Genomic DNA, 72,089 nt, shown 5'->3' on the forward strand with positions numbered 1-72,089 from the left:
AGTGATTTTTTTTTTCTTTTCCAAAGTAAAGGATGAGAACAGAAGATTCTTTCTACTTCCATATCCAGGAACTGAAACTCACTATATTTATCCCCAAACACCTCCTTTCATTCTTCTCCCAGATTTGGCTAATGTCCACATTTATATGCTTAATGTTTCCTATAGCTACTACATATTTCATCACTTCCAACATGAAACATTGGAACAACCCTGAATATCACTGCCATAAAGATAGCCACGGAGATTGGTTACTGCTTGGTGTTTGCCTTATTTGAACACAGTTTGAACACTTAGCAGTCTGAGTGGTTGCAGTATGGCTTCTGGGATTGGCCAACACTCAGCTATTTTTACAGGTGCATACAACTAAGTTAGGTTTTCAATTTTGTCTGATTATTAAGCTAGGTTACAGTTCATCCACAAGGACTCAAATATAGAAGTACAGAGTCCTGGCTGGGTGCGGGTGGCTCATGCCTGTAATCCTAGCACTTTGGGATGCCCAGGCGGGCAGATCATGAGGTCTGGAGTTCGAGACCAGCCTGGCCAACATAGTGAAACTCCGTCTCTACTAAAAATACAAAAATTAGCCGGGCATGGTGGCACGTGCCTGTAGTCCCAGCTACTCGGGAGGCTGAGGCAGTAGAATCGCTTGAACCTAGGAGGTGGAGGTCGCAGTGAGCTGAGATCATGCCACTGCACTCCAGCTTGGGCAACAGAGTGAGATTTCGTCTCAAAAACAAAAAAAAAAAAAAAAAAAAAAAGAAAAGAAAGAGAAAAGAAAAAAAAAGAAATACGGAGTCCTTCTCAGGCCATATTTAGTTAGCTTTAACGCTGCATACACCTTAACCATATCACATAGCATATGGTGTCCATGTCAGTTTCACCCACCAGCTCCTTAAGGGATAAAGCAGGTATCTTCTTTAGATTTTGGTGCCTACTTGTTTGATGAAAGGAAAGAGGGAAGGAAGGAAGGGAGGGAGGGAGGGACGCTGACAGACATTCTGAGAGCAGTGTCTAGATATCCTGAGGGCCGTGGCAGAGAGGGATGTGAATTACCCATGGTGATGTCCCCAAGGTGATGGCTTTTTGGCCCAGAAGATGTGTACAGGGCAAACTCTTATGCCTACAGGGACAGTGAAGGAAGGTAGTTTTAGGTATAAGGCACCAAAAAGTAGTGGGGACTGTGGTGAACAGACAGAGAGGAAATGCTCTGTCTAAAGGGAACAAGCTAATAATTGCTATGCAGAAATGCTGGCCCTATGTGGCCAGACCTTCTGATTGGATTTTTTTTTCTTTTTTGAGATGGAGTCTCATTCTGTCACCCAGGCAGGAGTGCAGTAGCATGATCTCAGCTCACTGCAGCCTCTGCCTCCTGGGTTCAGGTGATTCTCCTACCTCAGCCTCCCCAGTAACTGGGATTACAGGTGTGTGCCACACCCCTGGCTAATTTTTGTATTTTTAATGGAGAGTGGGTTTCACTATGTTGGCCAGGCTGGTCTTGAACTCCTGACCTGAAGTGATCTGCGCCTCAGCCTCCCAAAGTGCTGGGATTACAGGCATGAACCACCGTGCCTGACTTGGATTCTTTTTTTTTTTTTTTCTTTGAGACGGAGTCTCGCTCTGTTGCCCAGGCTGGAGTGCAGTGGCGCAGTCTCAGCTCACTGCAAGCTCCGCCTACCGGTTCATGCCATTCTCCTGCCTCAGCCTCCTGAGTAGCTGGGACTACAGGTGCCCACTCCCACACCCGGCTAATTTTTGTATTTTTAGTAGAGATGGGGTTTCACCGTGTTAGCCAGGATGGTCTCGATCTCCTGACCTCGTGATACGCCCACCTTGGCCTCCCAAAGTGCAGGGATTCCAGGCATAAGCCACCACACCCAGCCCTGGCCTGGATTCTTTTTTGACTGTTTTTTAAAAAAAATTTTATCATTATTTTAATCAGTTAATACTGATTGTATTTTTTCTCCCAAAGAAGCCAGAATCAATATTTTAGAATGAGAAATCCCCTACATTTTAAGTATTGGTCACATTAAACATTAGGCTAGATTCTGGTCTTGGTTTGACAATTTGTGGTTTCTGGTACAAGACATTGAGGAATGTTGATTTGTAAAACTATAAAAATGTAAGCTGGGTGCAGTGGCTCATGCCTGTAATCGTAACACTTTGGGAGGCGAAGGCAGGTGGATTGCTTGAGACCAGGAGTTAGAGACCAGCCTGGGCAACATGTCAAAACCCTGTCTCTACAAAAAATACAAAAATTAGCTGGGCATGGTGGCATGTGCCTATAGTCCCAGCTACTGGGGAGGCTGAGGTGGGAGGACTGCTTAAGCCTGGGAGGTCCAGGCTGCAGTGAGCCGTGTTCATGCCACTGCACTCCAGTTCCTGGCTTGGGCTACAAAGTGAGACCCTATCTCCAAAAAACAAAACAAAACAAAATGGGATAGTTACAGAGCAAATGGTGAAATATATCTGCAAGAACACACTCATCAATCAAAAACTGAGTTAATTTAGTTAAATACACATTGGAGAAAAGAGGAAAATTTATTAAGGGAAGTGTCAGGTAATAAATATTGAATCAGGTCCTTGATTTGATTTTGAAGCAGAAATGAGCTATGTATGAAGGAGGTCCAGTAATAAAAACAATGGGAGATTTCTTCAATAGGGGTGAATAATTTTGTAGGTACTTATGCATTCTCAGCTATAAATACCACTGTAGAACCAGCTAACATCATAAAATCCAAATATAAAAATTTATCCATGCTAAGTATTCACTACAAGAATCAACTGCACAAGTTGGGAACCTGATTTTAATAATTGGACTATATTTTTATATTAAAATTACTTTTCGTCTTGAGGACTGTAAAATACCATACAAACTTATTACTTCATTAAGTCCTGATATGACTCAATGAAGTAGATTATTTGTATTCTCACATTTGCTAAGAAATTAAGGTTTGGAAAAGTTTCATTCATTCATTTGACAAATATTTAATTTAGTATGCAGTAGTGAACAAAGCAAACCAAACATCCTGCCTTCATGGAGTTTAAACTCCAGGTGAAACCAAGTAAACAGATACAGTAAATAGCCTTCCTTTCAGACGCAGCACTGTTTTTTAATTCAGGCTTGTCTGCCTGCCTCCCTCCCTCCCTCCCTCCCTCCCTCCCTCCCTTCCTTCCTTCTTTCTTTCTTCTTTTTTTTTGAGGCTGGAGTGCAGTGGCATGATCTCAGCTCACTGCAACCTCTGACTCCCGGGTTCAAGCAATCCTCATGCCTCAACCTCTCAAGTAGCTGGGATTACAGGTGTTCACCACCATGCCTGGCTAATTTTTTTATTTTTAATTTTTATTTATTTATTTGTTTATTTGTTTATTTTTTGAGACAGAGTCTTGTTCTGTTGCTCAGGCTGGAGTGCAGTGGCATGATCTTGGCTCACTGTAACCTCCACCTCCTGGGTTCAAGCGATCCTCATGCCTCAGCCTCCTGAGTAGCTGGGACTACAGATGTGCACCACCATGCATGGCTAATTTTTTTGTATTTTTAGTAGAGGCAGGGTTTTGCCATGTTGGCCAGGCTGTTCTCGAACTCCTGACCTCAAGTGATTCACCCACCTTGGCCTCCCAAAGTGCTGGGAGTGCAGGCGTGAGCCAGGCTTTCTATTAAACCTAGCTACAAACCTTCTAGTAAATGGCTGATGCTCATTTTATTTTATTTATAATATATAAAATATATAAATGTATAAAACAATATTACATATATACGTGTGTGCATGTGTGTGTGTATATACACATATATACACACATATATGTATAAAACGTATACCTATATAATTTTTATTTATATATACATTTATATATTATATATAATATATAAACTTTTATATTATATAAATTATATAATATATAAATTAATATATACAATATATAAATTTATATATTATATATAAATTTTAATATATATTATATATAAATTTTTATATATTATATAGTTATATATCATATATATTTATATATTATATATTTTATATATAATATGTCTTTATACATTATATATATTTTGTATATAATATGTCTTTATACATTATATATATTTTATATATAATATGTCTTTATACATTATATATATTTTATATATAATATGTATGTATACATTATATATATTTTATATATAATATGTATGTATACATTATATATATTTTATATATAATATGTATGTATACATTATATATATTTTATATATAATATGTATGTATACATTATATATATTTTATATATAATATGTATGTATACATTATATATATTTTATATATAATATGTATGTATACATTATATATATTTTATATATAATATGTATGTATACATTATATATTTTTATATATATGTATGTATACATTATATATTTTATATATAATATGTATGTATACATTATATATATTTTATATATAATATGTATGTATACATTATATATATTTTATATATAATATGTATGTATACATTATATATTTTATATATATGTATGTATACATTATATATATTTTATATATAATATGTATGTATACATTATATATTTTATATATTTTATTATATATATTTTATATATAATATGTATGTATACATTATATATATTTTATATATAATATGTATGTATACATTATATATATTTTATATATAATATGTATTTATACATTATATATATTTTATATATAATATGTATTTATACATTATATATATTTTATATATAATATGTATGTATACATTATATATATTTTATATATAATATGTATTTATATATTATACATATTTTATATATAATATAAATAATAAAAAATATTATATATATAAATTTTTATATACATAAAACGTATATATGTAGGTGTGAGCCACTGTACTGGGCCTGGATGCTGTTTAATAATAGTAGTAGTTTTGAGGTACCAGCAGAGTGCAGACCTGTGATACAGTGAACCGAAGTTCTCAGGACAGCTGAGTAGCTGCTGGGTCACTCCCCAGCCACCTGACCTCAGCAGACGACCCTCTCTGCAGTTGGTTGTCCTGATCTGGGATAGTGGGGATGGCAATATCTGCTCCACGCATGGATGAGTTGGTGTGAATTACGGCAGGAAATAACACAGGAAAGGTGTAAGTGCATCTAAAATCATATGTACATATTTGTGTAATGCTTGATGCATTACATGAGTGTTTTCAAGTAAAATATAATGTTAATTTTAATAATGACCCACTCTGTAGTAGTAAAATTTCTAACAATCTGAAAATTTGCAGTGGTGTTCTGGGTGGTTGTGTTACCTTTAACGTTGTTGATTTAAAGAGGAGTGTTACGTAGCTGCCTCAGAAACATTTAGTTACAGCTGGGTGGCAGAGGGCACCAGGCAAGCTGGCCCAGACACAATAAGAGCTACTGGAGAGAGCTGACTTCATCTAGGGAGGACGTAAGTGGACGTTCTTTCATTCATCTAGCAAATACTAACTGGTTGCCTAACATGTCTGTTTTGCTCATTGCTATATCCTCAGTGCTCAGAAAACCTCATTGCCCTGAAAAGGTTTATGTTGTAATAGGGGAGGCAGTTAATGTATAGACGTGTTTATCTTAGGTCATAGGTGCTACAAAGAAAAGTGAGACTGTGGGATGGACAGGGGATGGGAGGGAGGGAGGGAGATTACATTAGCATAATTAGTACCGCTGCCTCAGCAATCCCTGAAATTTCAGTAGCTTAGTCGGACAAAGGATTTTTCTCTCACGAAGTGTGATTGGGGTCGGTGACTCAGGGACGCAGGCTCCCTCTGTCTTCCGGGATCTCCAAGGAAGGAGAAGAAAGGAGGGATGGAAAGCCCCATGGTTCTGACCGAATGAAGCGATGATGTGGCATGGTGGATCTCCCGGGGAAGAGGGCTCCAGGGAGAGAGAAAAGCGAAGGCAAAAACTTCAGCGAGAAACGTGCTTGGCTTGTCCCAAAAATAGCAAAGCAACCACTGTGGCTTCTTTCAGTGGAAAAGGGGGTTGGAAAGATAGCCAAGGGCCAGGCCATCTAAGGCCTCTCAGGCTAAGGGAGGAAGTAAGAAAATGCAATTGTCTGGAGTCATTTAGTGTCCCCTAAAAACTTTACAGAAGCATATGGGTGGTTATAATGATTGTGTAAACTAAACTGTGAATAATATGCTCCATTTTCTAGAGAAATCTTTACAAAATGTGTTACTGTAGCTATTTCCCTGAGTGAACGGTTATAGGTTATTAATACTGGAGCACAATTTTCTGCATATCTAAGACCCTCTAGAGGTAGAGGTTTTCCTGCCACTAGTAGCCATAGGGCCAAACATCATGACAGCCTGTCCTCATCCTTCTGGAAGCCCGATGCGTGGCAAGCACAGAGGCCTCCCACTGGACTCCTACAAAGTAAGCACCTGCAGACACCCATGCCCCAGTGCTACAAACAACATCGGACACCCAATAATTCCTCAACCACCGTTTCTACAGAGTAGCTCAACCAGTCTGTAAAAAACCATCACCTTAAACTCCTGGAATTTTCACACCTGAAATAAGCCCAAAGTTACTGTACTTTAATCTAAAAAGTAACTACTAAACGAATAGAAGGGGTGAAACGAAATTTATCTTACATATTCTAGGTTAGCTTTTCAGAAGTAAAATGAATAGTATTCTAGAGGTTTAGTTAATCTGGACTTCATGTTTGAATTCCATGAATTCAACATGAAATGTTGGCATTGAAATTCAATGACCCCTGTTGCTTACTGTGAGAATAGCCAAAACCCAGAATTTTCAGCTAAAAATGTAATTTAGAATATGCTTACTGAATTGAATTAAGGTTTTGCATTAGGATAAACACTGTGGGAGTGATTCTGGTATAGTGGGTTGGTGGTTTTGTACCAGATGCTTACAATACCACAGCCCTTAGAATAATTGTACACTCTTCTGGCCCGTTTCCCAGATTTCCTTGAAAAGGGTCAGAGGACAGGCTGAAATTAATGACACATGAATGCGGAACCTCAATTAGAAGTGTCTTCAAAGGAATAATTAGGCTAGACTTAATAAGAGGGGATTAAGAGAAGAAAAAGCTTTGGGCAAATTATACACTGAAGGAAAGGAAGATAGGAAACAAGGCCACGATAGATTGGAGCTGATTATTTCAGGAAGTGATTTTTGTTCTATTTATCTAAAAAATAATATAAATATAGTGAGACATAGAGACAACAGATGGATGGATGGTCACTGACCTCATACTAGGAGTGGCAATGTGAACATTGGGATGCTTCCTGGTGCATGTACCCTGCAATTGTGAGTTTAGTACCCCTATTCCCTTTGTGAAAGAGGCCAGGGATTTTGCTTCCCCCAAATAACAGTAACAGCAGCAAAAGCAGCAACAAACCCTCCAAATCTGCTTACCCTGCCACATATTGTTTCACTTTCCTCATCTGTAAAATAGGGATTACTTTATGATGCAATCCCCACAACAACCCCTGGAGGTAGGTACGATTTAAGTGCCTTGCTCCAGGTCATACAGCTAGGTAGTGTCAGAACACAGATTAAAATTCAGAAGCCTGGCTCCGAAGTTTGAGCTCTCATTCACCGCACTACATATATCTTTGGGAGGAGAGGCGACACATGAATGTAATAAATGTGTGCGCATTTATTGTACTGGAAACTTTCCAGCTCCTCCCTCTCTACATGATCCTTTGCTTCTAATTTTGTCAATCACAGCACCTTCCCTGGCCCTTACTTCGTTCTTGCCAATCTCCTCTCCTTGAGCAGAAGAGGGAAGGGAGCCTGCTCCGTAGGTGAACAGCTCCTCGGATCGCTTGAACCCAGGAGGTGGAGGTTACAGTGAGCCAGGATCATGCCACTGCACTCCAGCCTGGGCGACAGAACAAGACTCTGTCTCAAAAAATAAACAAATAAACAAATAAATAAATAAATAAAAATTAAAAATAAAAAAAATTAGCCAGGCATGGTGGTGAACACCTGTAATCCCAGCTACTTGAGAGGTTGAGGCATGAGGATTGCTTGAACCCTGGAGTCAGAGATTGCAGTGAGCTGAGATCATGCCACTGCACTCCAGCCTCAAAAAAAAAGAAGAAGAAAGAAAGAAGGAAGGAAGGAAGGAAGGGAGGGAGGGAGGCAGGCAGGCAGGCAGGCAGGCAGGCAGGCAGGCAAGCCTGAATTAAAAAACAGTGCTGCGTCTGAAAGGAAGGCTATTTACTGTATCTGTTTACTTGGTTTCACCTGGAGTTTAAACTCCATGAAGGCAGGATGTTTGGTTTGCTTTGTTCACTACTGCATACTAAATTAAATATTTGTCAAATGAATGAATGAAACTTTTCCAAACCTTAATTTCTTAGCAAATGTGAGAATACAAATAATCCACTTCATTGAGTCATATCAGGACTTAATGAAGTAATAAGTTTGTATGGTATTTTACAGTGCTCAAGATGAAAAGTAATTTTAATATAAAAATATAGTCCAATTATTAAAATCAGGTTCCCAACTTGTGCAGTTGATTCTTGTAGTGAATACTTAGCATGGATAAATTTTCATATTTGGATTTTATGATGTTAGCTGGTTCTACAGTGGTATTTATAGCTGAGAATGCATAAGTACCTGCATCCTGTTTCCTTAGTGCAATCACTAATTCGCATTGCAAAATGCTTTATTACATGAGTGGGTTAAGCCATTCTAGGAGCATTCACTGAGCGCTCAGAGTCGGAACGTTTATCAGGCATGCAAGTGCTAACTTACTTTCTAGAGAATGTTTAACTTAAAAGCCTAAAGAAATCTCAGATAATTCACTTCGGAGTGGAAACCTCCTTCTGCCGCGCTCGCTACGGCGCCCGGCTTCGCGGCACCGGCCACGAGGGGGCAGTGGCCGCCGCAAAGCCGAGGCGGGCGGTGGGCTCGGCGGCTCGGCCATCGCTTGCTCTCGCCTGGCAAGGGGCTCTCGGCCGTGGATTAGCGCAGCTGGAGACGTGGGAGGCCGCGGGTCCCGCCCCCGACCGGCGGCGGCTGCGGCGGCCCAGCGCGGCAGTCGGCGCTGCAAAGTGGAGGCGCTGCGAGCGGAGCCGCGCGGAGGGCGCGACCGGCGGGTCCGGGCAGCGTGGGTTTGCCGCCTTCGGGGCTCCAGTCCGCGCGCCAGGGCTCGAGCAGCACCGCGGGACCCTCAGGTGGGCCTCGGCTCGGGACGCCGGGAATCGGGACCGCCAGTCGGGGCGCCAGGACCATGGCGCTGCGCGCCCGGGCGCTGTACGACTTTAGGTCGGAAAACCCAGGCGAGATCTCGCTGCGGGAGCACGAGGTGCTGAGCCTGTGCAGCGAGCAGGACATCGAGGGCTGGCTCGAGGGGGTCAACAGCCGCGGCGACCGCGGCCTCTTCCCGGCCTCCTATGTGCAGGTGATCCGCGCCCCCGAGCCTGGCCCGGCGGGAGACGGCGGCCCGGGCGCCCCGGCCCGCTACGCCAATGTGCCCCCCGGGGGCTTCGAGCCCCTGCCCGTCGCGCCCCCCGCCTCCTTCAAGCCGCCGCCTGACGCCTTCCAGCCGCTGCTGCAACCACAGCAGGCGCCGCCTCCCAGCACCTTCCAGCCGCCTGGCGCGGGCTTCCCGTACGGCGGGGGCGCCCTGCAGCCGTCGCCTCAGCAGCTCTACGGCGGCTACCAGGCCAGCCAAGGCAGCGATGATGACTGGGACGACGAGTGGGACGACAGCTCCACGGTGGCGGACGAGCCGGGCGCTCTGGGCAGCGGAGCATACCCGGACCTAGACGGCTCGTCTTCGGCGGGTGTGGGCGCAGCCGGCCGCTACCGCCTGTCCACGCGCTCCGATCTGTCCCTGGGCTCCCGCGGCGGCTCGGCCCCCCCGCAGCACCACCCGTCGGGGGCCAAGAGCTCGGCCACCGTGAGCCGCAACCTCAACCGCTTCTCCACCTTCGTCAAGTCCGGCGGGGAGGCCTTCGTGCTGGGGGAGGCGTCAGGCTTCGTGAAGGACGGGGACAAGCTGTGCGTGGTGCTGGGGCCCTACGGACCCGAGTGGCAGGAGAACCCCTACCCGTTCCAGTGCACCATCGACGACCCCACCAAACAGACCAAGTTCAAGGGCATGAAGAGCTACATCTCCTACAAGCTGGTGCCCACGCACACGCAGGTGCCGGTGCATCGGCGCTACAAGCACTTCGACTGGCTGTACGCGCGCCTGGCGGAGAAGTTCCCGGTCATCTCCGTGCCCCACCTGCCCGAGAAGCAGGCCACCGGGCGCTTCGAGGAGGACTTCATCTCTAAGCGCAGGAAGGGCCTGATCTGGTGGATGAACCACATGGCCAGCCACCCGGTGCTGGCGCAGTGCGATGTCTTCCAGCACTTCCTGACGTGCCCCAGCAGCACCGACGAGAAAGCCTGGAAGCAAGGCAAGAGGAAGGCCGAGAAGGACGAGATGGTGGGCGCCAACTTCTTCTTGACCCTTAGCACGCCCCCCGCCGCTGCCCTTGACCTGCAGGAGGTGGAGAGCAAGATCGACGGCTTCAAGTGCTTCACCAAGAAGATGGACGACAGCGCGCTGCAGCTCAACCACACGGCCAACGAGTTCGCGCGCAAGCAGGTGACCGGCTTCAAAAAGGAGTATCAGAAGGTGGGCCAGTCCTTCCGCGGCCTCAGCCAGGCCTTTGAGCTGGACCAGCAGGCCTTCTCGGTGGGCCTGAACCAGGCTATCGCCTTCACCGGAGATGCCTATGACGCCATCGGCGAGCTCTTCGCGGAGCAGCCCAGGCAGGACCTGGATCCCGTCATGGACCTATTAGCGCTGTATCAGGGGCATCTGGCCAACTTCCCGGACATCATCCACGTTCAGAAAGGTAAAGCTTGGCCCTTAGAGCAGGTGATATGGAGTGTATTGTGCAGGCTGAAAGGGGTGACTTTGACAGCAGTACCACTGTGGGTTTCAGACTCATATTCTACAGGTGAGGAAGCGAGCAGAGACGTGGACGCCTGGGTCTTTTCCCTAGAGTGTAAGTTAGATTGCGCGACAGGCAGCTTCCTCCTCGAGTATCTCCCAGTAGGGAATGAGTACTCTTTCTCGAAGATTCAAAGAGTACCTTTGAATCTGTCATTAAATGCTGTCATTTTAGAGTTTGAATAGTTGAGTAATGAGCTGCTCAGATCTGTAATCTTGAGACGAGGGTAGAATTAGAAGGGGACCCAAACTATGTTAGGCATCTGTTTGAACACTGCACTGTCACTTAGTGGTGGGTCTCAAAAAGTGAGGAAATAATGGAGAAGAACCGATGTCTATAAATAGAAACCTGCTTTCACCCTTCCACACCTCTCAATCTCTGCTTTGGTAGAGGAATTAAGATCAATTCTCTGAGTTTAAGAATTTCCTGCAAAGAATTCTTGCCTGCAACCTTTACGAAGTGAAGTAAAAGGCTCACCCTAATTTCAGGAAAAGCGTACTCATTTTGAGTTTGGAATCTATTAATGTAATGAAATTGAGAACGTTGTTTAAGAAGATTGTATAGGGAAACTACATAGAATGAATATAATCTGAGTATTGGATCTGAGAGTAGCGTTGCTGGTATCCCAGTGAGTTAGCTGTCCAACTGTCAGAGTTCATGAGTTATTAATAGTTGTTAGTGTTTCTGACCTTTGCTAAAGCACCGGAATTTGCAAATTAAAAAAACATATAGCAGTAGTGCTTGTCTTAACATTTCTCACTAATATGCATTCTGATACAATGCCTTGATTGAGAGAATGGGGAGGTGTGGGAGTTAGGGAGGCAGTCTTGCCTGTGAAAGTCCAGTGTAGGGGCGGCTGGGCAGAGGGAAACCTACTCCTGAGGAGGGAAACTTATTGTCCCTGTTTTCCTGAGCGGGTCTGGCCTTTACTGATGTAGTGCTCACTGCCTTTCTGGTGGGCCAGTCCGTTTATGAACAACCCTGATCTCTGGCATGTCTTTTCTTGTATTGAACTGAAGTTTGCCTCACTTGATTGTCTTTCTGTTCCCTGGGACCGCCTTCAGACATTTGGAGACAGCAGTCTCGCTTCCTTCCTCTCTGCCTCTCTCCTTCCCCTTCCAAATGCGTGACTGGTCTTCTGACTCTTATGGGGGAAGGGGCTTGCTGGGAGAATGATCAAACGTTTTCAGTCTTGTTGCTGCTGCTGAAAGGGAGTACCCTGGACATCAGTACTAATTTTAGTAGAGAGTAGTAACTCTCTTGGCAATTTGCAATTTGTAAATGCAGTCTAATATTGAATTCGCTTTTTGTGCAATCATATTGCTGTTGGCCTATATTAAACCTATATTTACATTACCTATGCCTTTTTTTAAAACAAATTGTTATGAATCTTTGACTTTTTTGACTGGTGTTGGTGGAACTGCCTTTGTGAGCCTTTCATGGAGGGACTTCGCATTTAAATTCCATTGTGTTACATCATTCTGGACCTATGCTGGCTGCCCTTTTACACATTTCTGTGAGTTTGTGCAAATTACTGGTGAGTAGTTGAAAGGATGGAACCAAGTACAGACACTTGGACATGTGTGCTGGGCCGCTGCTGTCTGTCTACTTTAGGTTGGCATCAGTTCATTCACTGTCAATCACACCGTGCACTCAGCCTTTGTCAAATGGCCTGCTTTTGAAATTATGTATTAGAAAAGGTATGGTGTGTGTTCTAATATCTATTTTGAGTTTACAGCAATGGTCTACTGAGTCTATTAAACCATCTGGTTATGGCCAGGGTCATGCCTGTAATCCCAGCATTTTGGGAGGTCGAGGCAGGAGGATTGCCTTAAGGCCAGGAGTTCAAGACCAGTCTGGGCAACATAGGAAGACTCCTGTGTCTACAAAAATAAAGAAGTTAGCGTGGCATGGTGGCTTATACCTATAGTCCTAGCTACTAGGGAGGCTGAGGCTGGAGGATTGCTTGAGGCTAGGAGTTAATTTGAGGTTGCAGTGAGGCATAGTTGAACCATTGCCCTCCAGTTTGGGTGACAGAGCAAGACCCTGTGTCCAAAACAAAAAACAAAAAATATATAGTTTATTCTTTATTTTGTAGAGACAGGTGTCTTGCTATGTTACCCAGGCTTGTCTCTAACTCTTGGGCTCAAGCAGTCCTCCCAGCTCAGCCTCCCAAAGTGCTGGGATTACAAGCGTGAACCACCATTCCCGGCCTAGTTTATCTTTTTTAAATTAGAGAACTGGATTTGTCTCTAGTCACTTGGGATTTGAAAAACTTCCTTCATTAAAACCAGTATCATTTTATGTGGCTTAACAGATTCAAGAGCACTAAACATAATCTCTAGGAACTTTGGAAAGAACAGCAGTTGATATTCAATATAGTTTGTTTCTGCTGTAACCTTGGTGTGTAATGTACAGTGAGCCTGTGTCCCTAGATGACACATCTTTAGAAAGTACTACCATTTAAAGTGACAGTGTGCGATACATAAAGCTAAAAGCATTTGCCTATAACCAGTGTTTATCAAGGATGCTAATGTAGGCCATTTTTAGGAGTATAGATGAGACAAATATCATAAGCCAGGATAAAAGCTTTCTGAGCGTGTTCAGGACTTGTGGTTGTAAAGGGCATCTCAGTTCCATCACCTCCCCAACCCCAACTGTTACACACTTGAAATATGGCTAATGTGACTAAGGAACTGAATATTGGTCGACAGAGATGATAGAACTTTTCCATCAGTGCTGAAAGTTCTATTGGACAGTGCTGTGTTAAACTGCTGGCTGCAGTTTAACTATCAACCCCGTCGTAAGTTTCTCCAGCAAATTATTATATTTTAATGTACTTTCCTGATAGCTTTATTTTTACTTGGTCATCTCATTGCACCTCCTCCTTCCTATACAGGCTTAATTAATAAAAACTGGGAAGGGGGAAGCAAGTCCTGCTAGATTCTTCTTTGCTGAATTTCCCAAGCACTCAACCTGAGTGACATTTCAGTAGTGTGAGCATCTCTTGCAGTGTGCCATTGTGTCCCATTCAGAAAACACACTGGTTCCGGGACGGATGTCTGAGGCCATCCTGGTGAGAACCCAGCTGCAAAACGAGGGTGGAAAACTCAAATACTCTTAAATGTTGGTGGGCTGAAATTTTCCTGACTATGCTAAATACTGAACCCATTCTTTAAACTAATAATGGTTTTAGTGTATGTACTTTCTGCAAAAGTGAAGAAAGTGATATAGTTCCTTCAGCCAAAAGATAATTCTGGAATTTTGATTTTTTTCCATCAACGAATGGAGTCTAACTATTTAGGTTAATGGAGTTGAGCGAAGAAAGACGGTAGTTTGCTGTAGTCTGCGGTACATTCGATGGAATTCAGAATCTATTGGAATTTTATTTGTGTTTTGCTTTGACCTCACAGGAGTCCTTTAAGTTCTTTGTTCATAGGTAGCTCACTGATCCCTGACTAGGCAGTGTGCACGTTTGTCACCGACATGTAACCCCTGTGGTCTTGATTTTCTTTTCTTAAGTGATAGCATTTTATCTTCTCCCTCTTTATCATGCCTGTCTGCAGTATACCTTTATAGTGTTGATGTTGGTGAGTTTGGGGTAGTACTGAGGAATATATTTTATTATGAGTTTCTTGGCATATTCAGTTTTGTTTCCAAAGATATGATCGATCTCTAATATTTAATAAAGCTAAATCTAGGTGGCAGCAAGTTGAGGTTTAAAAGCTTTAGGTTTACCTCTTGGGACTGTTGCAAAAAAGAAAGACTGTAAAAGATGATGAGAAATACTGGTTTCATCCTTGTTTAGGAATTTGGACTAAATAAAAATGGCTAGAGGGAGTTCCTTTAAGTGAAATGTCTTTCTTCTAGAGAAAAGGTGTAAAATAGTGTTAAATTGATTTGTCGGTTTGGGCTGTGTGAAGCAGGGAGGCAGGACTAGAGAAGTAAATAAGCAGTCCTGTTTTCTGTACTCTTAAATATACAGACTCTACTTCATTGCTCTCTAAATGTTCCAGATGGAGCCTTTTTTCAATAAAAGCCCCAGGACCTCAGGAATGGTACACCGGTAGTGGGCCTATCAGTCTTGCTGGGTAGAATTTCACCATTGTGCTTCCTTTTACCACTAGTAGAGTTGGCCTGATGTCCTTCAGACATTAATTAAGGATAGCTGGAGTCCCAGCAGGGCACACAAGGTAAGGCTGGGCCACACGGAGACCTTCCCTGTCTGCTCCCCATTCTCCTGTAGCTAAAAATAGCCCTGAAAGGGTGGCGCCAGGAATACAGAGGAAAGCTCTAAGAAGTCGGGGCTGTTTGCAAATTCATCCTTATTTTTGAAACCTCTGGGCTAGAAATTGAGGCTGTTCGTGCTTTTTGTTTTCACTCCATCTTTAGTTGAACCCATTTCTCCTCTCCCCTGCATTTACCCCCCGCCGTTCTCTAAAAAGACCTCATGTCTCTAAAAAGAGAGCAGGTCTGGGGCTTACCCTTTGCCCCAGTTTGTGTTTTCTTAGTGAAAATAAGGTGACCGTTGCTGCTTTCGAAATACATGACTCAGTTCCTTGGTTAAAATATAAATGTGACTGCCCAAGGACAGTCTTGGGCATGAAACTGGGTGTGGGCACTGCTCATACCACCCCGTCAGGGGTTTCTCAGACTTCTTTTTTGAGCCACATAGCCTTCAGAGTCACACCAACCACAGTGGGACCGAAGGGAGGCAGAGGACCTGCACTCCCACCCTCCTCCCAGTAACTCAGGGAGCCTGTGAGGTTTCCTTGTTCAGAAATGTTGTCCTGTCTGGCCATCTTAGGACTTCCAAGCATGATGCCAGAACCCAAACAAGTGAGAAGTTCTGTGATTCACTTACAAACACTTCCCTTAAACTATTTAATATGTTCCTTCTCTTTGGGCTGAATAAAAAGCTATTATTGTATTGCCCCATGTATTTTTAAATCAAAGTTTAAATATCAAGTTAGATTTAATTTGCCATATATTTTTGAAGCTCCGTATCATTAACTAAAGGATTATAAAGTGGCAGAGTAATGCTGAGCTCTGTTTGACGAGATTATATCCGGAAGGCAGACGTATATCATATCCCACATTTATACAACACAGACTAGAATCTGGCCGCTCTGCCGGTGTCTGCAGGAGGGCTGGGTAGGCCTCTGGTCTTCAGTGAGTTATTTGACTAGCTATAGATGCAGGTCAGCCAGCCTCGGCAGTTCCTTGTGCCAGGATTCTGAGAGCCTGGTGGATGGGCCAGTCTGCCCCAGGAGTTGCACCAAGGGGATGGGACTGGGCTGGGTCTGCTGAGGGAGCTGTGCCAGTGAAGGGGCAGCATGCCAAGCCAAGAAGCCATGGGTGCAGAGCCTCATCGCAGTGGGAGCCAGCCTGTCGGGACCAGCATGGGCTCTGGAGGGCCAGTGTGTGAGCGTGGAGGAGTTTTGGACACGTTATTTTAACCTGTGTAACGCTCAGTTATCTTTGGCCAAGTGGGGGCACTTCCTCACAAGGTCAGCATGAGAATTAAATGTTATGTTTCATAGTAGCTAGTCACTAAATGTTTATTTTTGAAAAACAGATGGGTGAATTTAAAAGGAGATGACAACCAGGCATGGTGGCACATGCCTGTAATACCAGCTACTTGAGAGGCTGAGGGAGAAGAATCACTTGAGCCCAGGAGTTCAAATCCAGCCAGAGCAACACAGTGAGACCTTGTCTCTTAAAAAAAAAAAAAATTAAGGGCACTCTCCTTTGAAGGACAATTCCAGTAATCTTATCATCCCTCCTGGCAACCTATTGCCACCCGAATTGCAGGCAAAAGTACAAAAGCTCAAGGAGTCTTCAGTCTAGCAATTAAATATCTGCTTTAATCAGTTTGCCCTGTATTGCACACCAGAAGTAATGGTAACTGGGATAAATGTAGGTGTTGTTTGGAGTCAATGGTTTGTTGTTGTTCACATTGAAGAGTGTATGTAAACTGTCTCATGCTGGCTCCCCTCTAACCCAGATCACTTGTGTTCTGGTGCAAATCACTTAATGTTTCTGAGCTTCAGTTTCCTCATCTGTAAAAGTGAGGTTCATCATTTCCTAGGCACCATTTTGTTAGCTGACTGTTTTTAAAAAATAAGAGTGGTCTTAAGTATCCAGGAAACTTTTAGACGTTGTTTCAGGCTCATTTTAAGAGTGTTCTGTCTGCTTATGCGACTGTTATATGGGAGCATGAAAAGCCCTTATCAGTTGATGTGAAAGAACATTTATGCACGTTTAGTTCAGATCAGCAAACACCCATTGCAGGCTTACCTCACTAGGAACTTCGAATGTAAAAGTGATTAATACCTGGCCTGCTGCTGCCTGGTGAGGGTTCCTGGATGTTCTTAAGCTGTGGTGTGGTAGACAGCTGGAGGGACTTCTCTCTGACCCAAATTAATAGGACTACCAAAGAGATAAATTATGACAGTTTTTTTAAGATGGAGTCTTGCTCTGTCACCTAGGCTGCAGTGCAGTGATGCGATCTCGGCTCACTGCAACCCCTGCCTCGCGAGTTCAAACAATTCTCCTGCCTCAGCCTCCCAAGTAACTGGGATTACAGGCATGTGCCACCATGCTTGGCTAACTTTTGTATATTTTTTAGTAGAGACGGGGTTTCACCATATTGGCCAGGTTGGTCTTGAACTCCTGACCTCAAGCAATCTACCCACCTTGGCCTTCCAACGTGCTGGGATTACAGGCGTGAGCCACCATGCCCAGCCTCTGATATTGATCTTATAGCTTGATTAAATTTTAATTTGAATGAGTTTTAGTTCACTTGTCATTTCTGTACCTTTTCTTATGACTTATCTGTCACTGCGATTTGACTTTCCTCTTCTGCTAAATAAATTGTATTCAGCAGGTAAGGGGACAGTGAAGGAATGGGAGCTAAAATCATTAGATTTATTCATAGGACCCTCTAAAAGATAAATTAGATTTTATTCAACAAATACGTATGTACTCATCATCATCCAGGCACTATTCAAGATGCTAGTGTTTCATCAGTGGCCAAAACAAAGATCCCCACCCTTGTGGAGCTTGCAGTCTAGCAGGGTGGAGACACTCAGTGAAAAACAAACAGAGGAGGTAAGTTTTAATGTATGTTGGAGTTTGGTATGTGCTAGGAGAAAAAAGTAGAGCAGGGAAAGAGGGCATGGGAGGCAGGATGAAGTACTAGTAAGAGTACTCAAAGTAGGTCTCATTGAGAAAGTGAGATTTAAGCACAGACCTGAATCACTCTGCAGTCAGGAGAGTCGTCCAAGCAGGTATCTCGGGGGAGAGCTTTTCAGGCAGAGGGTTTAGCTAAAGTAAGGCCCTGGGGTGGGCATGTGCCAGGCAGGTTGAGGAACAGCAAGGCCAGGTGGTGGAAGTTAAGAGGATCCTCGGAGATGAGGTCATGGAAAGTCAGATTTGCAAGGCTTTGCAGGTCACTGTTAGGACTTGGAATGAAAGCCCGAGTCAGATGGAAGCAATTACAGTTTTTTGAGCCAAGGTATGACATCCAACTGGACATATTAACAGACTTAGTCCAGAACGATGAGAATAGAATGGCGTGCGGCAGTCAAAGGTGGTTGGAAGCAGGGAGCTAGTAGGAAATACTCCAGTAATCCGGGTGAGAGATGCTGGTGGCCTGGACCAGAGTGGAGACAACAGAGGTGGTGGTCGGGGAGCGGGGGGGTCCCCCTCCAGCTATATTTTGGAGGTAGAATCAACAGGTTTTCTTGAGGGATGGGATTGTGAAGGATGTGACATGCGAGAGAAAGAGGAGTCATCAAGGGTGATTCTGCAATTTTGGCCTGGCCTACAATAAGAATTGTCAGAACAGGGGTGGAGAGCAACAATTAGGACTTGAGTTTTCTCCTTTTAGGTAGATCAGGCTCATGCATTCTGCTCCATGTCTCCCTACCCCAACACAAGCACTTTCTAGCTTCAGGTCTAGTCCCCTTCCTTTGGATTGTAGTCCTTTTGTGAATAATTGTCTATGCAGTGCTCAGTTATTAGTGTGTTGGTGATGTTTTTATGTTCCTGTGTTGTATAGCTGTTAACTACTGTTTTATACATGCATAGCAAGTACTTAATGAATGCTTGTTGAGTTAATGAAGTAGGCACTCAGTAGCTACTTGGTTGATCTTGAAATAGATTTATAAGATGTTTTTGTTTTTCCATTTATATGATGATGGATAACAGTCTAAAAGTATACAGGAAATAAAAATAGAATCTGGATGTATTTTATGGATGAAGTCATTAACATGTGAGTGATTTGAAAGTCTTAGAGTTATGTGTTTATGAAATGACTTTCCATAATTCATTGGGGAGGGGAGAGGAAGTTTGAAAATGCTTAAAGTGCCAGAGAATTAATACTGTATACCTCATGATTTCACTTTATATTGATTCTTGGTGTTTAAACTTACGCATGCATACACACACATACACACACACACACACACACGTTTTCCTCATTAGTTAAGTTTTAGTTAGAACATTTTTACTGGGGTCTCGTTTGCTTAATTCAGAGCACAAGATCCAGATAATGCATTCACCTTGTTGCTTGACTTGGATACACATGGAGCACTGAGCTCATGTGTAGAGCAGTAAGTACTTGCCCTCATGGAAGGCCCACTCAGTTCCATGAGGGAGGTAGAATGTGTGCACAGAGGACTGAAATAAAAGGTAGATTTAACTTAGTGCTGTGAATAAGACAGTGCATGGGAGTCCAGGGGATAGAGAGGAATTGTCAGTTTGTGTTAGAGGCTTGAGTGGGCAGCATTTGAATTTCCCCTTTGAAACATGGTCACAGTGTGACTTTTGGAGGAATGTAGGTGGAAAGCACACTCCTGATCTTGAACTGCTTTAGGATAGGTTTGATAAGCATACAGTAATTGATAAGTGAGGTACCCAGTGCTCAGGTCAGTGAGGGGAACTGAAGTGAGGAGCTGTCACTGTACCGTGTGACACACAGTCGTGGACATGCACCATGATGTGAAATAGGACAGAAGGAGGAGTAATTATGAGCAGTGGATGGGAAGGTTCAGAGGTGGCTTCTGCCAGTCTCAGTCTAAGAAAAGTTTTGAAAACAAGTGGAAGTTTGCCAAGCCGGCAGAGTCGGGGAAGGGCATTCTGGGCCGAACCATATGAGATCAGTCTTGGCTACCTCTCAGAACCAGCCGCTGAGGGGATACAGCAGAAAATGGGGCCCCACCCTGGATCTGAATCGGAATGTATGTGCTGCCTAGACATTGGTGTTCTTTGAAAAGCTCCTCACATGCTTTTGATGTGCTGCTGGGTTTACAGCTGCTGTTGGAGGTGATAGGGGAAACATGGAAGATCAAATGGGGTGCCGACATGGTCAGGCCTGCACTTAAGATGGACAGGTCCTGATGGCAGGTGTAGAACGTGGTTGGGGCTTAAGTGAAATGGAGAGTAATTCAGTAATTCAGACAAGACGTGATAACATCCTATCGGGGGCAGTGTCCATGGGGGTGGGAGGAGAACACAGAAAGGGCTGCTTGCCTGCAGAGTGGGGTAAGGGATAGGGAGAAGTACAAAATGGCCTGCAGATTAGAGGCTCTGGGTCACCAATAGAGATGCCTGGAGATGGCCTGGAGCGGGATCTGCAGACTACAGCCCACGGGCCAGATTCATCCAGGCACCTGTTTGTTACAGTGCTTGAGCTAAGAATGGTTTTTGTATTTTTAAATGATTCTGTGTTTAATGGTTCTATAAGTCCCTACATAATAACCTCAATTTCCCCTCGACCTGCAAAGCCTAAAATGCTTACTGTCTGGCCCTTAAAGAAAATGTTTGCTGACCCTTGACTTGGATGACAAGCAGGTTAGGGGAGTGGGTGTGGCTATTCTTTATTGAGTACTTACTATGTGATAGGCAGTATTGCAAGCATTTTATATATGTCCTTTTTTTTTTTTCCACTAGAAAATTCAGAAGCGATACATTGTCTTAATTCCATGCAGGAGTGGGTATGACAGCAGTGTGGTTGTTAGCATGGGCTAAAACCAGATGGGTCTGAGTTCCTGCCAGCTTCACTGTGTGACCTTGGGCCACACACTTCTTAACCTCTGTTTCCTCGTGTGTAACATGGAGTAACTATGTTATTAATTCAATAGCTGATGCTGAGAAATCTTTTTCGGCATTAATTATCGGCTATTGTATTAGTTTCCTGTGGCTGCTGTAACAAATTCCTACAAACTGGGTGACTTACAACAACAGAAATGGATTCTCTTAGAGTTCTAGAGACGAGAAGTCTGGAAGGACAGTGTGGCAGTGCCATGCTCCCTTCAGAGGCTGTAGGAGAGACCCCTCCCTTGCCTCTCCAGCTTCTGGTGGTTGCCAGCAGCCCTTGGTTCTGTGTCTTAAGGACACCCGTTGTCCTAGATTTACGGCCCACCCTAACCTAGAATGACCTTACCTTAACTAATTACATATTCAGAGACCCTGTTTCCAAAAAAGGTCACAGTCAAAGGTTCCATGTAGATTTTAGGGGGACACTATTGAATGCAGCAGTTTTTAACTCCCCCAAAGTGGTGTCATCTCATTTGGTGGCTGTGAAAACTGAGGCTCAGGGAAGTTAAGTGATTTCCAGGCTCACAGAGCTAATGAGGAGAGCTAGAATTCGAGTGCATTATCTGCCTTAAGTTGAGACTGGTACTTCTTACGCTACAATATATAACATGCTTGTTATAAAATTGACTTATTCTACAGCCAGTCAGCAGCCACTAAAGGTTTCAAACCAAAGAGTGACATTTAATCGTAATCAAAATAGCTATCATGTTTTGAAGACTTCCTGTGTGCCAGGCATGGTGCTTTGTGTTTTATATTCATTATATCTATCTAAGCTTCATAGGAGCTTAAAAAAGTATTTACCTCAAAAAAGCTGAGGTAAATACTCTTCTTATACCCATTTTGCAGACAGGAGCTGAACCACAGAAATTTTTTTTTTTTTTTTTTTTGAGATAGAGTTTCGCCCTTGTTGCCCAGGCTGGAGTGCAGTGGCGTGATCTCAGCTCACCGTAACCTCCACCTCCTGGGTTCAAGCGATTCTCCTGCCTTGGCCTCCTGAGTAGCTGGGATTATAGGTGCCTGCCACCACACCTCGCTAATTTTTTGTATTTTTAGTAGAGACGGGGTTCCACCATGTTGGCCAGGCTGGTCTCAAACTCCTGACCTCAGGTGATCTACCCATCTCGGCCTCCCGAAGTGCTGGAATTACAGGTGTGAGTCACCCTGCCCAGCCAAACCACAGAAATTTAAACTGCAAGTTCCTGGAGGCATCCTTCACTGGTGCACCCTGGCTCCTTGAGGCAGGGCTTTTGGAAGTTACTCCTGTTGGTTGGGCAGAGATGAGGAGGCTCTTAGAGTACTCCAGGGGAAGAGTTGGCTTTGGAAAGGAACAGGTGAACTCGAGACACCTGCTAGGTATCATGGCAGGACCTGGTGAGGTGCTCGCTCTCCTGAGGAATCTAGTGTTACCTTAGAGGTTTTAAGTTTGGGTGGTAGAAAGTAGTGAAGCCAGTGATAGAAGAGGTAGGCAGACTGAGAAGAGGAGCAGGACTAAAAGGAAAGACAAGGAGTGGGGCTGAAGGAGTCTTAGAAAATCCTATTTTCCAGGCCTTTTATTGTGTTTAGTTATGTTGACATTTGCGATTTTCACCAAAGCCACGTATTGTCTGCAGCAAGACGTTTTTAACTAAATACTGATAGATGTTAGTGTGGATAATCTGTAAATTTTCACGTTTTATGATTTGTATTTCACGTATATTTTAAAACTTGATACATTTTTGGATGCTTTGTTTTGTCTTTAGTTGGTTATTTATGATTTCATACAAGGATGTCCGGATGTGGTCAGAGTAAAGACTCAAAGCCACCAGACACCTGGGCCCTGCCAGTGCGAGGCAGCGGGAAAACCACAGGACTGAGGAGTGTCCTTACATTTAAAACAGCTGAGTTAGGAAATGTCTCCACAGCCTCGTGATCGTGAAGGGATGTGAAGCAGCACTCAGGATAACGAAGAGTGCTTGTGCTGCTCACCAGTCAGTACCACCATGGCATACGTGGCAACTGGGACAATGGAGTTTACAATTTCAGACAAAAACTGGAAAATTACTTGAAAACAAGAAATGCATTCTTTGCAAATATTCTGCTGACTCCAGCATGAACTGCAGTGCACTCAGACAGGGTCCTATAAGTGCCCTGGCTCTGCGTGTGTGCCCTATCTTGCCTTGCCTTGGCTTCTCTCCTAAAGAGCAGGGGCCACTTTACTCTCTTCCTGGCCCCATCTAGAGGGACTTCTGTTTAGATTTATTTTAGCAGCTTCTATTTAGATTTATTTTGGCTTGGGTCTCCCTTTATCTTTCTAGAAAAAAAGAAAATAAGGTTTTACCTTTCATTAAAGGTACTTTCCAAGTTCACTCTTTGGTACAGATATGCTTGTTGTATGTCACGTGTCGAAAGTGTTGGCAGCTTGTAAACATATCTATTGTTGCTTTTTTTTTTTGCACATGCCTCAGGTAATTAAAGAACTGGGCACTGCAGACCTCAGGCCCCAATTTGTGTTCTCTGAATTTGAACCATTATCTAGGTTTTACTTTACAAAGTCAGTTTTTTACAAGTTTCATTGTATGGTCAGCATTATCAAGGACAGTATGTCTACCTTATTTTATTAAGATTCTATGGGTATCAGATCTTCAAGAAACAATACATGGTTTTCTTTCTTACTCTCAAATTTTAAAGTCTTCATCTATATTTGCTTGGCTATAGGCAAATCAACATTGCCACATACCCAAAAACACTTCTCAAATAAAGACACTGTGTTTTCAGAATTCTCCTGAAACTATCACCCTAGTAATTTTATCACGCGTTTAATATTCATTATAGGCTGGAACACAAGAACCTTTATGTATATAAAATTACCAGCAAGAAACAGTTATAACAAATAAACCACAAGAGGTACAATCATGTGATTTCTCTCTTCATTTTTGGAATGAGGTGAACTGTATGACTATATATGCATAGTAAGTAAAATAATCATCTTTTAAGGTATTTATACGCAAGTGAATATTTGTATTCAAACTGAATGTCATTCTGCCTTTAGACATTAGGTGATTGCTGAGTGAAGCTATAAGAACTACTTAAGGCCGGGCGCGGTGGCTCACGCTTGTAATCCCAGCACTTTGGGAGGCCGAGGCGGGCGGATCACGAGGTCAGGAGATCGAGACCACGGTGAAACCCCGTCTCTACTAAAAATACAAAAAATTAGCTGGGTGTGGTGGCAGGCACCTGTAGTCCCAGCTACTCGGAGAGGCTGAGGCAGGAGAATGGCGTGAACCCGGGAGGCAGAGCTTGCAGTGAGCCGAGATTGAGCCACTGCACTCCAGCCTGGGTGAAAAAGCGAGACTCCGTCTCAAAAAAAAAAAAAAAAAGAACTACTTAATTAGAATATTATAACAGTGCTTTTACCTGAAACAGACTAATGATATCTTCAGGATGAAATCAAGCTTAGAGGCCTGAATTCTTTAAGTGATTTTTTTTTTTCCATCAAGTGACCAGGTTTTTTTCTTTTTGCAGTTGACTATGCTTGTCTTGATCCTTTTCCCTCGTTTTCAAAATGGTTCAGAAGTTCTCTTTGTCATTTATTATATTTATGAATTAAAAAGTGACTTTTAAATTACCTTTGAATTTTGATAGTTATTAGCTTTAGGGACCTTCATTAGTCCATGCAGAAAATTGCTTTCCCTGACTTGAGTTCAGTATTAATTTTGTACCCTCCAGGGTTTATTAATGTGGTCTAAACCTGGAACTTACTTAGTATGAATCCATGCAGGAATAGTATTTAGGGTCTGGAGGTGGTTTGTGGGTTGCTCATCCCTATGTTGGTGGCATAGGTTCCTAGGAGGCGTGGGGTACTGGTGTAGTGTGCTGTGCTTTGAGGCCGACCTATGGGGCTTTGCGATCGCCATGGGTAGGGCATCCCCACTTGGGCCACATACAAGGGAATTGCCTGAGTTGGGCAGACCCAGGTTCACATGCAGCTGGACACTGAGTGTAATTATTTAGTTTCTCTGAGTTTCACTTTCTGCCTCTGAAAATGGTGGCAATGATTACTTTTATTTCAGGGTTAAAGAGAAGAAAATGAGACATGCGAAGTGCAGAGCACAGGTGTGCACAGTGCAGGCGCTTCTCTCTGATGATCGAGTGGCTGGACGGCTGTCCTACTTCTCTGTTTTAAGTGGATGCTGGCCTTTGCTTTTTGAGACATTTTGCTCAAAACAATATGAAAAAGTAAATATTAGAGCAGAGAGGGGGAAGGGTAATCAACAAGTAGGTGGAGACCAACAGGGAGGAAGGAAAGGGGAGGGGAAGAAGTTAATGGGGAGTTAGTAGGGAAGGCCAGGGTGTGGATCCCGGCAATGAGAGGATAAGAACCCAATAGGCCATGTTGACCAAATTAGCATTTTCTTTCAGCATGTTATGTGTGCCAGGGAATGAAGAAAAACAGGCCGAGTCCAGTCTTGAGTGACTTCTAAGCAGCTGTCCCTGTTGCCCTTCAGCCTGTCTCCTGTTCTTTCCCGTACACCATGGCTTCTGTTTCCTGGGGAAGGGCCCCTGGAAGACAGAAATCGAGTTAATGTTTTTGGCACATTCATGATTTCAAAATTAAATAAGGTGCTTTCTTTTTTCTTTTTTTTTAAAGGGAGAAAATGTAGCCTTTGGATTCCTGTTGCTTAGTGACTGGGCCTTTTGTATAATTAGTCTTAGAAGAGACAAAACATACTGAGAATAAGAGATTGGATAGAGGAAAGGAAGGCAAAGTTCAGGTACAAGAACTGGATGGGGCTGGGCTGGGAGCTCTTGGAGCCATGGCAAGCCCTGTGGGGACCTCAGTTTGGGGGCAGGCAGAAAGAGGGAAAACGGTAAGGAGGCCAGACAGCTTCTTTAAAGGGAGGGCAGGGCCTTGTCTGGTTAAAATGGCTGAGGCGGTACAGTGTGTGAGGGTTTGCTTTTTTTTTTTTTTCCCCATCTGTCTCACTTTGATGGGTCAGAAGTTTCCAGGAAAGTTCTGGTTAAAATGCCTGAGGCAGTACAGTGTATGAAGATTTGCTTTTTTGTGTTTTTTTTCCATCTCACTTTGATGGGTCAGAAATTTCCAGGAAAGTTGTTTCTCCCTGCGAATGAGAAGCAGAGGAACACGGAACAGAAAAGTTTAGTGCAGTGCAAGTGCATCTGCTAGTGTGCTGATTGAGTTTCAGCTTGCAGTGTGTTCTTAATATGTGCTCATGGGCTACATGACTTGAGAGATTCACTACTCTCATACTGTCATTCTAGAAAAAAATTGGCATTGAAATCTTAAGTGTTAGTTTTTACTGATGGAAATAGTTTAATGGCATGCTGTGTAAATACTGTGATGCTTTTGAAAATGGTGCTGATTTCTAATTCATAATTTATAAAAGATTTTTAAAAATTTGAGCCTTTTAAGATAATATTAATGAACCTTGTCACATGATTAAATTCTTGTTTTCATTGTTTTATATTCATTGCAAACATGAGTAACATAATTCCTCTAAAATTGAGAACATATGTATTATAAACACAGACATAGTTATTTCTTGCTTTGCTCTTTTCAGCCTGAGCATCCTTTAGAACTGCGAGATGGCTTACATTGGTTAGATACAAAGAAAAAAGGTAGGAGGGGATGGAAGTGAATTTAGGACATTCAATTTCTCTGGAGCTAGGACTGGTGATGGAGAAGTGGGGCAAAGTACCTTTGTCTGAGCTTGGGCAATTGCACTGATATGAAAATGAGCCCTGTTGGGAATTTTCCAGGTACAGAATCAGCGTGGGAATCTAGGAGGTTTTGTTAATAACAAATCCTAAAGCAAAGTAAAAATATTGGTTTAATTTTCCTTTTAACTCTCAAAACGTAGAAAGGAAAGGACCCTTTTCAACAATGTAGTAGGGTCAAGTCTCCGTCTCAGGCCTTAATACACTAATCCACTCAATCTATGCCCACAAAGAGGGTAATAGGTCTCCTGAATGAGGATTCCCTGCTTGGAAGGGAGAATGGGACGTGCCAGGGCTGGCAGGCAGGTGGAGGTGGGGTCTTTGCCATGAATTAGGTGTGGGACTTTGAACAAGTAGCTCACCCTCTTGTTTGTAGAATGGAGAGACTCGTATAAAAACTCTTCTAAGACCTTTTTTAGCTTTATTAAAAAAAAAAAAAATTGAGAGCCAGCTCTGCCCTTCTCACCTGGGAAGCAGCTCTGCCTCACCTTCCCCAGAGGGCATCTCCAGGACTAGAGTGTGGGAAGGGGCCCTTGGGCTCCTGCCTCTCCTTTAGGAATTAGACCTCAGGGTTATTAGTTGCTGAGCGCACTTTCTGTCCTGTGGAAGAATTCGAGTAATCCACCAAACTAATTCAATAATTAAGTTGAACTCGCAACCAAAACTTCACTCGCAACAGGTAAACCTTTCTAGGAGGAGCTTACTCTAGGATCCTTCCTGCCTCCTTCACAGAGATCCCCTGAGGAAGAAATAGCTGCAGTGTGTTGGAGGCTCAGCCTGGGGGGCACTCTGGGCTCCTTTTGCCTGTTCGGGATCACTGTATTGGGATGTGGTTGAAATCTATTGCCTCACTTTAAATAATTATTTTTCCTGTACTTCAAATTCATTTTTTTATTACACTTTAAGTTCTAGGGTACATGTGCACAGCGTGCAGGTTTGTTACATGTGTATACATGCGCCATGTTGGTGTGCTGCACCCATTAACTCGTCATTGACATTAGGCATATCTCCTAATGCTGTCCCTCCCCCCTCCCCCAACCCCATGACAGTCCCCGGTGTGTGATGTTCCCCTTCCTGTGTCCATGTGTTCTCATTGTTCAATTCCCACCTATGAGTGAGAACATGCGGTGTTTGGTTTTCTGTCCTTGCAATAGTTTGCTCAGAATGATGGTTTCCAGCTTCATCCATGTCCCTACAAAGGACATGAACTCATCATTTTTTATGGCTGCATAGTATTCCATGGTGTATATGTGCCACATTTTCTTAATCCAGTCTATCATTGATGGGCATTTGGATTGGTTCCAAGTCTTTGCTATTGTGAACAGTGCCGCAATAAACATACGTGTGCATGTGTCTTTATAGCAGCATGATTTATAATCCTTTGGGTATATACCCAGTAATGGGATGGCTGGGTCAAATGGTATTTCTAGTTCTAGATCCTATGAGGAATTGCCACACTGTCTTCCACAATAGTTGAACTAGTTTACAGTCCCACCAACAGTGTAAAAGTGTTTCTATTTCTCCACATCCTCTCCAGCACCTGTTGTTTCCTGATTTTCTAATGATCGCCATTCTAACTGGTGTGAGATGGTATCTCATTGTGGTTTTGATTTGCATTTCTCTGATGGCCAGTGATGATGAGCATTTCTTCATGTGTCTGTCGGCTGCATAAATGTCTTCTTTTGAGATGTATTTTTCAGGCTGGGCACTGCAGCTTATGCTTATAATCCCAGCAGTTTGGGAGGCTGAGACAGGCGCATCACTTGAGCTCAGAAGTTGGAGACTGGCCTGGACAACATGGTGAAACCTTGTCTCTACAATTTAAATTAAATAAAGAGAGAGAGAAGAAAATTTCTTTTCGGTTATGTAACTTGGGGAGGCTGCACTACTTCATGTATAAATAGTGTTTTCTTCTGAATTGGAAATGGTACTACTTGTTAGGTTTTTTAAAGAGTATATTCACACTGGTCTGTATTGTCAGCCTCTTATTTAATCTCTATTTAATGTGCAGTCGCACTTTCTTTTCATAAAGAAATCGTAGTATGCTCATGCTATTCCAGATGCAGCTAACTAATGTCTGTTAGTTTAGCCCAAGAAGCAGTTTCAGTTTACCATGACATTGTCGTTGGAAAATGTTTTTCCCTCTGATTACACCTGTTTATTTTCTTTCATCTTAAAGCTGTTCCCCTAACTATGAGTACTGTGGGATCTTTTGTTTGTTCTAACAGTGATGTTTTTGACCTTAAACTTCATTATATAATTGCTCCCCCATTCTTTCGTTTCCCTCTTCTGTTTTGAAAGCAGAGTGGTGGCAATATGATGTTTATGAGGGGAGGGGGCTGGCAAGGGGGCATGTGCCTCCTAAATTAGCCACTTAAAAAGCAGAGCTTTTGATGCTATTGCCTGTTTTCATATTGATTCCATCATAAAAGTGTGTAGTCCTTGTGTTATTTAGATTCTGGGCAACATTTTTAGTTTTCATTTACACTCCTCGGGTTTGGTTAAAAAACAATGCAGTACAGCCGTGAGAATGCTTAAAAAATGCTCTCATACTTTGTTACAGCTCTGCAGAGAATGCTTAAAAAATGCTGTCATACTTTGTTACAGCTCTGCAGCTGGCTGTATTGTACCTCTGCAGTTGTTTCTTAGGCAGCTACAAATTACTTAATTTCTAAAGCTATCCTAGAAGTAGCAAGTCTATGATGATCTAACTCCGCCCCAGTAGTTTCCGCTTCCAAAATGCTAGCGCTGAAAATTTTGCTCTCTGCCTTTCTTGTGATATTTAAAATTTGGAATATGAAGATAATTGTGAAGGCTGAAAATATGTACACATAATTCCCAGTTTGAGCACTGTCAGATCAACTGTAAGAACCCAATCATTTGTAACGAAACCCAGATTCTACTTCTAATAATAATACCATTTCACTCACATCTAGCCAACACTTGTAATAGTGTTTCTATTGGAAAAATGTGTTTCCACTTTCTTTTTGAGTGAACTCAGAGCTGAGGAGCTCAGTGGGCAGAGGTGGGTAGAGGGAAGCTTCCTGGGAACCCCAGAAAGTGGTTCTGTGTGTTAGTCCCCAAGTGTTAAACACTCATGCTCTCTGTCTATGGATCACTTGAGCTGTTTCAAAGATGTCATTTTTTTTTTTCTGTTTACTTCTAGTCAGAACTAGTCAATTGACTTCCATAATTAGCTTACCGTTTTCATAGGGAGGAAAGCACTGATACCTTTACTGTTTGTTAAAAGGTATACAGAAAAAACTAATTGGAAAGTTGTGAGATGAATTTTTTAAAAAACAAATTACTTTCTTGGGAAAAGATGTATATATTTTAAAACTTTGCAAAGTATTTTATGAGAGTTAACTTTTTTTATTTGGCTTCAGATGTTGGAAAACCCTTGGCGTTGTCATTCTGAACATTAACAGCCATTCGCTTCAATTCAGGATATATTCAGGAACTCTCGATTTTTAATTTGTTTTAAGTATATTACTATCAACTTGTTTTATTGCTAATATCTTTTAACTTTCTTTTGAAGGTGGATCTGGGAGAAAATCAATTTAGTTACATTTCAGTTAAAGGAAGTTATTTTTGGTTTTAAAACTTGTTCTACATTTGTGGGTACAATTTTATGGAGACATAATCTTCCTTGATTACACGTAGCTCTCCTTACTCTATAAATTTGTACATTTAAAGTATGCTATTTAATACCTTCATTTACCATTTTATATAGTGTTGATTTTTTAATTTTTTAGACACGGTCTCGCTTTATTACACAGGCTGGAGTGCAGTGGTGTGGTCACAGCTCGTTGCAGCCTGGAATTCCTGGACTCTCCCGCCTCAGCCTCCTGAGTAGCTGGGAGTACAGGTGTGCGTCACCACGCCTGGCTAACAGTTTCTCTTCTAAATAGTTGTAGTGCTTGCTTTGAAGTCAGTTATGCATTCAGATCCCATCTCAGCCTCCTGCTGGGTTACCTGGATGACTGTCAGGCTCAAAGATGTTGAGTAACTTCCTCAATTTCCTTGTAGTAAGACTAGGAGTAATGTCTGTTGTAAAGTTGTAGTGAAGATTAGAAACAGTAGATGGAAAGTGCCTAGCATATGTTATTACTATTTCTAGCAGCTACCATTTACTGTTCAGATATTCTATTCCCTGCCCTCCACCCTGCCACCATCCATAGCGCAGTGCTGGGCATGTAGCAGGCCCTCTGAGCATCTTCCGTTGTCACATTGGTCACATGTTATCCTGGAGAAAGCCATATTCAACTCCCATGCAGAATTGTGTGCTTCGTGGACCTGTTTCACTTTGCGTCAGGTAATGTGCCTGCCCTGATGGTGCTTTGCAGTGTGGCTCCTTTTTGAATCTCCCTGTTCTATCAGTGTGCTCTGTACATGCCAGGCTTTGCATAAATGTTCACATTAAAATTCTCACCCTGGAGCCCAACCTTTTGGGGACTTTTAAAAACAGCAACATTTTGTGTTATTCACTTAATAAATTCGTACTTGGGAAAAAAATGAGTCTTTGTTTTTGTTTTGTTTTGTTTTGTTGTTTTCTTGTTTTTTTCTTTGTTTGTTGTTTTGTTTTGTTTTTTTGAGATGGAGTTTTGCTCTTGTTGCCCGGGCTGGAGTGCAATGGTGTGATCTCGGCTCACTGCAACCTCCACCTCCTGGGTTCAAGTGATTCTCCTGCCTCAGCCTCCCGGGTACCTGGGATTACAGGTGCCCATCACCACACCTGGCTAAAAATGAGTCCCAAATTCTTCTTGGCTCCTTTAGTATGTATGCTTAGGAAGCTTGAAGGTATTACATGCTGGCAGATCCTGGGGCCTCAAAGAGATGTTGTTAATACTCATTGCTGTATCTGAGACTTTGGAAAATGTATGCTGATATAATAAGTTGTAAAAACTTTAGACTTGTTCTTTTTTTTTTTTTTTTTTCTTTGAGATGTGGTTTTACTCTGTGATCACAGCTCATTGCAGCCTCAACCTCCCGGACTTAGATGATCCTCCCACCTCAGCCTCCTGAGTAGCTGAGACTATAGACCTGCACTGCCATGACTGGCTGATTTTTTATATTTTTCATAGGGATGGGGTTTCACTATGTTGCCCAGGCTGATCTCAAACTCTTGACCTCAACCCGTCCCCCTGCCTCAGCCTCCCAAATTGCTGGGATTTTAGGCATGAGCCACCGTGGCAAGCCCTGGACCTGTTGATTTTTAAATTGGTTGTTACAGATGCACATCTGTAATTCTATATAACACAGTGCAGTTTGTCAAAATATGGTGAACTAATTTGGAGTTTGACAAGCTGCAACTTAGTTGACATTCACCCAATTCAAGGCCAGGTTTCACAGCTTCTCTATGCTGGACTCTGTTCTCTATGATGAAAAGCCGGGCTCTAGTAATTAGAGCAAGTAATACTTGCAGGATATTACCAATACAGGCAACAACTGTTACGCAGGTCAGGATCTGAGCAGGGCAGGATCCTGGGTACCGGTCCTTAGCATTTGAACATGGGACTATGGCTTCCTCCGGTACCTTGGATTGAAATCAGATGAAAATATAGTCAAATCACTTGAGATTTTTCTCTTTTAATTTCCTATTCTCTTTATCATTATAAAACATGTATTTTATCACTACACATTCTCAGTCTTTCCGAATTTTTTTTTCCTTTAGTTTTACCTGTTACATTTTCCTGGTCTTTTCTTTTCTTTTCTTTTCTTTTTTTTCCCCCTCTCTTTTTTTGAGACAAGAGTTACGCTCTTGTTGCCCAGGCTAGAGTGCAGTGGTGCAATCTCAGCTCACTGCAACCTCTGCCTTCCAGCTTCAAGCGATTCTCCTGCCCCAGCCTCCCGAGTAGCTGGGATTACAGGTGCCCACCACCACGCCCGGCTAATTTTTGTTATTTTTAGTAGAGACAGGGTTTCACCATATTGGCCAGGCTGGTCTCGATCTCCTGACCTCAGGTGATCCACCCACCTCAGCCTCCCAAAGTCTTAGGATTACAGGCGTGAGCCACCACGCCCGGCCCTCCTGGACTTTTCAACTTCAATTTCTGTATATGAAATGTGAAACCTGTACAAATATAACAAAGATAAATGTTTTGCAATAAATTATTATTAATTTTTTATGTTGGGGAGATGTCTTTCTCTTCAAGCAGGCAAATTTTAGTGCTTTGCTGATACTGTCAGCCATAGTAGAAATGTTTAAAGGGCCCTACTTTCAGAGTGATGGCTTCTTAGTAGAACTGGGGCAGGGGTCTTCCTCTGTCTAGCAGAGTGCACTTCTCTGCCATGGGTTAGGTGGAAGTGGTGTGGGGCATGTGTGCTCTGTGCACCTGCAGTACATGTGTTCTTGTTTCAGGGCTTTGCTGCTTTTCACTTAAAGGTCTCATTTAGAATAAATCAATGAAAATAAATGTGTACATGTGTGCACACCTGCACATATATATATATGGATGAAATTTGCTGTTGGTGCTTTTTCATTTCTCAGGTCTTCGAACTATGCCAAAAAAGCATACTGCTTTACCTTTAAGGGTTTTGTTTAATATTATATTATTCTGTAGGAGATTTGAAGAAATTTAGAAATAGGGCATCTTCCCTTGTATGTTTCACCATTGGGCAAAACAACATTTCCGAAACAAAGTCTCTCGGTTTCTGTACCTCCTCCTACTCAAGGTTCCTGGGTCCCTCCTCAGTGGTACTGTGTTCTCAGACTGCCAAGCCAGGCACTCTAGCTGTTTGTCTCTGTGTTCCGTCTTGCCTTTCAGTATGGTTTGGTGGAATGAGTGCTAGGCACAGTCGGGAAATCTGAATTCTTAAGCTGGCTTTGTTCAAGTGATTTGAGCTTTATTATTACTCATTCCCAAGAACTCAGGAATAGCCTATTTCCTACCCCTAAACATCCTCAATCTTTCGTGTCTTTGTATGACTATGCTTCCAGGGGAGGGCCTGCCTTCGTATGGCACCTGCTGGAGTGGCCAATCCTTCACCCCCACCCCTGCAACACCCTCTGTTGATACTTCTAGGCATGAGATTATGGAACCGCTGGCATCATTCCTAAGTCATCATTAGGGCAGAGTTAACACTCACCGATGCTTATGGTCCCAAAAAAGGGGCAAATTCTTACTAAAGCCCATGTACTCCAGGTGTGGGTCTCCCGATGCAACGTGAGGTCAGAATCAGACATGTGTTCGCAATTCACCCCTTCACCAGGCACTTTCTGTGTGCTGAGCACTTCAGCTAGGTGTTTACTCTGGATGACAAGATAATGGGCTTGGCCAACCCTCATGAGGGTGACCTCCAGTTGTAGACTGGCAACATTGCCAAGCACCCTCCACGACTGTGACATGATTCCAAAACACAACCTGTGTTGGTACTAACTTGTTTCAGAGACTGGTTCTAGAGTCTTAATTATTTAGTGAGACTTTCTGAGGAAGTGGGTTTGGGTCCTTTATGGGATGTTTTTATAAACAGTATAATTCTCTTAATATATGTGGAAATAATGATGTCACACCTTTTGAGCATATGAAAACTGCAGTTTCTTGTGGTGTCTTTTTAAGGACATTTCCCTGCAGTTTATTATCAGTTATGTATAGCATCTCTACTTGGAAGAGATGAGATACTACAGATTCTTGGTCAATGTGACAAACACTAGTTTTTGAAGAGAAATTTTAACAAAGGGAGTGTTTTCAGAAACTTTACCGGATTCCTTCTTTTTTTAAAATGAGTAATTATGGTCCTCACTTTAAATTTCAAAGGTACTGAAAGTAGTTTGGGCAACTATTTATAATGCCCAAGATTCTGTTTAATATGTAGTTATGTCCTTGGGATATGTGGATATATAGGTTTTTAATTAATTGTTATTTTTAACTACAGGAGCTCTTACCAAAGTCAAGGAGAGTAGGCGACACGTGGAGGAAGGGAAGATGGAGGTGCAGAAGGCTGACGGCATTCAGGATCGCTGTAACACTATTTCTTTTGCCACTTTGGCTGAAATTCACCACTTCCATCAAATTCGAGTAAGAGACTTTAAATCACAGATGCAGCATTTCTTACAACAACAAATAATATTTTTCCAAAAAGTTACCCAGAAGTTGGAAGAAGCTCTTCACAAATATGATAGTGTTTAATGACTGGACGTTGGATTGTGGACTTTTTCAGTTCAAGGATAATTTCTACAGCAGAATAAAAACTGCTGTCAAAGAGCTATTGCCAACTATCAGTGGTGGTACAAGGACGGTTTTGTATTCATCTGAAACCCAGCTGAATTTATAATTATGCAGGAAATAAACAGTTAATATGGTTATATAATAGAAACAGTACCACACATTGTAACTAAATTATACTATGTATGCCTACACTACCATTGTAACTTTTGGAATAATGATTATACTATTTGCCTTATTGCTTTTTGAAGTATGGGTATTTTAGTGCATACTTTGTAGACCTCAAAACCCATGAAGGGTCTCAAAGAAGCTGGCTGGATAAAAGCCTGCTGTGGATGCCTTTTTACTCTCATAGATTGGGATTACCTAAATTCAACCTATTCTCTGTTTACAAACTCCAACTAGAGCAGCTATGCGACCTTGTGCCTTTAGACTCTTGGTTTTTCATTTCTCCCCGTCCCTTCCCCACCTTTTTAAAGTAAGCCACAGCTTTTCTGATTGAAAGAGTGAAAGGCCAGTGCATCTAATGACAAACTGATGATAACCTCATTGGCAGTAGGGGGTGGGGTGGGGTGGGGTGGGAGGATCAACTGTCATCAATTTGCACAGCAAGTATTATCTCCTGATAAGATGCTGGTGAATGCAGGGGAGTGAGATTCATTGCTCATCTTTGGATATGAAGTCTATTAGGGAAGAAACGGTGCCACTATTCCCTTAGATGCAACAGTAGCATAGCCTCTTCACCCAGGCGTCCCAAAAGCTTGGCGTGAAGATTTCAGCAAACATGTCTTACAACATGAGGAGGAGGAGTCTAAATCAGTCAGGGGATAAAAGTATCGAATCATTGACAACACACACTTGGCTTTAGTTCTTAGGAGGGTTTTGTTTTTGTTTTTGTTTTTAGCTTGAAGATTTTCTTTTTTAATATTCAGTTTTTTTAAAAAAATGGATCTATACTGTTAACTGATTGAGACTCCACTGTGATTCACTCGTTTACTTAAAAACTTTTCAGGGATGTCTGTAAATTTCAGTGTTAATATGTCATGAAAAGTGGTGTTGATTGATCTAAGGAGGGACCAGAAATAATTTTTGCTATTCCAAATACTGGAGGAAAAAGATAATTGATTTATACTATGTTTAAAAAAAAAAAAAGGTATTGATGAGCCCCCCCCAAGACAGTTAACCTTAAAATTTATTTTAAATATATTCTTTTATTATTATAAGGGAAATACAGATGGCTGATAAATACCAAAAAGATTCAAAAGCAGCTTAATTTAAAAAGCACAAAGAGATTCTGGCTTACAATGCCCCAATCTCAATGTTTTTATAGTTGCTGAGCTAACTAATGTGATTATTGAGTTTACAGATTTAAAAACTGTCACTGTTAGAGTATCTACTGTTTTTATGAAGTCAAACTTATGCTGCCTCAGAAATCCCTGGGTACTGAAATGGTAACATGGAAGTGAAGAGGTCACTTTGAAATATTGGTGAGTCACAGAGATTAAAGAAAAGGATCAGTTTGCAGATACTCAGAAAAGGTTACTGAAATAATTACTGAACAGCACATTTACTCTCTAAAAAGTAGTTTCATATGGGTTGTATTTTTAAGATCAGATTATCATTTTGATATTTGGTCAAAATTTTGTACCTTAGGTGACTTAGAGCCAGATTTAACATCCATGAACGTTATGTGGCTTTGTCTTTACTACAGATATGTGGAACTGTAACCAAATATATTGTCTCTAAAACTTGTTGATTGCAAAATACAGTTCTATAAACAAAACCCATATGTATATATAAATGTTAATTTTGCAGAAGTCTGGAAATTATAACTATAGCATTTAAGTTTGAGTCTGTATTGGACAAATAAGCACCATGCTTTTCAAATGATTTAAAAATTACTTTTATTTGCCTCTTTATTTTGATGGTGGTTTGATTTTTTTTTTTAATAGTAAAATCACTAAACTTGTGCAATGGTAGCATGGAAATTATCTGAGGTATATTGTATGATTGTACTTTAGCCAGGGTGGACATAGCTTAAATTATAAAAACTAAAGATGAAAGTACAAGGAAGTATAAGTTATATAAGTATAAATTCATGCTGCCTACTTCTAAGAGAAATTTCATTCTTCATAACCACATAACATTATAATGCCACTGATTCATAAGGGATTTACATTAATTCTATGGGGGAGGACACTAGAATTATTAGTGTTCATTTTCATCTAAGATCTTTATTCTCTAACGTTCTTGGTCCTATTGAAACATTGCAGTATGCAAAACTACTGCAATGTTAAACCCAAGAGAAAGCCATTATCATGTGTATGCTGGTCATCATGATCGGTGTGGTACAATTTTTAAAAATAAACTATCATGCCCTTCATGCCATTATTTGTCTTTATTTCTATGATTTATAATCCTGATATGTGATGTGTTTGTAACACAGGGTGTGCACTTGAGCCTGGTTTTACTGTTTTTATTAGACAGAGTTGTTTATATGCTGTAACTGTAATGCAGCGAGACTGGTTCTACAGCCATGCGTCGTAAACTCGTTCCCCGTCCAAGCTGTTGTATCTGAAGGTACCCAGGTTGCACCCAGAATGAGGGAACGCATTTGAAAGTGAAACGTAAAGCCAGTGCACGAATATTATAGTAACTGAGATTTTCCCAGGCTTCACTGATACGGTTGTTTTGCATTTATTCACAATAATACAGCAGATTCTTAAATGCCGATTTTTAATTGTCTTAAATTTTGCTGCTGTTCTCATAATTAAGGACTTGAAAAATGTTTTAGTCTGTCAAGTATGTAAAGTTTGTGTAAAAACTTTTAAATGTCATTCTTAAGTTCATTGCCATAGCCATTTTCCATTTATGTCTTCATTTTCCAAAAATCAGATGCCATGTCTGATACCTTTAAGTCCATAAGCATTCAATTTTCTCATTTCCAACTTCATCTTTGGTTAACAGAATAAGTAAAACAGGGTATTATTTATTTGTAGTCTAGAAATGTTGAATATTGTTTTATTTCCTTCAAAATGTTATGATTAGTGCAGATCAGCCATGTTTATCTTTTTAAAAAATAAACAGGTTGCTTTATTTCTTAGCTTCAATGGAATATAATTATTTTTTCTCCACTCATCAAGGAGGCATTTATTTCATGTGAAGAATTACACAGAAAAATAGAAGAGCATGTTCTCTGTCTTGAGCTTCATCTGTAGTTACCATAGAAATTATTCATCAAGCACTGTAGCTAATTTGATTAATTTAAAACTGTTGTCATTCAGATAGTCCCACGGAGTATCTGCTTACATTAGTGACATCAGGAATTAGGCACATAGCAGTAAGTTGTGAGTGAGAGGTTTTGAAATAATAGCTCCCATGAGTCCAACACCTGAGACAGAAGCAGGTGCTTAAGTAAAGTACTTGACATACTGTCTGTTGGTTGCCATAAATAGGTGAACTCCAACACACATAAACCAAAATAGAATGGCTGCGGGACCTGGCGTATCTTGCAAGGGGCCAAAGTCCCATTTGGCAAAGCTTGCCCTCTTTGTGGGGCTTTGTAGTCCTGTATCTGCTTATCTTTACAGATTTGTTTTACATATATATATTTTTTCTCCTGGCCTGCCTTTCTTAGCATCTTGTAATGTCTAAAATGGCCTAGCCATCTTTTAGTTCACAAATATACTTGGACCAGTGATGGACATCTGGACAAATCACGTATGGTTTGGGGAGGCTGTGAGAAGCAGAGGTACACTTAAAAGTATGCAAGAGAAGAAAGGACATGGCTGATACCTCTTAAGATGACCTTTATCTGGTTATCCTCACAATGAACCTATGAGGAAGATAATATCTCTAGTTTATAGATGAGTTAAAGAGATCAGTGAAGTCTAGTTTCTTTTGACCAAGATCACACAAACCAAATGATGGAGCCGAGATTCAAATTGGGATCTGGCTCAAGCCTATTATTTTTAAACTAGATTACACTGAATGCGATTTCTCTGCTTTTCAGAAATCCCTAACATCTTCCCAAGTCTCCACTCCTGGAATGGTAGCGATTCCATCATTCTTTGGGCACTGGGCACAGAAGTACAAAGGGAACTTCCCAGAATCTGCTGTTTGCACCCATTTCTGCTGGGAAAGGTGAGAGTCTGTGCTGCTCTGCCTGGTCTCTCAACAGAAGGGCTGACTGCAGTCTTACATAGACTGGGAAGCGTGCCAGATGTTACCTTCCAGTATTGTTATGAAGACTGAGAGAAAGGGTCCAAAACTGACTGTTTTGCCTTCTCTCCAACTTTCACCTCCATGCAGTGCCAATAGAAGCACATTCCAGTTGCCATAACAATGGCCTTGGCAGAACCACAAGTCAAAAGTTTGAACTCCAGTTGGTCAGAGTCAGGGTTACTCATGAGTACCACTTGGTCACAGGTGGGACTCAGGTGAGAGCAACAGAATTTGCTGAGTAATAAGCTCTGGAGAGTTTGAAGAGTGGCGGGGTAGACTTCTAGGCAGCGTATAGAGGGATGCTGCTGTGCTAGGGCTCCGTGGGCAGGAAACCAGAAAAACCCAGCAGTGGAAGCCAGGCCTCTGAGGTGGGGGAAGTTAATCTGGGATTGGCTCATGGCTATAACCTTTCCAGGGATCACAAGTCCTCCCCACTTGGCCCTGATCCCAGGATGTCTCAATCCTATCATCCCTGTGTCAGAGCTGCTCAAACTGCCTGCCTGTCTTAAAGGCCATTTCAACTTCATTGGGTGACTTGTACCAGAAGCATGCCAAAGGCAAGACCAATTGTCCATGTGAAGCCGCCTGCAAGGGAGCTTAAAAACAAGGCGTGTGGTATTTTGTTGCTGTGTGTCCCATCAGCCTACCCTGGAACTGATCTCTAAGTTTGAAGTGGCCAGATGCATCAGACCTTACTTTTGCAGTGGTTTAAATTTTCAGTCACTCCAGGAAATGGCTCTCAGGATGGAATTGCTGAGTCGTTGAGCTTCTCTGCGAGCTGACCCAGCATATAAGTGAGAAAGGCAGCAATTGGGAGCCAGAGACCTGGGTCAGATCCTAGTTGCTCCACTCTCTGACCTCAGGCAACTCACTAACCCAGCTCTGACCCTCAGTTTCCTCAATTGTATGATTGACTGACTTAGATTGTATTGAATTATTGAGAGTATTAGATTAGCCACCATGTGAAGCCTTAACCATTTTGCAATACTCCCTCTGTGACAACCATGGGAGATGATAACAATTTTAGAAGTAGATACTTAATAAATGTTCTATTCCTGAACATCATGTGACCATGTGCTGTCTCACTTAACTGAGTCAGTTTTCTTATCTATAATGGGCTATGCAGTCATCCCTCAGTATCTGCAGGGCATTGGTTCCAGGACACCCTCAACCACCCCAATCCCTGCAGATACCAAAATCTATAGATGCTCAAGTCATAGAATGGCATAATATTTGCATACAACCTATGCACATTCTCCTGTATACTTCAAATCATCTCTTTATTCCTTGTCATGCCTAATACAATGTCAAGGCTATGTCAATAGTTGTTACACCATTATATTTTTATTTGTATTTTTTTGTATTGTTATTTCTTATTGTTTGAGGGATTTTTGGAATATTTTTAATCGTCCATTGGTTGGATCCACAGATGTGGAACCCACAGATCCTGAGGGCCAACTATAGAATCCCCTTTGTGTCCTGGCTAACATGGTAAAACCTTGTCTCTACTAAAAATACAAAAATTTGCTGGGCGTGGTGGCGGGTGCCTATAGTCCCAGCTGCTGGGGAGGCTGAGGCAGGAGAATGGCGTGAACCCAGGAGGCGGAGCTTGCAGTGAGCCGAGATCGCGCCACTGCACTCCCACCTGGGCGACAGAGCGAGATTCCGTCTCAAACAAACAAACAAAAAGAAAAAAAAAGAATCCCCTTTGTGGACATATTGTGAGAAATGAATGGCAGGTGGAAAGCCCTGAGCCCAAGGCATTGACAGGACGGATAGAGTAAAGACCCTCTGTGGTTATGTGAGAAAGGAAGAGCTGCAGTATTTAAATAATAAGAACATTGTGTCAGCTGTGCTATGGAAAATTAAGGAGTTCACCCTTGGGTCCCAGGTAGGCAGAGGTTCCTGCTTTAGCCCTGGTAACTTCACCTTCTGCCCACTTTGCCCACCTGGGTCACAGGACCAAACCCCATTCCAGCTTCTTGTCTTGCAGAGCTCTGGCACAGCATCCTTCTTACTCTGCCTGGAAACCTACTTCTCCACTGCTTCTCAGACCCACCAACACCTCCTGTTAGGGTGGGGAGGGGCTCAGCTCTCCAGAGATCGCCCTTTGCAGCAAGGCAAAGGAGCCCTTGGTCTCCAAAAGCTAAGTGCTAATATGTTTAATAATTTGTCCTGTAGCTCTAACTAGGAAGATCTGAAAAAGACAGCTCAGAATTTGTCTTTATTCACCAAATTAATAGTGGTTTTATTGAATTCTTTTCACATCCTAAAAATATGTACTTGGGACCTAGGACAGAGAGAGGCAGCCTACTCTGTGTTCACTGTCCCAGCCCTGGCCTCATGTTACATACAGACATTGTAAGATGATGGTCAATGTGTCACTCGGGGAGGTTGAATTTAGTGCCTCTGAGTGGCTTTTGGGCAGCCATGCCCTGAATCAAAATATTAGTGTAGACCAAGTTTGATTAGGCAACTTGTTTGTTCCACTTTTGTTCAACTCAGCAGTTTTAAAAGAATGCAGAGTCTTAGTTGAAAATGGTTCCCTTTGCTTGAAAAATCTTAAAAACATTGGAGTGCAGTTCAGGATTTACCAAATTAAGGTCCAGCTTAAAGCTGATGGTGCTTCTGTTGGTGTTTGTTCAGAATCTGTATTTTTAGTCACTTTTAAAAAAATTACTTGGCTCCTGTTTGTGAACTCTTATAAGCCAACTGACTTACCCAGATGCTAACTACATGTTCACATGTGGCTATAACCTCCTGAGAGTGTCAAGTCCACAAGTCTGTGTTCTCTGTATGAAACAAAGGACCTATGGGGAAAGTGAAACCTGTAACTCCAGAGAAAAGGAGCTTTCTTCACAAATATTGCTTTTTAGTGGCTCCTATCCCAGAATCAATGGAAAGAAAATTGGACCTTTTAGGTATTCATGCTGACAGGTGGTCTCATAACAAATTTCTCAGCTATCCGAAGGATTAAAAACTGTAGGTATCTATCATTTTTTTAAAAAACAAGATGAGGAAGCTCTTCATATACCAATACAGAATTTTCCTAAGAAAAATTAAATGAATAAAAGAGGCAGAGAAATATTTATATGCTACCCTTTGAGCAAAACGAAGCAAATGTGTTTGCTTATATATGCGGTAGATGATGATTATTATTATTTTTAGATGGAGTCTTGCTCTGTCGCCCAGGCTGGAGTGCAGTGGTGCGATTTCAGCTTACTGCAATCTCCGCCTCCCGGATTCAAGTGACTCTCATGCCTTCAGCCTCCCGAGTACCTGGGATTACAGGTGCCTGCCACCATGCCTGGCTAATTTTTATATTTTTAGTAGAGACGGGGTTTCACCATGTTGGCCAGGCTGGTCTTGAACTCCTGACCTCAGGTGATCCACCCGCCTCGGCCTCCCAAAGTGCTGGGATTACAGGTGTGAGTCACTGCGCCTGGCCTATGTATAGATTATTTATGAAAGTAAATGTGGCAAATTGGTCGCAAGGCCACATTGTTTGCTTTCGGGAATGGGAATGGGGGACAGGAGGGAAACTTACTGTGTTTCCTATTATCTCTTAAATTTGAACGATTGAATGTATTTCCTGTTTTAAAAATAACGAAATGAATGTTGACAAGGGGACTAGCAAAAAAAAAAAAAAAAAAAGATGTCAGAAGGTGGGTGGAGCTGCAGCTCTGTGCCAACCCCCTCAAGACCTGGAAATGAATTGTACAAGGCACAGGAAGAACTGTCTTGTTAGGATAGCGGACTCAATGATCAAGTCAATGTTCATTGTGTTACTTTGCGAAAATTCAACAGCATTGGGAAGTGGACTGCTAAGAGAATGTGTAATGTAGGCAGTAAAGACAAATGTCACTGGACCATAGTCTGTTGTTTTATATGGTACTGGGTATTCTTTTGTCTTCTGAACCAAAAATCCTTCTCCTCCTCCCTTCCCTGTGAAGCCTTCCATGAAACTCTAATCCCAGTGTCTTGTCCCTTCTCTGCACTCGGATCACTTTTGTGATGGCATTTTGCAACTAATTACATAAGATCCTGAGCTAGTATCAGTTTCTTTTTCTTACTACATCGAGTGTTTATTTTGCTCTAGGAATGATACTGCCATTACGTTCATTCTTTGATCTACAGAACTCTCCTACAAAACCATTTTACAAAGAAGGAAACAGGCTTATAGATATTCCATAATGGCCACATACAGCGGCAGAGCTGGGAATTGAATGCAGTCACCTGACTCCACAGCTTGCAATCTTAATTCTTTTCCAATTTACTTGAGACTACCAGGCAAACATACAAGCCCTGATTAAGTGGTGATGTGGTGGTCTCCTGGAGGACAAGGCCTATCCCATCCTACACTTTCTCTGGGGTCCCTGGAGCACACCGGGCCCAGAGCAGTCAATACAGCAGAACTGTGATTTTAGGAACAGAGACCTTTGTGATCCTCTATGTGTGCACAATCCTAAATTGCCCTTTATGAAAGAAAGAAAATAGTGACACGCTAGCCCTCAGTGTTGGCATCACCAGCACCAGCAGTCAGCCTTCTTAGGAAGGCAGCTTTTCACAAAGACCTCTGTGCTAGTTTCAGGAGAATGGAGGAGTTGGCTCCAGGAGGAGAGAGCAGCCACAGTGCTGGCTTTGTTCCGCTGTGGGTGCCACGTCTGTCCACCAGCCTGCGGAATTCAAATCTGTGCCTCTGCAACGTGACCCATTACCACACATCACACCCTTCTGAGACATTCACGAGCGGCTGGTGTTTTGACTATCAAATCTGCGTCTGCCAAGTTGCTGCCATTTGTTCTCCTTAAACACATCTAGCAGAGTTCAAAAGAGAGGCTCAGGCTGATTCCTCATGAAGAAAGCTGGCCTCTGAGGGGGTGGCCCAAGGGGTCTAAAGAGGCTAACACCAAGGAATTCACCACCATCAGAGCTTTTGGATTCTGAAGCCTTTAATAAGATGAAAAAGTAATAAATAATCATATTGGCTCTTTTACTCTTTCAATACAAAAACTTTCAATGAGACCAGACTTCGGACCAGCATATTCTGTCCTGTGGACAGACCCTGTGGGAAACCAAGTCATCGTCATCTAAAGGTTGCTGTGAGAAAGGTAGTCACCCCAGTGCCAGCACACATTGGAGTCATTTTGCTTGAAAAGCTTGATGATGCCATCGGCACGGTGGAGACATCCTGGACGCTGGGACCGATACATTCCTTCATTCTACAGATATTTATTGAATGCTTGTCATGCTTCGGGCACTGTTGTAGGCACTAGGAATATAGCAGTGAACAAAGCCAACAAAAATGTACATTCTAGGTAGTAGGTGAGGCAATAATAATGAAATAGATTAGTGAACTAGATGATATGTAGAAGGTGGTAAGTGCTAAGGGGAAAAAACTAAGGGGGGAGGAGGGAGGGAGTATGAGGAGTGAGGAGAATTTGTTATTTTAAGTGAGGTGGTCAGGAAAGGCCTCCGAACCTGAAGACTTGAAGGACTGAGAGTGAAGTATGTGGAAGACCTTGGGAGGAACATTCCAGAGCTTCCACAGTCGGTGCAAAGACCCCGAGGCAGGAGCACAGCTGGGGACAGTATGGCTAGAGTGGGAGAAGGGTGGGAGGGGATGGGGGGGTGCAGGCTGGGGAGGAGGAGATGCACCCAGAGGTGAGTGGGGAAGGTCCGGATCTTAGAGGGCCCTACAGGCTGCTCTGAGGACTTTGGCTTTTTCTCTGAATGAGATGTGGGGTTCCCAGGGGCGTTGAGCAGGAAAGAACATGATCTGCCTCATGTGACAAGGGCACTTTGGGCAAAGGCAGAAGCAGAGACCAGATCAGAGGCTTCGTGATATACCAGACATGGTGGCCCACACCAAGCCAGTGGCAGTGGAGGCTGAGGACCTGGTGGCCACCATGTCCCCAGTATAGAGCTTGGCAAGCACAGCAGCAGGTCGGGGAGCTGATGGCCACCATGTCCCCAGTCTTGGCAAGCACAGCAACAGGTCCCTCCTCTGTATTCTGTGTGTCCACAGCAGACAGCCACCTGCTTTTGATCAGTAATTTCTAGTTTAATTAACAATCATCTTGGTGTGATGCAAGGGACATTCTCCTTAGAGTGACTCTTATCTATTAAGTGCTATTTTATGAGTTAGCTCTCAGATAATAATTTTATTTATAGATTCTTGGGGCCACCTCACTGCTGTCCCCAGATGTAATAGACTGACTGAGGTCAGATGCAGAAAACTGCCTTCTAAATTTCTGGGTGCACACATCTGTATGTCAGCAGTAGATTATCAGCCATCCTGGTTGTGGCCTGAGAACCTTGTCTCTCTCGGTGCAATTACGTCTGCCTGGTTCCCATAGGGGCTGCCTCTGATTAGCTCTAGCATCTCCAACATTGGGGTTGAGGCCCAGTGGTTGCCTCCCCATGCACTCTGGGGACCTTATAACTGCCCAGTCAGGGTGCTGCCACATGACATTTGCAAACTGAATCAGCAAACTTTAGCACACTGTTCACAATTCTTTTGGAATCCTTCCCGTGCCCTAATGTGCAAACACTGGATTCGCTGTTCTGCATGACTGGGCCTCCGTGGAGCTCCCATGCTCTGCCTGCTCACCAGGGCTCTGCTGCTCTTTTACCACCAGATTGCCCTTGGCGAGGCTTGTACTGAACCTTTCTTCTGCTTCCATTTGTTCATCTATTGCTACCATTGTTTGTCTTCTAAACAAATATCTGCAAATGAGCTGATAAAACTTTAAAGAATTCTTTCCTCCATCTCTCCTACTTTTGGTAATGGTATTTTTGGACCCTGGCTTTACCTTAACATCACCTGGGGAGCTTTAAAAATATTATGACGCCTGGATCCCACTTTAGACCCATTGAATCAGAATGTGAAGCGGGGCTTGGGCTTCAGTATGTTTTAAAAGCTCCCCAGATGATCCTGGTGTACAATTTCGCTTTCTTGCTACAAGTAGACATAAACAGGGCCTAGCTCCGCAGGCTGTTCAGGCTTCTCATTCACCAGGGCACTCAAAGGTTCATCTCTAAATGAGGCCTTATAGAGTCACAGAGAGTCAGTGAAGGGGCTGAAACATGAAAACGTTCATTATATGAATTAAATTCTCTGTTCCATTACCAGAACACATGGCCTGTAATGAACTATGAATTAATATAGTTGTAGTCCATAATCCATTTTGAATCGCACAATATTTCATTGTATTTTGTGTGTATGTATTAAAAGCAATGATGTGTTAATTATAAGTGATTAAAATATAACAAAATGTTTTCCATTCTTTAATGCATCGTGGCTTTAAAAAACCAGAAGTCGTCCCAGCCTGCGTGGGAAGGGCAAGGAGACTTTCTGACGAGCAGCCGTGGCCTAGGGAAAACAATATCGAGCAGGGATTTCCAGATTATATTGGGGTCTTCCTTTTTCTAGTCCTGAGACTCTGGGCAGGTTCCTTAAGCCCTCCTCCAAAAGGAAGATTTTATGATTCGTTTATTGTCAAGGTAGGAAAACTGAGGTTCAAACAACTTCAGAAAGATTATTGTGTAAAAGTCCTTTGTGCAGTTTGCTGGCTTTCTCAGGCCACCCCAGCTATACAGCCATACACCCACACTGGACATCATGCCAGCCAGCCCTTTGTAAACTGTTTCCTCCGCTGGTTCAGCCTTCCAAGTCTTCTTTGTCTGGCTGAATCCTACTCCTCCTTTGGGACGGGGTTCAGGCATTACCTGCTACTGGCAGCTGTCCCTGTCCCATCTTCCCACCCTGTCTTGGTTAGGTGTCCTCTTTTGTACCCGGGGTACCCGATGCTTTCTGCCACCTTGACATTTGTTGCACTTGGTATAATTCTCCTGTCTTCCTTCTTCCTCCTTCTCTAGTCGGTTGGCTTCTTTTCTCTCCATTTTCCAGTGTTCAGCATAGTACCTGGCATATCTTCTTTATTTTTTTTTTTGAGATGGGGATCTCATTATGTTGCCCAGGCTGGTCTCAAACTCCTGTCCTCAGGTGATCCTCAAGCCTCAGCCTCCCAAATCGCTGGGATTATAGATGCACGTCATGGCACCTGGCTAATGCCTGGCATATCTATAGATTTACTGTAAGAATGAAATTGAGGCCAGGCGTGGTGGTTCATGCCTGTAATCCCAGTGTTTTGGGAAGCCAAGGTGGGCATATCACTTGAGGCCAGGAGTTCAAGGCCAACACAGTGAAACCCTGTTTCTACCAAACAATACAAAAATTAGCCAGGCATTGTGGCACATGCCTGTAGTCCCAGCTACTCAGGAGGCTGAGGCAGGAGAATCAGTTGAACCCAGATGGCGGAGGTTGCAGTGAGCCAAGAGTGTACCACTGTACTCCAACCTGGGCGACAGAGTGAGACCTTGTCTCAAAAAAAAAAAAAAAGAAAAGAAAAAAGAAAAAAAGATTGGGTAAAAGTATTAAAAACTCAGTGTTGTGTTACATTTGCTATACATTTATAAGCAGGACGATTTATTAACTGGGGTTTCCTTGCTATAATTTCCCTCCTTTCTAGTCTAAACTGCTTGGTCAGCCCTCACCAAAAACAGAAAGAGAGGGTACCACCAGCAGCTCTTTGGTGAAAGCCTAAAATCTTCAACATCCATAGTACTAACACAATATTTTATCAGCCTCTTATTAGTGGGTGTTTAGGTTGCTTCTAATTTTTTATTATGAATGATGCTGCAATGAACATCCTTAGTCATTATGTTAGTTGCCTATTGTTTTTATAACAATTCACCACAAACTCAGTGGCTTAAAACAACACAGATTTATTACCTTGCAGTTCTGGAGGTCAGAAATCCAAAAGAGATTTCTGAGCTAAAAATCAAGGCATCGGCCAGGCTGCATTCCCTTCTGGAGACTCTAGGGGAGAATCCACTTCCCTGCCCTTTCTAGCCGCCTTCATTCCTTGTCTCATGGTTCCCCTCCATCTTTAAAGTCAGCAAAGTCTCATGGAATCTTTCCCACATTGAATCACTCTGACACAAAACATTCTTATCCACATTTAAAGCACTCTTGGGATTACATTGGGTCCACCTGGTATAATCTAGGAGACTCTTATATTAAGGTCAGCTGATTAGCAACCTTAATTCCATATGGCAACATTAATTTTCTCCTGCCATGAACATAGCCTATTCACAGATTCTCGGGTTCTGGGCATTAGAATATGGACATCTTTGGGTGGCGCTGGGGAGTGGGGGCATATGCAGCTGACTGCAGTCCTATCTTTGAACACTTGCATGATTATCTGTGTAGGATGACTAGAAATGAACTTGCAGGATTGGGGGGGTATGCACAAAAACTTCAGCTGCCCTCGTAAAGTCTAGATTTCTACCAGCACAGTGTGGCAGGCCTTATTTTCCTCACTGTGACCTGTCTTGAATATTTTAATGTTTTAAATCTGGCATGTCCATTTACATTAAGAAGCTGATAGGACACTGAATTGTCCATGATCCAAAAGCCAATTGTATTTGCCTTTCAAAGGACACAAGCAGCATTTTTCATCTGCTTTATCTTTCAAACTGTGTTTTGCTTAGGTTAATATTTAAATAATTTGGCATTCTTTGAGGACCATCAGTTGATCAGCAAAGATACAGCACAGAATCAATGGCAAGGAAAACGCCTTATGATGAACATTTTCTTGCTAGCAATTCATAAAATAGTATTCTAATACACTGATTAACTTAATAATTAGTTCACTAGTATTTATCATACACCCAATGCATGTCAGGCACCACCTGACCTCCAGAAATTTACAAAGCAGTAAAAGGAATAAGACACAAGTGCAGAATGCATGGCAGGGGATTTGAGAGTTGACTGTATTTGCATAAAATCCATCCATTGCAACTTATGTGATTGTAACTTGTTACAACAAATCACCTTTATTTTGGAAAACTTCGTGTTTTTAGCTAAATAGTTGGATAATCATACAATATGGCAACATAGCATGCAGTCGCCAAAACTTTTGTTTGAACGCGACAATTTCTCAAGCCTGAAAGAGGAATCTAAAGATCGATGATCTGAAATAAGCCAACCACAAAAAGACAAATGTTGTTTGATTCCACTTATATGAGGTGCCTACAGTAGTCAAATTCATAGAGACAGAAAATATAATGGTGGTTGCCCCAGGCTGGAGGGAAGGGAGAATGGGAGTTGTTAAAATGGTACAGATTTTCAGAGTTTCCGTTTTGCAAGATGACAAAAATTCAATTGTACAACATGAATGTACTTAATATTGCTGACTTGTGCACTTAAAAATGATTGAGATGATAAATTTTATGTTGTGTATAATTTATAAAAAGTTTTAAAAAATAGTTATCTTCTAAGCCGTCATGGGAGAAAGTTGCTACAAACATTTATTGAGTGCCAACTGTGTTGGACACTCCCATGTATTGTCTTTTTTTTAAATGTATTTTTATTTGTTTTTTAAAATAAGAGACAGAACCTCACCATGTTGCCCGGGATGGTCTCGAACTCCCTGGGCTCAGGCAATCCTCCTTCCTCGGCCTCCCAAAGTGCTGGGATTACAGGTGTGAGCCACAGTGCTGTGCCCTGGGTATTGTTTAGTCCTCCCAGCGACTCTATAAGGCAGGTATAATTGACCTATTTTGCAGGTAAAAAAGACTCTGTAACTTGCCCAGAGTCACACAAACTGGGATTTGAGCCCAATTTATCTTTCTCTTGTGTCCTGGTACATAAGTAAGATCCATGGGATTTTCACTGTAAACATCACCCTAAATATTTTCTAAAGTAGAAATACCCATATTAGAAATGACGCAAGGGCACAATTACTTAGCTAGAATATAAAATTCCTGGAAACATTTACTGGCTTCTCCAGATAAAGTTTATCTTACTAAATAATTAGGACTTTTATTTTTTCCTCCTTCCCTCCCTCTCTCCATTCCATCATTCTTTTCTCACTCTTTCTTTCAAGATTAGAGTAATATCTAAATCACAGTCATGCAGAGCAGTACAACCCATGTTGAGGTAACTTATTAAATTAGCCTCTGACCATACATTGCTATTCGGAGGACTGGGAAAGATCTGTAAGGGATCAGACAAAGGAAATGCTCCACCTGTCCCTCCTCTGACATGGGCCCTTGATGATATCATATAAAAAGTCATTTCCTGCTTGGTCCTGATCTCTAATGCTGACTAAATTAATAGTCTTACTTCCTTTACTTGTGTGTATGGAATTTGGGAATACAAGTAAAATCACTTCCTATTGGGTTTTATACTCAGGCTCCTCAAAGTTCATGTGCTTGGGTGATTTTTCCTTCTTTGGGGACTACAGGTTGTATGATGTAAAAAAGGAACAAATTATAACACATGCCATGCCGAAATTCAGTGAGAGTCATGGTTTACCTGGTACCCATGTTCTAATGAATGTATTTCCAACCCATAAACTTGCTGAAGATTCGGAATAAGTAAAATCAAAATCGTACTAGTATGGAGGTCTTAAAACTAACTTAAAAGAGTGACTGTATATTCACAATTGCTACCAAAAAAAAAAAAAAATACCTAGGAATACAGCTAACCAGGGAGGTGAAAGAGCTCTACAAGGAGAACTGTAGAACACCACGAAAAGAAATCAGAGATGACGCAAACAAATGGAAAAACATTCCCTGCTCATGGATAGGAGGAATCAACATCATTAAAATGGCCATAGTGCCCAAAGCAATTTGTAGATTCAATGCTATTCCTATTAAACTATCAATGACATTCTTCACAGAACTAGATAAAACTATTTTAAAATTCATATGGAACCAAAAACAAGCCCAAAGAGCCAAGGCAATTCTAACCAAAAAGAACAAAGCTGGAGGCATCACGCTACTCAGCTTCAAATTACACTACAGGGCTACAGTAAGGAAAACAGCATAGTACTGCTACAAAAACAAATACATAGACCAATGGAATAGAATAGAGAACCCAGACATAAGGCTGTACACCTACAACCATCTGATTATCAACAAAGCTGACAAAAACAAGCAATGGGGAAAAGACTCCCTATTCAATAAGTGGTGCTGGGATAACTGGCTAGCCACATGCAGAAGATTGAAACTGGACCCCTTCCTTACGTAATATAATCAACTCAAGATGGACTAAGGACTTAAATGTAAAACCCAAAACTCTTAAAAACCCTGGAAGACAACCTAGGCAATACCATTCTGGACATAGGAATGAGGAAAGATTTCATGACAGACACCAAAAGCAATTGCAAGAGAAGCAAAAATTGACAAATGGGATCTAATTAAAGAGCTTCTGTACAGCAAAAGAAACAATCAACAGAGTGAACAGACAGCCTACAGAAAGGGAGAAAATATTTGCAAACTATATATCTGACAAAGGTCTAATAGCCAGCATCTATAAGGAACTTAAACAAATTTACAAGAAAAAAATAACCCCATGAAAAAGTGGGCAAAGGACATGAACAAGAGACTTTTCAAAAGAAGACATACATGCAGCCAACAAGCACATGAGAAAAAGCTCATCATCACTGATCACTAGAGAAATGCAAATCAAAACCACAATGAGAACTAATTTACACTGTTAGTGGGAATGTAAATTAGTTCAGCCATTGTGAAAGACAGTGTGGTGATTCCTCAAAGATCTAAAAACAGAAATGCCATTTGACCCAGCAATCCCATTATGGGGTACATACCCAAAGGAATATAAATCATTCTATCATAAAGACACATAAACGCATATGTTCACTGCAGCACTATTCACAATAACAAAGACATGGAATCAACTTCAATGCCCATCAGTGGTGGACTGGATAAAGAAAATGTTGTACATACACACCATAGAATACTATGCAGCCATAAAAAATGACATCATGTCCTTTGCAGGAACGTGGATGGAGCTGGAGGCCATTATCCTTAGCCAACTAATGTAGGAGCAGAAAACCAAAGACCACATGTTCTCACTTATAAGTGGGAGCTAAACGGTGAGAACATACAGACACATAGAGGAGAACAACACACACTGGGACCTATTGAAGGGTGGAGGGTGGGAGGAGGGAGAGGATCAGGAAAAATAACTAATGGGTACTAGGCTTAATACCTGAGTGATGAAATAGTCTGTACAACAAACCCCCATGATACAAGTTTACCTGTATGTAAATACCTGCACATGTACCCCTGAACTTAAAATGAAAGCTAAATTAAAGATAAAAATAAAATAAAAGAGTGGCTATCATTATAAACTAAATCACTTTGTGTGGCACTTTGAAAGATGTCCCATGCAGTGTGGGACCCTGAAAAGAGCACTGGACTTGTAGTCCTATTTTGGCAACAGAATCCAGCACGGCCAAGGGGAGGCCATGGCACCAGGTGACAATCATGTCTGCAAAAGTGCTCGGAACCATCAAGCAGATCCTTCAGGCTTCCAGCCCTACAAGGAGAGAGAGTGGCACCCAAATCCATGTTCCTCTTGAGGGAACCAGGCTGGAAATTGAGTAGCCACCACCAAAGGGGTGACATCTAAGATGTTACATTTGATCAGTTATAAATGTCTATATTTACATAGCTCTATGGTCAAATCAATAGTCAAACGTCTATTCTGTGTCCGTTTGTTTATTTATTTGTTTGTTTGTTTGAGATGGAGTTTTGCTCTGATTGCCCAGGCTGGAGGGCAATGGCGTGATCTCAGCTCACTGCCACCTCTGCCTCCTGGATTTAAGCGATGCTCCTGCCTTAGCCTCCCAAGTAGCTGGGATTACAGGCATGCGCCACCATGCCTGGCTAATTTTGTATTTTTAGTAGAGATGAGGTTTCTCCATGTTGGTCAGGCTGGTCTCGAACTCCCAACCTCAGGTGATCCACCTCCCTCGGCCTCCCAAAGTGCTGGGATTACAGGCATGAGGCACTGCACCCGGCCTCCTTTTATTTTTTTAAATTTTTATTTCGACAGGTTCTCACTCTGTCACCTCGTCTGGGGTGCAGTGGCTTACTGCAGCCTCAACCTCCTGAGGTCAAGAGGTCCTTTCACCTCAGCCTCCCAAGTAACTGGAAATAGAGGCACACACTGGCATGCCCAGCTAATTTTTTTGTACTTTTTTTTGTAGAGACAGGGTTTCTCCATGTTAGCCAGGCTGGTCTAAAACTCCTGGCCTCAAGTGATCCTCTCTCCTTGGCCTCCCAAAGTGCTGGGATTACAGGCGTGAACCACCACGCCTGGCTTGCCCCCTTTTATTATCCTAAATGCTCCTCTTCATCTCCCAAAACATTTGGGGTGCCATTTTATTCATTCATTGCTAGATACTGAAATATACACTATGTGTATGACAGACTGAGAGTGATGTTTGTTATGTAGAAATAATGGCCTTGAGAATGAACATAGGCAGGGCCTTTTGACTCTACTTTTAAATAGAGCTTGTATGTCTTTATTATTCCTCTTATCAACAGGAAGCAGATATACAATGGCAGAGCCTGATGCAAGGCAACAATTATTAAAGTTTGATATTTTTTCATCAGACTATGATTATTTTACTTTCTGAGGAAGATTAACATCCAGCTTGGATTTTTCTATAATGAGGTTTTTTCTGATGATAAAATTAATATATGATTAGTAATACTTGATATGTATAGTGAAGTATTCTAAGAACACTCGCTACCACTTATTGAGTCATTTTACTTAATGGGATTCCCTGCTAAGTGCATGCACGGCCTTCATTAGCTTTTTCAACCCTCAGACAGCTCTTTGGGGGCAGGCACAAAATCACTCCCTGTTACTGATGAAGGTGTTTGGACACCATGAGGAAGGTGACTTGCCAGAGGGCCATGGTAGGGGGAGGTTGTGCTGGATTTAAGTCTTCAGAACCTTTTCTTAATGACGATGGATTTTGTGTTTCTTCTAAAAATGTTAAAAATATGAAGGCAGAAAAATGTGGTGGTTACGTTTAAATATTCCTTACACCATATAAGTATGAGAAAGGAATGGTGAGAAAAGGGACCATCTCATCTCCATCACCTTTTTAATGCACAGTTATGCACCAAATAACAATGTTTTGGCCAACAACAGGCCCCATGTAGGTTGGTGGTCCATAAGGCTGTAATGGAGCCCCCAAATTCCTATCGCTTAGTGACATCATAGCCATGGTAATGTAGCACAACGCATTTCTCCTGTGTTTATGGTGATGCTGGTGTAAACAAACCTACTGCACTGCCTGTCATGTGAAAGTTTAACACAACTATGTACGGCTCCTAGTACTTGATCATCTTGATAAATGACTATGTTTACTGGTTTATGTATTTACTGTACTATACATTTTATGGTTATTTTAGAGTATGCGCCTTCTACTTATGAAAAGAAAAGTTAACTGTAAAACAGCTTCATGCAGGTCCTTCAGGAGATATCCAGAAGAAGGCATTGTTATCACAGGAGATGACAGCTCCATGCGTGTCATTGTCCCCAAGGACCTTCCAGTGGGACAAGATGTGGAGGTGGAAGACAGGGATATTGATGATCCTGACCCTGTGTAGGCCAGGCTAATGTGTGTTTGTGTCTTAGTTTTTAATAAAACAGTTTAAAAAGTAAATACATAAAAATTTTAAACATAGAAAAAAGCATATAGAATAAGAATATTAAAAAAGAAAATAATTTTGGACAGTTACGCAATCTGTGTTTTAAGATTAGTGTTATTACAAGATTCAAAAAGTTTTAAAAAGTTTAAAGTAGGCCGGGCGCGGTGGCTCACGCTTGTAATCCCAGCACTTTGGGAGGCCGAGGCGGGCGGATCACGAGGTCAGGAGATCGAGACCACGGTGAAACCCCGTCTCTACTAAAAATACAAAAAATTAGCCGGGCGTGGTGGCGGGCGCCTCTAGTCCCAGCTACTCGGAGAGGCTGAGGCAGGAGAATGGCGTGAACCCGGGAGGCGGAGCTTGCAGTGAGCCGAGATTGCGCCACTGCACTCCAGCCTGGGCGACAGAGCGAGACTCCGTCTCAAAAAAAAAAAAAAAAAAAAAAAGTTTAAAGTAAAAAAGTTACACTAAGCTAAGGTTAGTTTATTACTGAGGAAAGAAAAAAATTTTTAAATAAGTTTAGTGTAGTCTAAGCATCCAGTGTTTAATATAAAGTCTACCATGGTGTACAGTAATGTCCTAGGTCTTTACATTCACTCACTATTCACTCACTGACTCATCCAGACCAGCTTCCAGTCCTGCAAGCTCTGTTCATGGTAAGTGCCCTATACAGGTGTACCATTTTTTATCTTTTATACTGTCTTTTTACACTACCTTTTCTGTGTTTAGATATACAAATACCATTGTGTTACAGTTGCCTACAGTATCCAGTACAGTACCATGCTGCACAGGCTTGTAGCCTAGGAGCAATAGGCTGCACCATGTAGCCTAGGTGTGCAGTAGACTATTCTGTCATAGTTTACATAAGTGCACGCTGTGATGGTCACACAATGATGAAATCACCTAATGATGCATTTCTCAGAATGTGTTCCTGTTGTGAAATGACACATGACTGTGTGTTTTCCGTCTGGTGGCCCCACCTGATGCTCCACCTTTCTGATCCGGGTACAGGTAGTTGTGACCCTGGCAGTCTGATTTGGCCTCTGAAGAGGCCCCTGGAGAACCCACTCCTACAGTTTTCTCCATGATTTTGTATGGATCTGATTCTTTATATTTCTTCTCCTATTTGAAATAGCTTGTGTGGAGCTCTTTTCTGCAGCTGAACCCTAACTAATAATATTCATATATATGAATATGTTGTGTATAATTATATATGTATATAATTTTTATAATTGCAGTCAGATAAAGGTTTATACATTTCTTTTTCAACTTAACATTTCCTTGTAAACATTTTGTAAATTTTAAAATCAAGGCTGAGCACAGTGGCTCATGCCTGTAATCCCAGCACTCTGGGAGGCAGAGGCGGGAGGATCACCTGAGGTCAGGAGTTCAAGACCAGCCTGGCCAACATGGTGAAACCCCATCTCTACTAAAAATTCAAAAAAATTAGCCAGGCGTGGTGGCGGGCGCCTGTAATCCCAGCTACTTGGGAGACCGAGGCAGGAGAATAGCTTGAACCTGGGAGGCAGAGGTTGCAGTGAGCTGAGACTGCACCATTGCACTCCAGCCTGGGCAAAAAGAATGAAACTCCATCTCAAAACAAATAAATGAATAAACAAATAAATAACAAAATAAAATAATAAAATAAAGTGTTTATTGATTCCATATTTCTCCAAATAAATACAGCCTCATTTATTTTCTATTTCCTTATAATTGAACACTTAGATTCTTTCCATATTTTTACTTGCATAAATGAGTACTTCTTTGACTAAGTTTATCAGTTTTCAATTACTGCTGTAACAGATTAGTATACACTTGGTGGCTTAAAACAGCATAAATGTATTATTTTGCAGTTTTGGAGTCCAGAGGTCCAAAATAGGTCTCACTGGGCTAAAATCAAGATGTTGTCAGGCCGGGCACAGTGGCTCACGCCTGTAATCCCAGCACTTTGGGAGGCCGAGATGGGTGGATCACCTGAGGTCAGGAGTTCAAGACCACCCTGGCCAACATGGTGAAACCCCATCCCTACTAAAAATAAAAAAAAGTTAGCTGGGTTTGGTGGTACGTGCGTGTAGTCCCAGCTACTCAGGAGGCTGAGGCAGGAGAATTGCTTGAACCTGGGAGGCAGAGGTTGCAGTGAACTGAGATTGCGCCACTGCTCTCCAGCCTAGGCAACAGAGAGACTCCGTCTCAAAAAACAAACAGACAGACAAAAACAAAAAACAAAGCTGTTGTTGGTCCGAATTCATGTGGGAGGGTCTAGGGTAAAATTTGTTTTCTTCCCTTTTCCATCTTCTTGAGGCTGTTCATGTCCCTTGGCTCATGGCTGCCTTCCATCTTCACAGCCAGTGATGGCTGAGTCCTTCTCACATGGCATTACTCTGACACTGATTCCTGTGCCCTTTTTTCACCTGTAAGGACCCAATTTGGGTCTACCTGGATAATCCAGGATAATCTCATTTCAAAGGCACCAGATCAGCAACTTCTATTTCATGCAACATAATTTCCCCTTGCCATATAACATAAAATGTTTACAGGTTCCTGGCATTAGGACATGGGAGCCCATTTGGGGGACCATTATTCTGCCTCCCACTCACAGTAATTCTGCTTCTAGGAGTCCATCCTGTAGAAAAAATCACGCCTATAATCCCAGCACTTTGGGAGGCTGAGACAGGAGAATTGCATGAGGCCAGGAGTTTGAGACCAGCCTGGTCAGCATAGTGAGATCCTGTCTCTATGAAAGAAAAAAAAAATACTGGGTGCAGTGGCACACACCTATAGTCCCAGTTACTGGGGAGGTTGAGGTGGGAGTACCACTTAAGCCCAGGTCGTTGAGGCTGCCGTGAGCCATGATTGTACCACTGCACTCCAGCCTGGGTGACAGAGTAAGACCCTGTTTCAAAAAAAAAGTACAGTAAATATTTTCATGTTTATAAATATAGGTATTCATGATCTTGTTCTGCAATCTACTTTTTAAAAAGTATATCATTTTGTGTAAATGAAACTTTACATACCTGTTTAAAAGGGGCCTAGAAGGTCATATTTCAAACTGTTATCAGTAGGGACTTGAATTTGTCAGCAGTGGAATGAGAAGGTTGGAAAGTTGGGTATGGATAGGGCGAGGGGTAAGTTTGTACTTTCAACTTTATACAATTCAAGTCTGTTTGAGATTTTACTCATCAAATGAGCTGTGAGTTTATTTAAAAAATTAACCAATGAACATGTTCCCATTTAGAGAAAAGAACCCACTGACTTTCTCTGGGCCATACCTGGAGTTGCAGAAGGGTGCCTGTTGCCTGAGAAAAGCCTGGCAGACTGTCTTTTGAGGGTGCCCAACACTGTCCTTCCCAACCCGCGTCAATCAGCTGTGTCCATGTCCTGACCTTCAGTCTTGTGAGTCAGAAACCTGGATGTGGTCTTATTAACTAAACTCAGGTGGTCCAATGGCTACAATCAGAACAAACAAATAATAGCCACATAGACTGAAATGGTTTGCTCTGCCCTAGAATTCTCTTTCACCAGGCTGATCTTCAGAAAGATGAGGTTAAGAGCACAGACTTTGGTGTCCAATATGAACAGCCTGAGTTCAAATCCTGACTGTCAGTTACTATGGTATAGAATAGACAAGTTGTTGAACCTCTCTGAATCTCAGTTTTCTCAACAAGAAAGGTAGGATATTAAAATTATCTCCTAAGATGTTGTGTGGAGTAAATGAGATGATGAACTTAAAGCATTTAATGATTAAATGCCAGCCAGCACAGGGCATCTCGCCACTGCTTCTGCTTCAGCTGGTGTGGACAAAGTATATGCAGCTGGCTGGATGCAATAGACATTGGAGCCCTTGTCACAGAAGCTTACATTTTTCCCCTAACAAAGAGACCTCATGATATAGTGACTTATGGAAGTTTATTTCTTCTTCACGTAGCTTCAGGGACTCCTCTGCTCCACACGGTCACTTGGGAATCCAAGGTTCCTTCCACCTGTCCCAGGTTCATGGATATGTGCATTGTTTTAAGGGTTAGGCCAGAAGTGGGAAGTTGCCTCTCACCTTCCATTGGGAACCTAGGCATATGGCCACACCTAACTGTAGGGATGCCTGAAAACAGAGGCATCACCCCAGGTCCCCCAGCTAGGGACTCATTACTGTGGAGGAAGGAAAGAACTGGTGTTGGTGGACGGCTACGCTTCTCCAGCACGATTGGTCTTGCCAACAGGACTGGAAATAGTCTAAGTTCATTACGACTCCCCATCCTGACTTCAGAGAAAGTCTCACCATTGGGCCTCACGGTCAGAAATCACTGAAGTTCATTGACTGGGCCTCGCCTTCCCTGTCAGCACTTAAGTGGATTTGGCCAAATTTTGCTTCTCTAGTATTCTTCTTTTCTGGGATTTGAGAATGCACCCTTCCCCACCCACGCTCTCCTTGAGCTCATCAAATTTGTGTTATTACAATCAAATTTTGCTAGCTTGGGAGCAAAGGTGACTTTGTCATTAAGGTTAAATATAGTCATTTAGAGCAGAGGCATGGATGTGTGTGTTTGTGTGTGTGTGTGTGTGTGTGTGTGTGGAGATGGGAGGATGATGTCCCCAGTATGTCATGGTCCTCAGGAATTGTGTGTGAGGACAAAGGCAAATGAGTGACAGTGAGCTTTTTCTGGCCCAGGAAAGGTTGGTGAGGGGTGGAGCGTGAAGGATCCTATGCAAGCTGTGTCCACAGGAAAGGCCAATCAGAAGGGGACCTGCTGCACCCAAGGTGGGGATTGTGGGGAACAAAAGGAAGAAGGAGACCTGAAACAGGCTGTGGGTATTGTAGAAATTCTAAAGTTGGAAGCTTTGGGGCCTGGGAATCGAAGATGTTTCATTTTGTCCTTAAAAAAACGTCAGGGTGATGCGGCAGGAAGAACACGAGGAGGGAGCTGGAAGGAAATGCATGATTTTCACTGCACACCTTACTCCCCTTACACAATCCAGAACCACCTAAGTCATTAACTTGAAGCACCCGAGTGTCTGCTGATGAGCAGTTTTGTTACAAGGCAAGATGACAAGTTTAACAGAAGTGGCCATGGGATGTAAGTACAGTGATGGTGCCCTGGAGGATACTCGGAAGGCACCTCATCTCGACCCAGCATTGCCCAGAGCACCCTGTCACCTGCTGCTTGATTAGTCTCTGGGGACTCCCTCCACCTCCAGAGCCCACTGGTGCTGATCATGCCTGGGGCTCCTGATTTGGAATGTTCTGTAGGAGTAAGAAGTTGCTGCTGGAAGGGAAAGCATTGGTTTCTGGGTTTGGGAACGTCTAACCAATTTAATGAGTGTCTTCTTCATTGATGCACTACTTGCTTTTAAAGTTTCCTTAGAAACCATGCATATCATGCTTAACTCACCCTTGGCTCTATTCAAACACTTTTTTGTGTGTGTGTGCAAGTCACAAGGTCTGTTCTTTTCAGTTATCACCTCGCTTCTCCCCACTTTCCGTTGGTTTCTAAAGTGTGACCATTCAAGAGGGCAAAGACCTCATTTGTCATGCCAAGATTTGTGTTTGTGCCCTTGGCAGAATGTGTTGCTAACCTTTGAATACTATGTCTCTGAAGGAAAAGGATGTGCTCTAGTGACACACTTTATGGTAGGAACTTCGCTAGCAGTGGTAGAAACAACACTGGCAGTCCACCTGCCCAAATCTATGGTTTGGACGTGCACTCCTTTGCCAAGCTATAGGGATGCATAGATGTTCTGCTCCCTGCCAGGCAAGGATGCACCAGCATCCTGGTCCCCACATTCCAGGCCTTCAATGGGCACCCCTACTTGACTCACTGCTCTTTCCACCATCTCCCCTCCCCAGACTGCTGCAAAACCACTGCCCTCCCCCATCTCCAAAGGAAGGGGTGGTTGTTCGAGCTCTGGCCTGGCCACCCAAAGACATGCCAGAGAAAGTGCCCAAACCTCCTTTTCAGTCACTGCTGCTTCCATGTGACTCAACTCTAAAGAGACTAGACTCAGCTCTCTGAGCCCTAGTGGGCTTATTTAGCTAAAATGAGCTTTAGTTGAAGAATCATTTGTGTGTTGATTATGGTTGCAGGACAGAGACCTCAACTACTTTTACTTTTAGGAGTGCTTTTAGTTCTTGCAACTGGAAGCACAACCACTATATTTCAGTGGTACTTTTTTTTTTTTTGAGACAGGGTCTGCTCTGTCTCCTAGGCTGCAGTGCAGTGGCACGATCTTGGCTCACCGCAAGGTCCACCTTCTGGGTTCAAGCCATTCTCCTACCTCAGCTTCCTGAGTAGCCGAGATTACAGGTGCACATCACCACACCCAGCTAATTTTTGCATTTTTAGTAGAGACGTGGTTTCGCCATGTTGGCCAGGCTGGTCTCAAACTCCTGACCTCAGGTGATCTGCCCACCTTAGCCTCCCAAAGTGTTGGGATTACAGGCGTGAGCCGCCGCGCCCAGCCACATTTTTTTTTCCAAATAAAAATTGCTTTAGTTTTTTCCTAATTATTTAAGTAATACGAGCTTATTGTAAAGAATTCAGAAACCAGAGGAGGGTATAAAGAAGAGGGTTAATCACCATTCACAGTTTCAGGTCAAACCGTCTATGCTTTCCCTGTGCATGCAAATACATTTATACTTTTTGCAAAAAGTTGAGTGCACTGTTCATGATATTTTGTAAGCCTTTGATCCATTATCTATTGCCACACAAAACCAACCTAAAATGTAGAGCTATCAGATAGCAACCATTTTATTATATCACATGAATTTTGTGGTTGAGAAGTTCGACAGGGTACAGTGGCTTTCCTTTGCCCCACGAAGTCTGTGACCTCATCTGGGAAAACTCAAATGGCCAGGGATGACTGGAGCACCTAGGATCTGGAAACTTCTGAAGACTTATTTCTTCACTTTCATGGCTGGCACCTGGGTGGAGTAAATTGGAATTCTGAGCTCACTGGGATTGTTGACTGGAGTACCTGCATGTGATATCTCCATGTGGCTTGGACTTACAACGTGGTGGCCTCAGGACAGTTGGACTTCTTCTATGGTGGCTCAAGGCTCTAAGAGTGAGTGTTCTACCTAGTGCATAAGGTAGAAGTTGGGTAGCCCTAGGCTTGGAAGACATACAGTGTCACTTCTCTCATACTACACTGGTCAAAGCAGTAGCAAGCCCACCCAGATTTATGGGGAGGGGGCAAGATCCCCCTCTCTAACAGAGGAGTACCAAAGGACTTTCAACTGTGTTTTAAAACTCTGACAACCTTTTATTTTTTATATATATATAACATGGACAGTGTACTGGGTTGAGTTGTGTCCCCTGCAGAAATCTGTCCAAGTCCTAACCCTCAGTACCTGTAAACGTGACTTTACTTAAAAACAGGGCCTTTGCTGATGAAAGCAACTTAAGATGAGGGTGTACTGGAATAGGGTGGGCCCTAATCATTTCATAAGTGCACAGTATCCACTGAATGCTTAACATCATGTATTTAATCAATCTTAAATAGGCCTAAGACATGTAACCCAATAATTAACATGAGCTTATATTCTATGCAATTAAGTACATGGCTCATAATCTCTCTCATAGACTTCCTTTGTTTCCTCCACAGAGCCTAGCACAGTTACGGAGTTAGCTTCAGCAAAGATCAAGTAACTTGTCACCACCAGCCAAAGAGTATCGGAACATGCAAAGACTGATCCCCTATAGCTCCTAAGCATTAAATTAAAGGATTCCAAATATTAAGGATATTAAGGATTTAAAGAGAGTCTTGGCTCTGCTGGAAATCTGGTTGGTTAGGTGACAAAGAAGAGTTAAAAACTTTAGTCTAAAAGAGCGATTCAGTAAGGCTTTAAGTATTTTTAAATGAAAGTGATTATAGTACAAAAAGGTTAAAATCCATTGTTCTTTACAGATGTAATGCTTCCAGTTCTCCAGCCACAAAAGAAGTATTAAACACTCAAGCCTCTTGCCAAGTGTTAAGAAATGAGTCAGAAATGTAATGCTGGCAGACGACCACGGAAACATACCCTATGCCTTATAGGCCTTGCACCCCTCGGTCCCTTTCTGCTGTCCCTTTACGATTTCTGGGTTGGAGGAGGCCTCCTGTGTTTTTTTTTTCTCAAGTTCAGTTTTCTCTTTTCTTTCCTTGGCCCCATTTGTGACTTCCTCTACGCAGAAGGGCAGACATGGGCACATGGGGAAAGGAGCCAGGACACCCCTCCCAGTCTCTCGGGAGGGGAAAAGAGCAGCAGGCGAGGCTGTCCGCTCTGTAAGTTACGAGGCTGCAAGCCTTCCAGGCTTGTCGGGTTTTTCTTCTATAGTCCGTGAATCTTCTAAAAAAGTGCCTGTAGGAAGAATAAAGCCTGTTCTAATTCTAAGACGCTTGGCAGTGCTTTTGCCATTTTCAAGGGATCTTTACCTGCTCTGGACACAACTGTCTAGAGACTGGAGTGTGGTAAGAATTGCTCTCTGAAGTCTTCATTCCAATTTCAATACAGCGATCCCAAGAAAACCACGAACAGGGGCTCATTGAGGACCGATGGATTGGAATGACTTGAGATCTTCGCATTTTCCAAATACTTGGGAGGTGGTGTCCTTGGGAAAAGCCCTTGCAAGAATTTCCCCTTTTCTCTTGGTGTGAATGGAAAGGTATTTCCTACCTGGATGGAGAATCCTTTCTGCCACTCCCTGAGCTGGGTTATATGCCTGGAAGTTCAGGGCTTTTCCCTGGACTCATGATTATGTATGGTCTCAGCCGGCTGGAGGTACTCCATGAAGACTGCATGTGTGTTGGGGTGGCTGAAGGTGCAGGGGTTTCGGGGGAGACTGTATGTGCTGCACAGTGGCCATTTCTGTTCCCCTATAAATGATAGTGAATTTTTTGTGGCACCCCCTGCCATGTATCAGTTCTATGATCAACCAGAAAACAAACCTGGCTGAAGGGAAGGATACTGCTGCAATCATTGTTAGTGCTTCCCCAAGATCTAGTCCCCTTCCTCTTGTTATTAGAACTCTGATTTTTTAATTTTTTAAATTGGTGGGGCCACCTGCTCAGCCCTGGATGATTGATTTACTCATGGTGCCAGACTCCTTTTCACCTAGAGGTGACCACATGACTGTTCTGGCCATTGAGAACTAAGTGGAGTTCTCCTGGGGTCTTGGAAAAGGCTTGTACTTTGTCCAATATAAATGGAATATGAGGCTAGCAAAGTTCTACCCTTTTCTGTCTTTTAACTGCTTGGAACACAGACTTGATGTCTGGAGCTATAAGCAGCCATTTTGTGACAGCAGGGAAAAAATGGCCAAGGGAATAGTCTGTAAACAAGCATGAATGAAGGGCTGAGAGAGTCCCACCATCACTGGCTCTGATGTCATGGGGCACCCGAATCAACGGCAATTAACTGCCTAACTCCTTACTTCTTGCTGTTTAAGTTACTCTTGACTCATAATCACCACACGGTCAAATGCATTCTAAGCAATAAATGCACGCTTCTCAAATTTTATACCAAAGTATGCCAAATACTAGAGGTGTAGTGACCTGCAGCCTCGGGCATAGCTCAAATTGATATTCTACCAGCAAGAAATGGCCTCATATTTTATCTGAGACACATATATAAATGTTGCATTCTATTTCATAATAATTGATGCTTAAGTTAATTTATAAAAATATTTAAATTGCCACAAAAATATTTAAAACACTTTCTCCTCCAAATTGTGTGTGTGTGTATGTGTGTGTGTGTATATATATATATATATATATATTTTTTTTTTTTTTTTTTTTTTCTGAGACAGAGTATCGCTTCGTCACCCAAGCTGGAGTGCAGTGGTATGATCTCGGCTCACTGCAACCTCTGCCTCCCGGGTTCAAGCAATTCTTCTGCCTCAGCCTGTCAGTGGCGTTTGAACCAGAGCGACTCCATTTTGAGTAAGGGCTAGGAAAATGAGGCTGGGACTTGCTGGGCTGATCCCCGGAAATAGCCTCCCGATGTTTATGGTTAAGGGAATAGATTAATAATGTTTGCTAAACACACCTAGACTTGGGAGAGTCCTAATATCCCGATATCCTGAGAGCAAAGGCATTCCAAATTTTGCTTTAAAGATAATAATATTGATTCTTGCAAAATATAGTAATTAAGAAAATTAATCCTTTATCACAAACCCTTGTAGCAGAGCACATCTTCCCATATATACAAGCACTGTAACTAGGGCAGACGCGTTCCTCCTTACTTTCGGGAACATCCTAGTCTGTCTGTGGAGTAGCTGTCCTTTCACTCCTTTACTCTCTTCATAAAACTTGCTCTTACTTTGCACTTCAGACTCGCCCTGAATTCTTTCTTGCTCGAGATCCAAGAACTCTCCCTTGGGATCTGGGTTGGGACCCCTTTCCTGTAACAAGCCTCTGGAGTAGCTGGGGTTACAGTTGTGAGCCACTGCGCCCGGCCTCAAATTACATACTCTGGGAAGAGGCAGTTTGCTTTTTCCTGGGGCTTTGAGTATCCCCTGACACATTGCCCATCCTCTCAGGGGTACAAATACCATGATTTGAGAAATCAGAAAACAAGAAGTAGCAGAGATGAAGATAAAGAGGTAGGTAGAGCTGGGATCATGAGGGCTGTGGGGCGTCAGGCTAAGGAATTTGAATTAAATTCCTTTAGAAATGGGACATCCCACAGAAGACACATCAGGGAGATTCTGAAAAGCCACATTTCAGGAAGAGTAGTGTGGCAGTAGGCTTCGGACTGAGCAAGACTAGACACAGGAAAAGCAGGTAAGAGATTATTGTAGTGCATCTGGTAGACTCAGTTCAGCTGTAACTGACAGGTGAAATAGCAGCTTAAAAAAAATAGACTTTTATTATTTACTTAAGAGTTAGGGAGTAGCTCGGAAGTCAGCAGTCCAGTGCAGGAAAGGTGGCCCACATCCACTTAGCATTATCCTGTTACCAATGGCTACACAGCAGACCACCCACATTCAGAAGCTGAAAGCAATAGCAATCATTTTCCCATGAATCTACAATGTAGGCAGGGCACGGTGGGAGCAACTCATCTCTGCTCCCTATGGCATCAGCTTAAGTGGCCCAAAGGCTGGTGAGAACTAGACCAGACAACTGGTGTCTGGAATTACCTACAGGCTTGACTACTTGCACACCTGATGGTGAATGCTGGCTGTCACCTGGGACCTCACGAGGCTGTGGTTGGAAATATGTCCGGGCAGCTGCTCCATGAGGCTGCCCCCCTTCCTCACAGCATAGTGGCTGGGTGCTAAGAGGAGAATCTCAAGAAGTAGGAAGCAGAAGCTGCCTATTTCTTAACACGTAGATCCCGGAGTGGGCAGAGAATCACATTTGGCCAAGTAATCACAGTGCCTATATTCAGGGGTTGGCAAAGACCCCAGCTCCCAATGGTAGGACCACTGAACATGCATGTCATTAGTCAGAACCCAATGTCAGAATCACTATTATTGGCAAGGGAGGCTGGAAAATGTGACCTTTACTCTGGAGGGGGATTCTATGCCCAGTTAAAAATGAGACATTTATTACTATGGAAAAAAGGAGAAAATGGTTATTAGGGACAGTTAGCAGTCTTTGCTGCTGACAGCAAACCACAAGTGACTTGAACACAGGAACTCAAGTGGCACGTATGGTAATGGAAAGGAAGGGGGTGTGAGAGATGCTAAGGAACGAGAACCAGCAGGCTCTGAGATGACTTGGGCCGCCATGTTTGGGGATGTGTGTAGGGGCGGGTAAGGGTGTACATGTATGAAGGGCTGGAACCACCAGGGCTGTCTAGAGACTACCAGGGAGATGCAGAGCCAAAAACTTGCATTTCCAAGGTTAGTCTGATACCAGATGAATTTTTTAGACATTCATCAAGACTAAGATGACCAAGAATTACCCTTCCAGAGCTCTAGGCCAGATTCCAAAGCATCTTGATCTGAAGTACAGCAGATCCTAGTTTTCAAAACCTGCCATAGCAGTGTTTTCGGTCCGATCTGCTCTTGTTGCACCTTGCCACTTTCCCGTCAACCTTGTGACTGTGTGAAGAATAGAATGTGGAGGAACAGATGCTACGTGACTTCTGAGACTGGGTCAGAAAGGTGTTCTGGCTTCCACTTGGCTCTGACCATACAGGGACATGTGCCTTGGGAGTCCTGACGTGTCTTGGGAGGAGTCCAGCTTCCCCAAAGCCACCACGCCGGAGAAAAAGAGATGCCAAGGAGCCCCAGCATTGGAGTCTTCCTAGTGAAGGAGTTAAGAACATGCCACCCCAAAATATGCCAGTTCGGAATAAGAATTATGTTGAGCTGAAGGCAGTTGGGAAACAACAGATGTGCCTCCCCACTGCTTTTTTTTTTTTTTTTTTGAGACTGAGTCTTGCTCTGTCACCCAGACTAAAGTGCAGTGGCGTGATCTCGGCTCACTGCAACCTCTGCCTCCCAGGTTCAAGCGATTCTCCTGCCTCAGCCTCCCAAGTAGCTGAGATTACAGGTGCTCACCACCACACCCAGCTAACTTTTGTATTTTTGGTAGAGACAACTACTGTTGGTCAGGCTGGTCTCAAATTCCTGACCTCGTGATCTGCCTGCCTCGGCCTCCCAAAGTGTTGGGATTACAGGCATGAGCAACCACATCCTGCGGACCCCCCTTTTTTTAAACCTAAAGCAGGACATACAATTTTCCATGAGAAAGATACTAGCCCCACCCCACCATACCAGGAGAGAACACCCTTCTCACCAAAGACTGGAAATCAACAAATCTGTACAAATAAGCTGACTAAAGAAACCCTTTTCTGCCATTAGTTTTACATCCTTCACCCCCATGTAATCCCTAGTGTCTTCCCCTCAGTTTCCTGCCACTACTCCAGACCCTTTGTCTTCTTTTTTTTTTTTTTTTTTTTTTGAGACGGAGTCTCGCTCTGTCGCCCAGACTGGAGTGCAGTGGCGCGATCTCGGCTCACTGCAAGCTCCGCCTCCCGGGTTCACGCCATTCTCCTGCCTCAGCCTCTCCGAGTAGCTGGGACTACAGGCGCCTGCCACCATGCCTGGCTCATTTTTTGTATTTTTAGTAGAGACGGGGTTTCACTGTGGTCTCGATCTCCTGACCTCTTCTTCATAAACTTACCATTTCTTTGTCTAAAAGGCATACAAGCATTCTACTTTGGCCATTTCTCTGGGTCTCTACTCTCTCGTGAAGACAGTAAATATATACATGCAAAAATTATCAAAACATATATGCTTTGCTATTAATCTATCTTATGTCAGTTTATTAGATCCAGCCAAAGATCCCACAGGGGTAGAGGAGAGCTTATTCTCTCCTCAGCCCTAGCCACGGTGCCAAACATCTGAGTGAGTGAAACTTCATGTGTGATTCCAGCCCTCAGCCTTCGAGTCTTCCAGCCGAGGCCCCAGACAAGCCATCCCTGGAGCCCTATGTATAATTCCTGGACGATGGAATCCATGAGCATAATAAATGGTTGTTTTATGCCACTAAGTTTTGGGTGACAAGTTATACAACCACAGTAAAGAGAGTAGCAATGAACCCAAGGCTATGGTAGGTGGCAGGTCTCCCCAAGGCTTAGAGAACTATGGATGCAGTGGTTTGGATCCTTTTCAGCAGAGCAGCCAATGGGAATGAAGCACCTGGAGAGTTTTATGCATCTTAATCCCAATCTGAAGTACATAGTTGGGTTGATCACAGGGTACCTCCACCCACTGTGACCCACAGCCTTTGCCCTAATGGCACTGGTGGGGACTAAGGGCAAAATGTCTTGCTCTGAATCTTCGTGGTGTCAACGTTGGATTTCTTATGTGCACCCCTCCCTTCCTCATCCCCCTGTCTTCACCCACGTTATTACAGTAGCGGTGTGAACTTCAAGCCATGGCTGAATGTTACAAGGATTATTCCCAGCCTCCTGAAGAGGCCACAGAAACCTTGAAGGCCTGGCGTTTATTTGGCATAAAGCAAGTAGCTGTGTTTGTTTGTTTGTTTGTTTTTTTGTTTGTTTTTTGGAACAGAGTCTCACTCTGTTGCCCAGCCTGGAGTGCAGTGGCACCATCTCAGCTCACTGCAGCCTCTGCCTCCCGGGTTCCAGTCATTCTCCTGCCTCAGCCTCCCAAGTAGCTGGGATTACAGGCGCCCACCACCATGCCCAGCTAATTTTTGTATTTTTAGTAGAGATGGGGTTTCACCATGTTGGCCAGGCTGGTCTTGAACTCCTGACCTCAGGTGATCCACCCACCTTGGCATCCCAAAGTGCTGGGATTACAGGCGTCAGCCACCATGCCCGGCCATAAGTAGCTGTGGGTTGTTCTAAGTGAGGACTGGATTTTGAGCTGAAGTTCAAACTTTCAAAACTCTAATTCCATCAGTTTTTAGCCATGACACCTTGGCAAGTCATTTATCCTCTCTCAAAGCATTTACTATCAATGAAATGGGAGATGAGAAAACCCATGTCACAGGAACATGTCATAGGAGTATGAGGATGAGGAACATAGATGTTTCATGAATGCATATCAAAATATCACTTTTGGCCCACTCCCCGCCCCCCTCCCCTCCTCCCTCCTCAACTGCTCCAGCAGCTGTTAGGAGAAAATATCAGAAGGGATGAATTCTGGAAAGTACAAATTAAAGCCAGCTCAGGGGAGACTGAGCAGAATCCTAGGTCTAGGGCTTTTGCTTTTGGTAAGGGCTTACTTTAATTAAGGAGAAAATTGAAGCCCAGAGAGAGTTTACGCAACTTGCCCACAGTCACATAGCTGGTTTATGGCAGAGCTAGGATTAGTTTGTCAGTCTCTGTGCTCTTCCAGCCACATCAAGATGAACAATGTAACTCGGGAAGAGGGACGCTAGAGGCTAAAGCAGATGTAGGGAAGGGGTGGGGTCCAGCACACGCTGAGGTTTGGCCTTCCCCAGGCATGTGCAAACAGAGAGTGGCTGAAGCTCTGGAAAGGACACCAGGAAAGCCACCAGAGTTCCTCACAGTCGTTTCCTTCCACCCAGTTCTGGGTCGTGTGTGCAGAAATGGAGGAAGTGGCTATAACACCACGTGGTGGTTGTGGGAATGCCCAAGAATTGGGAGGGTCCACAGTGTGAAGAAGTAAACTAAGTCAGATCCAAGCCTGACTCAAAGCAAGAAGAATTCTGCAGATCTGCAAGTTAGGTTGCTCATTATTACACAAAAATGCCCAGTTTGCTCCCAGACTGGCCAGGCCCCACCTCCTTCTCATCTGCAATTATAGCTCTTCAAGGTGGGGGGCTTGTCTTATAGCTGTGGAAGATTCCAGGCAAATCAATGCACTATCTCTGGATGTCAGGTGAGCTCCACGAACACAACTCTTCAGCCTTGGCCCATTAATCAGATCTGATGACTTAATTTACTTTGGAAATGAACGTGCCACTTACAATGTGATCCATCACAAACATTTCTACTTTCCAAATCCCAGGGGAATTACCTCTGGAGAACAGAGAAGAATTAAACCTTTTGGTAAACAAAGGCATTCGCCCTTTGTGTAACCAGAGACAGGAGATAGAATCTGAATGTGCTTTTTACCATCTTCTGTGCTGGAGATGCCAATTGTTTTCCCCTGTCCCCAACACACCTGCCCCTCACAGCCCTTCAGCAGAGGCCCTGTGGCCTTAGTGGCCCTGCCTCCAAGGAAGCCTGGGGTCAGCCCATGATGAGTCCAACTACATACTTGGGAATAGGCAGGCACCATCAGTTAATTAAAGGTCATGAAGACAGAGGAGCAGAAGCTGCCTTTGTGGGGAGCTGACCTGTTCTCCTGACAGCCCAGAATCAATTAGTTGTACAGCAGCAGTGAGAGGTCCCCCTGCCCCAGGGAGAGATGGTGACACAGAGACAATAGGGAAGCTGGTTTGACATGCTTTCCTGTTGTCTGCATGAGGCCAGCTGTACCTCCTGCTCTGGTCTTGCGAGATGTCCCCAGATCCTTAGAATAAATTCCTCTTCACTTCTGTGAGCTTAAGGGATTTCTATCTCCTACAACCACTTTTCTTGATTAAGATACACACTGGACTCAATCCTAGGTGGTGGGGAGATGCAGGAATGTAGAACAACAAGGAGCCGCTTCATCCTTTTGAAATAACCTCCCGTGTATTTTGTTCCCTCATACTTACACCTACACTTATTGGATAGTTTAAGCACTTAACTATTGGCTAATTAGTCAAAGTTTGTTAATCTTTCCTAACTAGGCTGAAAACACCCTGATGTCAAGAACCATCCCATAGGCTGGGTGTGGTAGTGTACGCCTGCAATCCCAACCCTTTGGGAGGCTGAGGTGGCAGGATCACTCGAGCCCAGGAGTTTCTAGACCAGCCTGGGCAACATGGTGAAACCCAGTCTCTACAAAAAAATACAAAAATTAGCTGGACATAGTAACACACACCTATAGTTGTAGCTACTAAGGAGGCTGAGGCAGTAGAATTGCTTGAGCCTAGAAGGTCAAGGCTACAGTGAGCCAAGATTGCACCACTTCCCTCTAGCCTGGGTGAAAGAGCCAGACCCTGTTAAAAAAAAAAAAAGTAATAATGAGAACCACATCATATATATTTTCTGCAACCCCTAACAGTGCCAGATATATTTTAGCCAATAATTATATTAACTTTTTTGGTTAAATGGCAAAGGATGTAAATATAGACTCATGAGCCAACATGTTGATTTAATAAATGCAAATTTCATTTATTACCTCCTTCATCCATCTATTTATAGAGTCGCTGGTTCACTTGCAGCTGGAGAGAAGCTAGAACAGTTTGAGCTTTTTGTACTCACCCAAATGTAAGGGGATGTGAGAGTCTAGTAAACAGGAATACAGAGAGAAGTACACATGTGAGGCTTTTAGGAGTAAAGTCAACAGCATTCAGTGACTAGAATTATCATAGATTGGAAAGAGAAGCTCATCAAGGATGGGAACAAATCTTAGAAGGTTCCCAAGAGGATGGACACAGCAAGGTCCACAGGAGGGTGGGGCTGGCCTTAGGAATATTGCAAAGTGCATTTTCCTCCTTCTCAAGTTCTCAAGAAACTTTTTCTCTTGAAAAATAAACAATAGTTTCTAAATATAGGAGTTGAACCAAAAATATATATTTTTCTTGGGTACAGTATATGCAATGTATGTTTTTGCATTTGTCCATTGTACCCAATAGTTGCCTATCTGTAATTTTTTTTTAAGTACTGACACATTTAATATGTCCATACAGTCTGGCTTAGGTTACACTGGCTGAAGTGCATTAGAGGGTGTGTGTGTGCATGTGTGTGTGTAAGAGAGAAAGAGAGAGAGAGAAAGAGAAAGAGCAAGAGAGAGAGCTCCCAGTCAAGCACTTACCTGATAGGGACTTTCAAATTCGTCAATAAAATAAAAAGCATTTACTACAGCT

The 72,089-nt window shown here is 42.8% G+C and overlaps 1 protein-coding gene across 1 annotated transcript; it reads left to right on the forward strand.

Annotated features, from left to right (window-relative positions):
- The first annotated feature begins 8,966 nt into the window (after positions 1-8,966).
- Positions 8,967-38,035, forward strand: SNX18 (sorting nexin 18). The gene is made up of 2 exons (XM_030815766.1): positions 8,967-10,854; positions 34,648-38,035. The coding sequence occupies exons 1-2, from the start codon at positions 9,234-9,236 to the stop codon at positions 34,899-34,901; spliced, it is 1,875 nt and encodes a 624-aa protein (XP_030671626.1). The 5' UTR covers positions 8,967-9,233; the 3' UTR covers positions 34,902-38,035.
- Positions 38,036-72,089: the final 34,054 nt, after the last annotated feature.

This window comes from Nomascus leucogenys, chromosome 7b (assembly GCF_006542625.1).
Source record: "Nomascus leucogenys isolate Asia chromosome 7b, Asia_NLE_v1, whole genome shotgun sequence".
Taxonomy (NCBI): Eukaryota; Metazoa; Chordata; class Mammalia; order Primates; family Hylobatidae; genus Nomascus; species Nomascus leucogenys.

Excerpts from the sequence above, each read along its gene's own strand:
- SNX18 (XM_030815766.1), top strand. The coding sequence starts at position 9,234 with ATGGCGCTGCGCGCCCGGGCGCTGTACGACTTTAGGTCGGAAAACCCA. Across the intron at positions 10,855-34,647 it reads CATCATCCACGTTCAGAAAG|GAGCTCTTACCAAAGTCAAG; the intron begins GTAAAGCTTGGC and ends TTTTAACTACAG.